Genomic DNA, 72,089 nt, shown 5'->3' with positions numbered 1-72,089 from the left:
GCGCACAATCAAACATCTGCCTTTAGCAGATACCATTCAGCGTTTTACTTTTCACCAGAAGAGGTGAACACAAATAAGAGAAGATCGAGAACATTGATTATTTCAGACTCAGGAATACAGGTACATACAAGTAAGTAACGTAAGATTCGACTTACATTTGTAAGTTGAAACCTAGATCATGCATAATAAAAACTGTGTGGAAGAACAAAGACTTTTCTTTTCCGATATGAATCGCTTCCACAAAGTGACGCCTCAAACCATTCTACTTTTGATACTATGTAAGTTACCGTGAATTATTATTTTTGATAGCGGCAATCTACTGACTTAAAATAGGTTTTTGATAAACGTTGGCAACACAAACTTGAGAACTACTAAGCTCTTGACTAATATAACATCAAATATCCTTAATCCCTATAACAAATATTACAATCTCGTTATTTAGCTCAGCGTACCACCTAGCAAAGAAGTGCATAGTTACGCTAAGGTATATATGTGACCATTAGACACCTAACTAAATGGTAGAGTACCAATAATAGTAATAATACCTGCCTCCCTCAATTAGATAATTCAAAATGGCCTTTAATCTCCTCCCCCTGCCTCGCTGTCCCAGCAATCTCCACTGTTACACATAGGCAGATACACACACATATACGTATAGTCTTCCCATGCCTTCCAGTTCATCCACTTGTCCTGCCTTCTTCCAATTTCTCCCAGAAACCTCCTCTCTTTGTCTACCATGCCTAGAACCCCGTCGCTGGTTTTCCTTTCTGCCCGTTTTATTTATTCATTCCTCTCCATGTCCGAATCTCTAATACCTCCAAATCTACGGTAATCCTCTTGACTCAACGACCAAGTTTCCAAGAAATACAAAACTACGCTCCATATTAAAGGATTTAATTAGTTTTCTGAACATTTTTTCCTCAAGGTGCCCGTCATAAAATCCCGCCTCTTTGTAAAGGCTTTGTCACCAAACGCGATCCTTTCCTACATTTACACAATACCCCGTAAGTCGCCGCAAGAGCGCGTGGCGGAAGTTAATAAGTATTTATTTATTCATACACCCTGAGAGCCGCCGCTAGGGTGTGTGGCAGGGGGGGAATGCATACAAGACTAAATTTTACCCGAAAATGACCCTACCGGGGTCGAACAATGTTATTCGTGGAAAAAATTACATCTTACATATATATCTTTTCTACACTTAACCTCTCTCATTTAATTGATATGATCTCTCCTATCGTAGTACGATGGCGGTAATGACCCATTTTCAACATCACTTCTAAAGAGACCTCTTTCCAATTTATGCAAGAGCTTCAACCTGTAATTTAACCTTCGCTCCGTGACTAATTCCAAGCCTAGCTGCTCTAATATTTAGGATACGCTATTTAGTTTATCATAACAACGTTTTAAAAATCTAGCTCCTCTACGCTGCACGCGATCCAATTCGGCAATCAATTCAACTTCGTGAGGATCCCATTAATACTAGCAGCATATTGCAAATGAGGCCTAACCAACGACAGATAACATTTCTCCTTGAAATTTTCATCCCATTTACCTAGAACTCCTCTAATAAATTCTAATTTTTTGTTAGCTTGTCCACATATTCCCCGTATGTGTTTCACCCATAGAGAGATCGTGACTGAGGGTAACGCCTAGGTGTTTAATTGAGCCTGCACATTCCATTTCGGTGTTCCAAATGCAGTAGGCATTCGGGTGGGAATTGCTCTTTTCCAAAAATTTACGACTACGCACCTTTTTCAGTTTAATTCTAATTGCCTAGTGTCACACCAGCGTTGTATAGCGGTAAGGTCATCTGACAAAGCTTTTGTGCCCTCAGGATCACGGATATTACGGTAATGATAGGTACAAGCCATAGATGCATATATGTTAGTTCAACCGTTCATCCAAATATATATTTGCTCTTACGAGCAAACACTCGTACACATTCACACACACGCACTCATACGTCATGAAATAATGGGTGTGTTTCTCTTAAATAGTACATTTTGGACATCAAGAAACATATTCGAGCCCTTTGGGTCGATTTTGTCATGATTGCGTATAGTGCGAGGGAAGAACGAGAACTTGAATCTGTCTGTGACGTTGTCCATCTCTCTTATTATATCCCCGAAGTCGAATCTCCAATATGAGTCCAATATGATTCGATGCCACAATGTTTCCTTCCGTGCCGCAAGTAAACTTAAAGTGTCCTTGCCTTTAGAAAATTCTGTCTTACCTGCTCTCCTCGAGAATCAAAATTCTTCCAGCTTAACTATCGTAGTCCAGCATAACCGCGATGCATACTCTCTGCTCGTAGTAATCTTTAAAGCAAACCTGGCGGTTTTATAAATCATTCAACACCCTTACAACTTTCTCAACCTTTTTAAACACTTCCGAAATAGTTGAACTCTTTCACCTATCCTAGTCTCTTTATGTTTGCCAACTTAAATGTTTATCTTACCAATCATATTCGTTTTTTCTATTTATTTATTTTCTATTCCTCGATAATCCGATAAATATACATCGCAATGATTCTGCAATGGGCTAGGTAATTACAGCAACCATTTTACTGATTTGCTAAATATCGCTACATGATCTGATTGTATTTATGAGTCCTTCACCTATGTTAAAACCTTCCCTCCAGGGTTTAAACCTAGAACGGTAACGCTATTTTTGTCACCCTATTCTGTTGAAAATTTAAAAAAAATCGTATCTCACACCGATTATGACTATGAGAGTCCTATGGGGGCTCATTTTTTTTGTTTTTAAAATCTAAAATCGCATGACACAAAGATTTTTTTTCAAAGTTTATCGGATGAGAGAAAATTTATTTTATATAGCGATATTTAAAATCATTATGGGATGCTTTTTCACCCCAGTTACCGTTCTAGGGTTGAGATAGGTGAGTTAAATGGAAGAAGGGGCCATTAGGCCTCAATTTCGCCCAAATAAAGAAGACCTCTATCTATCTGTCTATCTCCAGCCTTTTTCATGCCTCTTTTATCATTTCTGTTGCATTTACATCGAAAATAACAAGTGATTAGGGGCATAATCCCTGTCTTACTCTACCACCCAAACCTGATTCCACATTCCCGATCCCACCTGTGCAACCTGAGGCGTGTACATGCTCCGAATAAGTCGTCTATTCCTCCACTCTACTCCCATTTTCTGCAAATTTTTATTCAATTAATTGTGTCCAGTTTACTCGATTGAACGTTTTCTCAATAACCACGAAGAACAAAAGTGCATTCTAGTTGTATTCTTATGCTCTTTTCTACTAGTGACCTCATTATTTTTTATAATGATTAAACGTGCTTTCATTTACTTTAATTATCTTTCGTGTATAGCAAATAATTTTAGATTTTCAAAATTGAATAATTGTTATTACTTAATGCCTATACGTGTATTTTTGTAATACAGCTTGGTGCTGAGATATTCCATTTTCTTGTTTCAGAAAGAGAAGTTCGATTGTGACGTTAAAGATTCATGTCCTACCTTACACTTGTCTACCCGAGCATGCATATTTTAAAGATAATGACAACATTACTTTAAGTTACCGTGCATAACGACCAGTATTTAGACCCCTAAAAGCCTATGTGAAAATATTTCCCGATAGCATACGCAAGTGCACCTAAATTGCAACCCCTGCGAATTCCTTTTCTCCCATTGCCAAAAGAATTTAAAATACTTCCATCAGACGAGGTCGCTAGGTCGCTAGTCGCTGGATTTTTCCAGGCAACTCGAGGGTTACAGATAAAGGTACACTTCACTGGGGAATTTTGATATGCTTTGAAGGCTAAATAAAGAAAATTGTCAAACGACGATAAGGGTCTCTTGGCAAAGCAAGAGAGAGATAATTTTCTAAGATAAATAAGAAAAGTATTTCTTGAGCTAAGTAAAAAATAGCGTATTCGAGTCATTTGAGATTCACAAAAGAAAGGTGAAAACAATACTGGTAGATATCGACGGGGATATTACAAAATCGACGGATTTACATGGGAAGAAACAACTACTAAGGGCAATTAAAACTAACCTAAGCATGAGATAACGGATCGTAAAACCTTTATTCGGGGTTTACTTATCTACGAGAGACGAGCAAGATATCAGGAAAATAGGAAAATGAACTCATCAGCGTTTGAGACGTAATGTTGTGGAGGAATAATGAAAGACGCGAAACGGAGAAAAGACGCGAATAGCAAAGAATTTTTTTAATATTAGCTGAAAAGAATTTTAAGGATTTAAAGGAAGACATAAACAAGGAAAAAAACATTGGTTTTTTGAGGAGAAACACGTTAACAATCAGTGAACGAAAACATCCTATGGAAAACCAGAGAGAGGCAAGGACTAATTATTGATCGATTGGAAACGTTATTGATAGGAACAGTCGAGAAATGGATATTTTGGTAGGGGAAATCCTTGGAGGAAGTCTACGTACATGAAGTTCTTTTACCTACGATAGTGATCACCAAGTTTCAGACTCGACGTTAAAAAGTCTATAAATCAGACGTTCAGCAATCGAGATAGAGTCGGCTTCATACATCTAAATATTCTTTCCACATAATGATCAAGAATGCATAATATTTCAAAAAGGGAACTTTCTCAAATCATATAAAGCGTTAATACATAAATAATTTGGTCTTTCGGTGGTAATTCACATGCATTTAAAAATCAATATCTATTTCGACGAATTGGAAAAAAAGAAAGTAAAATAATAATTATGAACTAATTTCATAGTCAAGATAATTCTATCGATTTGCTTGTGAGGAGTTAAGAAGGGTAGTAAGAATGCGACTAAACAGAGACTTGAGGTATCGGTTTTCAGTCAAAAGCAGGTAACATTCTACTTGGCGTGTCTTAAAAAAGATGAAAGAATGCACTGACATCCAGCCGTTTAATTTTAAACTCAAAATATTGTTTTCTTAGAACTGGCATTTTTTCTTAACCAGTTGAAATTGGCATTATTGAAAAATCGACTTTACGTACATCTCGGCGTGCTTAGGTATATTTCCGGGAATAAAACATTTTAATAAACATATGTACCTAAGAAGAGGCAAAAACTTTAGGTACCTCAAGAAAACACCTCTCAACCAAAAAGTTTTTCTCCCCTCCCCTTTTTTGTCGACGAACTTAATGGAAACCGATATTCTTGAAGAAGATCCCCCCATCCAATCCCCGTCCTACCCCACCCAATAAACAGCCAAAGCATTTTGTACGCAACACGCTTCCCGTCATCGCCTCAACTTTAAAAACTCTGGAAACTAAAGACGAGTGTAGCCGCTGCAGAAATAGCTCTATAAAGGGAGAGAGAGTCCTTACGCGCCCTGAGAATCTCCCTCTTCCCATGAAAAATAAAATATAACGCCGCAAGAATTTCAACAGGTGATTGACCACTGCCCATCCAGCCTCCTCTTCCAATAACGCCTGCCTCCTCCTCTCCTTTAACCCTCCCTCGGGCCCACGGGAGTGGGGACTGGGAGGGGAAGCTCACAGATCTTCCCGCCGGGAGAGAGGGGGCGGATTCCGCCTCGCCCCGGGCATTTCCCCCATCGCAATTACACCGGCCCCGGAGCATAGGGACATTATCACGCCATCGGCAGTTCCGAGCCGCACGAGAGAGCAAGGCGGCCGGGGAGTTGGAAGAGGGGAAGAGGGAGGAAGGGGGCTGCTACGAACTGAACAAAAAAAAACCGGTGGGAGAGGCCGAAAGGTTGAGGGGGTGGTGGGGAGAGTGGGGAACGGTAGGGCGGGTGGTGCCTCAGATACCGGGATGGCTTGACCCCTGGACCGCGTTGGTGTGGGAATATCACCTCGGGCTCAGCTCATCGGGCACGAAGGCCTTCCCTCTGGGGCAGGGCGGAGGGAGGGAGGGGGGTGAGCGTTTTTCCATGGAAAAGGGAGGGAGGGAAGGGGGGTGAGTGGGTGCGAGGTCGTGAGCTGTGGCTGGATCAAGGAGTTGGGAGGGTGGGCGGAGAAGGAGGAGGGATCCCTTGATTGTCTCCGGAAAAACAAAAGAAGGCTATTAATTGAGAGAACGGGTGCCAGGAAGATGGAAACCCGCTCCCCCTGCGTGGTCACGAGTAGCTAGCTAGCTAGCCTCTCGCTCGCCTTATCATTCCACCAAAGGGCTTATTTTTACACATCGCGTTTCCTTAAGGCTTCTCCCCAAGTTCTCTTTCCCCCCCCCCCTTTCTTCCCCCCGGCCGGACCAACCTAATGGTTCAACAACTCTCCCTTCGTTTCGTCGGTTGAGCGTTGCTTTGGAAGCAGGGGCGGTGGGAAGAGCTTGAGATTGAGAAATACCTCGAATAAATGGGTGGCTCTTGAGACCCAACGGTGTGCAAAGTTATATTATTAGCCCTCCCAAAAATAAAGAAACCATTATCAATGTTGTCTACGCATCGTATCGCTTACCACTTCCCTGAGACCTTTCGGCAAGGTACAAAACCCCTGAGTTTGCTTTTGTGAAACCGACGGAATTATTATGGCCCCAAATTATAAGGATTGATATTTAATCAGCGCGATAATAAAGAAATAGAGAGAGAGAGAGAGAAACCGTCAATGACGGGTTCAAGTATTCATTTCCCCATAATAAGAAGCATAATAATACCAAAAATTAAACCCAAGCAGCAAATACATTTACGCGAAGATAAACTTTTAATCGTGATTTTATTGCGTGATGCGAAGAGGCATAAATAGGTACAGGTGTTTTTGTGCATGAGCAAGTATGAAAGTATGAATTAATTGTGGTGCATGTATGGCTGGTACCCTAACACCCCCTGCAGCACGCCCCTGCGGTGGCTTGCGGGGTATGGTGTATGTAGATGTTCCCTTGTCCTCAATCAAGCTTGTGGCAGAGACTATTACAACGGATTCAGCCGGGAAGATCAACCCTTCCCATCCGTGGTCAGCATTGGTTTAATCCTTGCTTACTACACTAGAAATATTTCTCCCTTTTTTGACAAACTACCAGAAAAATGTATTCTAAACCAATTTAAAATGTTTTCTTTGATCCATTGATGTCCTAGCATGAAACTCTATTACATTCTCCCTATTTAGTCAGCATTTGTTTTTTTCCTTGCATAGATTCATTAAGTTTTATTCTTACTTAATCTGCCAGAGATATTTTTGGGAATAGCAAGTATTTTTTAGTACATGATGTCTCTACTAATGGTTATGGTCCATTCCTCACTCGAAATCGGTCTTTCCACGAATTTGACCCGCGTAATTTTCCTCATTGCAAATGATGAGGGGGATAGAGGATTGCTGGGAAAAAAATCGAAGGAGGAAGAAAACTATAGGCAAAGCATTTTGATTGGGAATGTTGAAGACCGTGATTGAAGGGAAATTACTGAGCAAACCCTGAGGTATGGGTAGAAAGAGAATGGAGTGATTGGACGGAATGGAGAGCGGAGTAAAGGATGCGAATTTGAAGAAGCGATCGCAGTGCAGAGCACTGTAGGGCGTCACGTTGTGTCGTGCTGGATGAGACTGGGAATTAACCGGTAACTAGCCTGCGAATCCATCTAAAACCAACCTGAATCGGTGGAATATCATTAATATTAATAATATAAAAAATATACGACGAGGTTTTGTTATAACCATTATTTCAGGCACGGTATGTTACCGCACAACTTTGCGTAGAGTACTAGTCAGGGGTGAATTCACCGCTTGCCACATACCATGACGGTGGCTTGTAGTGTACCATATAGATAGGCATAGATTATTTTTCATCACCATTTCCCCTTCATCCCTCCCTATTATTTTACTCTAAGTGAAAGATTGATGACGAAGGCAATAACCCCTGGACTGAGGCGGAAGCAGCCAAATCGCGCGAATACAGAACCAGCTAAAAACGACAGAATTTCATTATGACCACATGAGCGGGTATAATGCATGTGCAGCGTCAATGTATTTCCAAAGTGGCTTGGTGAGTATCATTATAGTACAGTATATTAGTGAGTATATTTGAATTTAACTATACCCGTTGAGGCTCTGCTTGTTTTCCTTGTGTTTTCATCTAAACCGAAAGAGCTGTTGTGACGACTAACGATCCATTGCATTGTGCCAGTGGAGTTAATCTTGGCATCTTAATAGCAATTAACTACGTTTACATAATCGACAGTGTTCCATCCAAGACTGAACTCGCTACGAGGGATAAAAACAAAATGAATGTGACTTTCTAGAAAAAATAAATTTGTACGGCATAGATGATGTAATTTACAGATATACGAGCTTAGGTCTGATAGATAAACCGAAGATTAGAAGCAACCTTTCCCTGCTCGATTATGCGATATAAAACTTCCCAATATTACGTAACGCCTTCCACGAGTGTTCATTAATGTCATGAGAAAACGAAGGTATGGTGTATAAAGCATTAGCATAACGGCAGTATAACTGTGATGTATCTAATGTGATGAATGATGTTTTCTGGTCTCAGACTTATTTCGCAGTTTCTGAGGAACATTGAAGGGAATCTAGTGTTCAATCAACCAATTACAGATTGACGGATTTCATTTATGTCGTCTCATGTTTTACTGTTTAACTTCCTTTAACAGTTTATCTTTCCATATGTAAGATGTATTTCGCAATTTTATTGAGCAAATTTGTCGAAATCAATCCTGCATGATCCTGTAATGTAGTTTTTGATTAAGAATGGCATTTTATTAGAAATTTAAAGTTTCAGAGTAATTGGCATTTGTTTTATTAGTTCTAGTGCTGCGTTTACGGTTGTTATCCCATGGACTCATGCACTAAAAATTACTATTCTTCTAATCTCTGGCCAAAGCGACACAAAATATCCTAAACATGTCGTTATAATTCGTTTTTTTAACTCTCCATACTTTCTACCTCCCTTAATACCATTCATAATTCATATTCTTGCATGCATCCTGTACCTCGCTTTCCCTCCTCTATTGCCGTCTTCTTCAGCACCCCATTGCATCGCAGGGTCTCCATCATCCACTCACCGTGTCTTCTTCAAATTTCTCTCAACAACCTTCAATCTCCCCCAAACAAGCTTGGAACTTCATCGATAGCTTTCCTTTCGTCCATTTCATTTCAAAAGCCTCCAAACAGCGCCCATCATCCCACTTCAATTACCATGTATCCCCAGCGAACATAACTACGCTCCATATCAAAGTTTTGACAAGCGCTCTCTTCATATCCTTACTCAATGACCCTATCATCCTTTCTCTCCTCCCTGTGAAAGCTTCTTTGTTTGACGCGATTCTTCTAATTCCTTCCCTACTACTTTGACCATTTTGGTACAAAACACTTCTGACATACGTAAAATGTTCCGCATGCTCTGGTTTTTGCTCTTCTATTTAAAAGTTTACCTTATCCTTTTCCTTTACGGAAAACAAAATAACCTTTGTTTTATTTACATTGATTCTCATCCCATACCAATCACACAGTTCATAACATGTAATATATAGGTATTACATATTATATATTCAATCAAACGGAAATAGATATAAGGAAAAAGGACAGGAACGTATATAAAGGACGATCTCAGGAGAGATGAGTAAGGCGGAATCGAGAACATTACAAGCGCAAAAATATTTCCTTGACCGAGACTTGAACACCTGACTTTTCCGCTTGGCGGGATTGGATTTCCCATGCAGCTAAATTCGTTCCAAGGATCATCTATAAAAGGATAGAGAGAAGGGCGAATTATTACTAAGGGGATGATCAGTTTGAGTTTAGTAAGGGGAAGGGACGTGTGATGTCATTGCAGTAATGAGATTGTTAATCGAGAGGAATGTAGAATACAACCAGGAGGTATATGCCTGCTTCGTATATTTCGAAAAATCGTTTGATAGAGTGAATTGGGAAAAACTAATGAGTATATTGCAGAATATAGGAATAGATTGGACGGAAAGGAGGCTAATCCGCAACCTGTACATGTCTCAGACTGCTCAGGTGCGAGTGGGGAACGGGGAGTCCGGATGGGCAGTTTAAGGAAGAGGTGTAAGGCAGGGTTGCCCATTATCATCTTTACTGTTCAACCTGTATGTAGAGGAAATGATCAAAGAGGCATGGGAAGAACTGGAGGTAGGAATGAAAGTGGGCGGGGAATTCGTAAAATCCGTTAGGTTTGCTGATAACCAAGCTTTAGTTTGTCAGTCAGCCAAGGGGCTGCAAGCATTGCTGAGTGAATTGGAAATTCAGTGCGACAGGTATGGGATGAGAATCAATATTAATAAAACAAAGGTTATGCGAATTTCTAGAAAGAAAAAGGCTAAGCTTAACATAAGAATAGGAGGGCAAAAACTAGAGCAGGTAGAACAGTTTACGTATCTCGGTAGTGTTTTGGACCAACACGGTCAAAGTAGTAGGGACGTAAGGAGAAGAATTACGCCTGCTCTAGTTTTTGTCCTCCTATTTTAACGTTTTACTTAGACTTTCTCTTTACAAATAATACATCGATTCCTGACGTGTACCCCGTACGCTACGCTAAGCAGATAACAAATGAAAAATAAAATCAACACAGCGAATAAAAATATCCTATTATGGTTGAATATCCCTTAGAAATCTCCTTTTGAGTATGATATTAGCAGCAAGTGAATTGACGCTCTAAACTTTGTTTATTCTTCTGCTCGAGGATAAAACTCTCTTTCAGTCAAATATTGAAGTCCACCTCAGCCAGGAAATGACAATTTCCCAAAATTAGGGTAGCCATTGTTAATATTTTCCCGAACGTAAAATACTACACTCCCTAATCTTCTTCGATGAAATGTCTGCGTGAAATGAAACTGTTACTTAACTCAGCATAACAAAAAACCTTGAACAGTCAAAGATAGGTTTTTTTAAATGGGAAATGAGTGTATTCATTTCAAGTACCTGATTTTAGTTAATTTCCTGCATATTCAACCTCAAATATCCTCATGCTACAGTTTTAATTCATAATTCAGAGAGTATTCGTTCAGAACTCCAACAGGTCGCCCCATTTCTCCAAACGGGTTGGAAGTTTTTGGGCTCTCATGACCTCCACGATTTTTTCATGGCCATCAAACCCAGAAAATATATATTTAAAAGAAATATCCAAGTATTTGCTACTTTAAACCAAATTAATAACAATTTCTAATATCATTACGGCTCTGCTACCGAATCGTCTCCACGGGAGTCATAACAAAGAAGTTTTAGAAATTCTCTCTACATAAAAATTATATAGTATATATATATATATATATATATATATATATATATATATATATATATATGACTATTCCAGGGATATAAAGTGGATTCGCCCGTGAAAATCATCATCATAATGGAAGGCGAGAGTGAAAACGTTATTATTATTATTTTTTTCTTTTTTTTCACGCTTCCCCTTTTTATGACGCCATTTGGAAAGTTATTGCCTAGCATCCGCCTCGTAAGTTTTTTTTAAGGATATTAAAAGGATCATTCTCTCTTGGAGAGTGGAGGAAATCATATATTTTTTCATTCAAGAGATCACTTTCCTTCAGAGGAAACCGCTTTCAATGCTCCCCGCGGTTTATGAATGAACCCTCAGCAGAACGTGGAGTAAAGCGATGGACCGACCATTTCGGTCGGACGTCCATGGTTATAATATGCGATCCTTGCACGTCCGTACTCTAAACATTTCCTTCGTCAAATTTGCGTGTCGAGTCTAGACACACGCGCGTTCCGGAAATTGTTAGTCACTCACCACCACCCAGTACCAGACGCGAATCCTTGCCATATTTTCGCGACATCAAGTCTTCCTCGCAAGCTTATTTTATCGCTCGGGTCGCTTATTTATTGCATTCGTTAATGTTTTCGGATTTCAAAATACACAGCGGATGTCGTTACTGAGTGGGTGGGTGGGATGGAGGGGGTTTTAGGGGGTTAGGAGGGTGTTGGGAAATGGGATATGGAAACCTATTCCGAGAATTGCACAGTGAAAATTGTGGATTGCGGATGTTTAAATATTGACATCGACAGCTTGACTTTTTGCTTTGAGAATTGGTTTTAAAATCAGATACTTGCAATCGGTACACACATCGGATATTATGTGGGTGTTTCAAGTTTTTTTTTAAATCTGGAATTACTTTCGGTAAAATTGTACACCTGCCTCTACACGCAACAAGAGAACAATTCCACTTGTTTTTGTCCATGTGTTGGGTCGGCCCCGGTGGCGGCGGGGGGTAATGTCCTACCAATCCAAGGGTCGCGGGTTCGATTGTCGCCTAGGTGGGTTTTCCTCCACTCAAGGCTTGGGTGTTTGTAATCGTGCCCATTGTTTTCACTGCTAATAGTCCGATGTAAAGGCCAATAAGTACTGTTTTCGTAATAAGGGGAAATAAATAAAAAATAATTCAAACTTTTATCTTTTCTCGATTCCTTTGAACAATTGTATGGGAAAATGCAGGAAATAGAAAGATTGCACAATAAAGCAATGATAAAAAAGCGAAAATGGACGGTAGCGTTTTTTTCTTTTGACAAAGCAACGATTTTGAACCAGAGCCAACAGAAGAACTTGTTAATTTCAGAGAATGGCGATGAAATAAAGACCAAAATCAGGTAAAATTCTATCGACTCGAGCTTAGTAAAAAAGTAGATTAAGGTGGAGCATTTATTGCAGTGAAAGATATAAATATATGTGGAAAAAACTTCGAAAGCGTGACTTTCGAAATGAGTACGTTGAAGAAGGCGAAAGGGCGAGAGGACAGAGTGGGGAACGTGGCGGAGCGCAGATAAAATATTTGTGTTTAAATTTTGAGCAATCAATTACAATAATGCACGATGATCGATATATATTTCAAACGCTTAATGCGACGAAGGCATACTCGGTTACCGGGACAGCAGTGACCTTTTGAAGCTAATTCCTGGGCCGATGTTCACAGTCGATTTTTAAGTATCGACTTGACAACGAAGAGGCAGATTTTGATAATGAAATGAAATACAAGTGTATTGTACATGTATTATACTTGTATAGTTGAACGTGAAATTTACTCTCGTTCCTTTTTCGGCCGCAGAGTGAACGTACGTTTTAAACCGGCGATAATTAAAACCATTTCGGTCGGTTACCCCAATTGATAATGTTACTAAACATAAAGAACGTATCGCACTTTGTTTTTAAGATTACAAACGGTATCATTCCATCAGAATATTAAAATTAAGCATAAACCAAGACTCCAGTTTTTATGTCACCAGAGCAGTAATCATGGTCGAATACAAGAGACAGGATTTAATATTTCGTCAACCTAAAACTTAATTGAAAAATAGAAATAATGTGCTGTTCATACGTTCTCATCGCAAACTTAAACAAGTGCTGTACGATTACACTTATAATACACGGCAAGCTGCCGCAACGGCGTGTGGCAAGGGGTGCTACAACACCATCCTTTTATTTATATATACTCAAGAAGGCCCGAATATATATATATATATATATATATATATATGATTTCGTCGAAGTAACACGGAAAACAAACTTGGACAGCAACAAACAATATAAGAAAACATAAAAAGATCACTCACACATTATTTCTTGATCATTTCGATGGAATTCATCTCCGTCTTCATCGGAAGAAATAGAAGTCATATAGAAGATGACTTCTATTTCTTCCGATGAAGACAGAGCTGAATTCCGTCGAAATGATCAAGAAATAACATGTGAATAATCTTTTTATGTGTTCTTATATTGTGTGTGTGTGTGTGTATATATATATATATATATATATATATATATATATATATATATATATATATATATATATATATATATGTATCTCACAAACCAAACATATCCACATTCTCACAAAAAGTCTGTCGAAACCATGTAATTTTGCTATTTGAGTTTATGAATACATGAAATTTTAGTTTTTAAGTTAATTTAAATTATCGATGTCTTGGGCTCGCTTTCATTATGATTTCATATCGTACGAGGGAAGCACCAGTATTTAATCCTGTCTGTGACCGTGTATCTCTTCCATTATCCCTCCGGTCGAATGCATCAATATAATTTGGTGCCATAGTAATTCTGTCTGAATGGTTTATGTCTCGTGCGAGGGAAGAACTATTTGAATCTGTCATTGCTGGTATAAATCACTCTAACTTTATCCAGAAAATTCGATGGGGTGGGCGACATAATAATTCCATATTTAGTTTTACTAATTGAATCGGTAGTTCTCTGCCTTTCCAATATTCTAAATCTCGCCTCCTTTCTTCGCGACCTCATGGAATTGTAAATAACTCCTCCAGCGTACAACTCACCGTTATACTTTTCCGTAGCAGTATTTAATAAACCTACCAGATTTTATATTGATAATTCAAATTCTCTATTTTAATTTTTCTGCCATGGACACCAAATACTTACCGCGTATTCCAAGTACAGCCAAACCAAAGCGAAGTAGGACTCCTTTCATACTCTTTCATTTTATTTTCCTACAACCCGTTTCATGAAATTAAGCTTTTATTTTTGAGGCCAACCCGCATATTCTTCTGATGTGGGTGCCCAAGTGGAACATGGCCTATTTCGGCCTGGTCTGAGTTGCTTAATTCGGACCCATCCTACTTATAAATTATGGTCCCTCGCTCTTTACCTTTCATTCCAAGATTTCAGTACTGCACATGTCCCTGTTTTTAGTTTTAATTAGTACCCTGCGAGCCATAACTAGGGTTTGTGGTAGGGGGTGATTACACACCAGATTATACACCAGATTAATTTTTACCCAGAATACTTTCCCCTCCATCGCAGTCGGAAAACTTTATTCTGATCCCTTATCGTTCGTAGAAGAAGTGGCATCTTAAATCTATCTGTTCCATACTTAATATCTCTAATTTTATTAAGACATGATCTCTACTACCGTAGTACGATGGGGGTAATAATACATTTCCAGAATCATTGTAAATGTGAAATTCTTCCAATTTACGCAAGAGATTTAATCTGTAATTTTACCTTCGCTACGTGGATAATTCCCAGGGTAGCTCTCCTAATATTTAGGATACACTACCAGGCCTATCATAGCAACATTATACATACACTTCTCTACACAGCATGCGATCTTGTGATTCTCAATCAATCCATAATCATGAGGATCCCATATACCAACCTAGAACCTATAATAATTTTGATATGTATTTTGTCATACCAAACCCTATGTTTCATTTTAATCCTTAACTTACTATGCCTATATGGTAGATTATCTTTTTCTTTAATGTCGTAGTTACGTTGGGCTACTGACCTGAGTGTCCAGATTCGATTTTCGGGGGTCCTTCAATCAGTCTCAGCTTCAGCCAAGCTGTTTGTTTTTTTTTGTTATTCGGGTCTTCTTGGGCGCCCCATGAAAAAGAACCGACCCACCCCGTAATTACCCTGTTGTTGTGTGAATTTCACACACCTTTGAGCTTATTCTTAAGGTGAGCAGTACCGCTCACCTGTCAAACGGACGTTGGGGTTGATATATGTGGTTATCTTCTACATCTACATAATACCCCTCAAGCTGCCCAAAGGGCGTGTGGCGGGGGGTGTTAGGCCAACACTCGAAAAAGAGAATGAAATCACAAGCAAAACAGGTGAATTCATGAAAATCTACACCTACAGAGGTGAATGCGAAATTCATGTGAAAACATGACTTAACTTTTCAACTTACACGCTTGCAAATACATATACTATCAACAAAAATACACGTGCACCCACGAAATACCTAATGCCTACGCCGCGTTTAATCTTGTCATGGCTTGTCAATTCAATGTCTTTTAATATTTCTATAGTGACTTCGGTTTCTTACTATTATTATTCCTGACTGTCCGGGGAAAGAATGAGTATTTTTATCTATCTATAGTGGTGTCTATCTCCCTTATTTTATCTTTGTAGTCTGGTCTAATTAACTAGTGTGGGGCCATTATAATTCCTTTAGTGTCTTTGTCAAACTCGTTTAATCTGAACATTTTTAAAAGTCTCCGCCACACTCGTTCTCTTCGCATCTCAAGTGGTTCCATAGCTTTCTGTAACATAATTAGTCATTTGGGAAGAACTGTTTTAAACAAAACTGCGTGCATAGTGTTTTCCCAGTAAAATTTGCGTCGTAAATTCCCCATATTATTGTCAGAGAAACTTAAGTAGTGCTATTACGTATTCATTTAAGCGAGCATTTTTTTCCATAGGCATGGTTGCCAATTTTCATTCAGTACTATATCTTCCAGTGCACTCACTTCCTGCTAGTATTTGATATCCTCCAATATCGTTCTCTCAACGAGTAAGCGTGGTGAGTATACTGTATGAATTAGGATGGGAGCCCTTAGACTCATGGAGAGAGAAAGCAAAACTAAAAAGACTATTAGAGAGGCACGCAACAACCGGGTTTATCAGTGGCCACCCCAAAGGGGGATTTTTTTGCCCCTACATTAAATCGCCAGATTGCACCACCAGCATAAAATGAGAGGATTGACATCAGCACTGACAGATTCAAGAGCTCCTTCTTCCTTCGCAAGAAAACCTAAGTAATCACCCCGAAGTTTGCTATGAAAGATGACGGTAGAGCTCGCCTAATACTAAGCCGAAGGGCGAGGGAAACTCACCCATTAACTGTGTAATGTGGAAGTGGGGGCAGATTTCCCTTTGCCGCGAGTGGTGTCCCAGAAAGACCTGGCACATGAAAAACTTACACAGCTTCTTTTAAGCCGTGGGTACCAAGAGGCTGGCTTCCTCGACAATAGTATATCCCGGGCCGTTCGTTAAGCGCTCTACCCACTGTACTGCCACACACTGCTCGTATGTTACATCAATAGGAATAAAATCATACATGAATTCCACTTCTATTTTCTAAATTCAAATTAAAAAATTTTAAACTAGACTCGAACACACAAATCATTGCGTTAATAATTATGAATGTAACACAAAATCAAACATTGCCGCTTCCGCATTTTCAATTCGAAAAAGCTGAATTAAACCTTCAACTGGAACACACTGATTCATTACAGCATACAATTAAGCATAAATTTGTATAAGAGTACATGTTTATGCATGTACCTATGATATATATACATATAAAATACCATAAACACAGTAATCAACCCGAAGGTCGGTTTAGTAGGTGATGGTAGAGATCACCCAGTACTAAGCCCTATACGGCGTGTGAAATTCACACATTAGCAGGGTGGGGGGGCCAGTTCCTTTCCCTCTGTGCCAGTTACGGCTCCCCTGGCAGAAATGGTACCCGAAAAATCACATAGCTTGTGTGGAGCTGCAGATGCCCAGAGTGCCTTGCCCGGGAATCAAACCCGGGACCCTCCTGTCAGTAGTCCAACGCTCTACCCACTGGACTACCGCGACCCACATATATATACATAAATGTACCTATGCAATATAATAATTATTTATTTATTTATGCGTATGTAACATTTATATTTACAAAGCCTGTAGTCCTAACACATGCTCTTGTGGAGGTTTGCAGGTTATACCTTAGACGTGGATGCATAGTATTCATCCCTAAAATGTTATAAGTGTAGAGCATCCTTCTCCATAATTTCTTAAGAGGCATGGTATTCAATGAATATTATTATTAATAGCATAGTAAACAACATCATTACGTCAACCTAACGAATAAAATAAAACGAACATGTGTAGTATCGTGATTGCATCTCGTATTTAAGAACTGGGAAGGGAGTACAATACTGAAATCAAAATGTACCAAAAAATGGACCATTAAAAAGTCGCGAGCGAGAATTAATCCTCCAAATTTGGCAAAGAATCGCCTCTAAGGAATGGAGGGAAAAAAATTGAACGACTGCGTTAAAAACTTAGCCGGCGCAAGGACGCCTTTTCCCATGGATATCTCTCTCTTTCTGCCCACGCACTCGCACCGAAACCGCCCTTCCCTGCCCACCAAGGCGTGGCCATTATATCCTTCCCATCTCGCAGGGAGAGAGAGAGAGCGCCCACCAAATTGCGCGCGGATGCTTCGGTGGGTGAAGCGGAGAAGGAGGCGAGGGGGTGCTGTTGAAGTGGTGGGGTGTGTGGGCCGGGAGGGGGTGGGTGGCGAGAGAGAGAGAGTGTGCAGGGGATGGGAGGGTCAAGGGAGTGGCGGAGGAGGGAAGGGGGCATGCAGAGGCTCCTTATTCCCCCAGAGGACGGGCGAACGGGGAGAGAAGGGTTGTGGGGGGGGAGGGGGTGAAGAAGGGATGGTAGCATCCGCAAGCCGTTCACCTTGGCCTCAGGGGTCATCCAGCGGCTCCAGACGCAGCATGCAACATAAGGCAGATGGGGGGGGAGGGGGAGAAGGGAAAGACTCCACGGAAGAAAGGAAAATGGCGACCGACAAGAAGGTGGGGGATTAGGAGGGAAGGAGTTTTCCATCTTATCCGAGGGGATTTCGAGGAGAACCACAACGTGCCAGAATCTCCCTTTTAATTTCATTTTCTGAGCGGGTGGGCTACCTACGAGTGCATAAGTTACATTTAGGGTGAATATAAGCCCATGCCCTGGGGTACATAAGATTCCAAATGCGCTTATTACTATTTCTTAAATATCATTCCTCTTTCAACCAAGCATTTTACACCGAAACGCCGAGGCGCAACCCTTTGGCTGATCAATCTTTAATTAGCCAGTCTGCCAAGGTTTCATAAGACATCGCTGAACGCATTAGAAAATCGGTGTGATAAGTATGAGATTCGAATCAATATAAGCAAAGAAAAGGGTATTAGGTTTCCGAGAAGGAGGAAGATTAAGTGAAATAATAAAATAGGAGTTCATAAACAAGAATAGGCGAAACAGTTAACCTATCTTGGAAGTGTCTTGGAGCAAGACGTTCACAGTAGTACGGATATCAGAAGACGGATTGCGTTAGGCAAGTGAACTTCCACAAGAAGGAGGGAATTGATGACAGGGACGCTGTGTAAGCAATGTTAAGACAAATTAAAGAAACCTTTCGTATGGAGCGTAGTTTTGTGCCACTCGTAAATGTGGTGGTGTATATGTATACTCAAGCTGCCTACTGTGTAATGTATGTTTACGTTGGACAAATACGGCAAACAGCAATACAATTCTAAGCCTCGTCTAATAAAACTCAACCTCAAACCTTAAACTGCAATAATCCCTTATTGAATTCCACATACTTTCTCTCCATCTTTTTTATGTCCAACATCCCTATCCTATCCCTACCCCTTTCTTGCTAGCCTAACGTCATTTCCTCAATCACAGACTTAAAGTATCCCCTTACCAATCAGAATGCTCTGCATCCATCTTTCCTGCCTCCTTTCACTCCCTCTTCCCCTAACCTTCCTCTGTCCTCTCTCCCCCTCTTTCACCGTTTAAATGCATTTTCCTTTTTTTTAGTTTCCTATCCGTCCATTTCACCTTTTCCTTCCTCCTCCACATTCACATCCCAAAAGCCTCCAATTCTACTCCTATTATATTGCTTCATCGATCAAGTTTCCTAACCGCACAAAACCACGCTCCACGCCCTAAGTTTTCACTGATATTTTTCATAAAATCCTTATTCATTGTCCCTGTATTCATCTCCCTTATTGTTGAGAGAGTTTCTTAGCATGACCTAAATTTTCTTTACATATTCAAAATACTATTCGAGTGCAAGTACCATCACGGCCGAAAATTAATCCCAAGATAAGTAAATCGTTTTCCATCATATTCAGTTTAGCTCTAGAAGTGCATGCGGTGAAAACATTGAATTATTTGATTAATTAACTGGTGACTGGCATTTAAGACAGAATTAATTTTGATGACGTGGAATCCCCTGTCCTACACACCCTAACGGTGTTGCAAGGGGACACTTCTCGTGAAGCATCTCGAATAGGTCCCGATGGGAAGAAAGAATACCGGGGAAGACTTGTTTCCTCAGGATGGCCCTTCAATTTATGACCGCGCATTTAGAATTCATCCTCAATGTTTATGCTAAATTTCTTTTCGCTAATAAAAACTATCGCTTCTTCACGTAAGAATACTCTCTACGTTTTTCAGTTTGTAACCATCAATTTCTTTATCCTGAGTAACTAAGCAAGGTGATGAATATTCATCAATATTAAATCGATAGTTTTTCAAAAATGTCAGGATTCGGAGTCGATTGAAGCCAATTAGGTTATATATATGTTTATTTATTTATTTAAATATATATATTTATATTTGAATCTCTGCAATATTTTGCCTAGTAACAAAAAAACTTAAAGAGTAATGTCTCCATACCGCGGTCTCATTCCTCCAGCATCTGCACAGGAGCGCCGCGTCGTCGGCGCACAAGAACAGGATTTCATGATTCAAAAGGCCGCTTAGGAACAATCTGGGAATATATGTTAAAAAGTAATGACCCGAATACGGACCCTTGAGGTACGCCGGCGGAGATCCGTCGCACCCTAGAGTCCGTCTCGAGGCAACGCACCGCGAAGGTCCTGTGCCACAGGTAGGAGTGGACCAACTTGGTTCTCCAAGTCGGGAAATGGAGTCGTGTCATCTTCAACAGGAGAGACGGATGCCAAACGCGACCAAACTCCTTGCTGATGTCAAAGTACCCTCCCGCAACCGCAATCTTCCTGTTGAAGGCGTCCGTTGTGAAAACTGCTGTTCTCATCAACTGATGGACCATGGAATGCTTCTCGCGGAAGCCGAACAGTTCCTCCGGGAGGCTGTAAACCTCCCAGACGAAATCAGCCAGCAGCCGCTTCAGCAGTCACTCGAATATCTTGCCTAATCTGTCGAGAAGGGAAATAGGCCGGAATTCTCCGGGACCCACCTCCGATCCCTGCATCTTTGGCACTTTACCCTAGACCACTGCACTTTTCTATATCTACACAAATACCCCACGATGCATCAAAAAGGTGCATCTTAGGGGGGAGGAATGCATCAGGTGTAAAGGCTAAGGGATTAAGGAGAGTAGGGATGTTTAAAGGGTTAGAAAAAAGGAAAAAAGTGTATTTTTAACCTTGAATAGACGTCCATGGTGGTGCACAGATGTAAGCGGAAAACATAGTTTTTAATAAGAGTTGATTTTACCAAGTTCACAGATATATTAAATCGGAGGGAATAAAAAGGAAATCCAACCACTTGTACGATAGACCACCACTATTCTAAGACAGGTCATGAAGAACTGGAAAGCAAGAGGGGGGAAATACTAACCGAATTCTGTCTAGTTATCATGTCATTTTATCTTAAAATATGTTCGACAAGTTTACTTCAGGATTTTCAGAAATCTCATTAGAATTTCTTTTTCTCATATTCTTTGCAAGAATGGTCATCACTAGTAATACCATTCATTAATTTAGCCTTATTCATTCTCCTGCATGGGGTCACATAACTTGCAATCTTCTATTTTCCGCTGCTTTCATTCGAAAATCGAACTTAAATTTCAGTCCTTTGATATTAAATAGTTTGAATTTGAATCGATGAAGTTGGCGTGCGCGCGCATCCACAGAAAATCAAGAATTCGTCCCTCATGTTTCAAGGGAGGGACATCAAAATGTTTACCCACGGCAATAAATTTTATTAAAGTCGAAAAGAACAATAACTTCGATTCACTTCGAAAATCCCAGATGGCATGGCTAAAGATCGGTATTTATGAATAAATGTTCGAATCGAATCATTTGAAAAAAAAGGACACTTGATAAATGTAAATTTGAGGCAGTTCACTTATCAGAGGATGTAAAAGACATATCACAGGCCACGACTTACAATGGTAGAGGTCAGATCCCGTACATAAAATCCGGGAGATAGATAGTAGAACGGATTAATTTAAATTGTCGCTTTTTCCTCGGACGACTATAGGTCAAAATAGATGATTGCAGACACGAGGGACATAATTATTATAGGTAGTATACAGGGTAGCGGCGCTTAAATCCGGGTGAATTTCAATTTGAATTTCCCGCCATATCTTAGTTCCACTGGAAGTCGCGATAGGCGTTCTTGAAATCTATAGGCATCTAGTAAACAGTCATAACCTCAAAATGGTCTAGATGTTACGTACATGAGCGGAGTACAATCGAAGAGCCGCTATAAATCGAAACTGTTTGCGCTGGGCGTTCGCTCAATGAAATAGTTCGATTCTTTGGGGGCCCCAGATCAACTGTATATGATGTTGTGGCTAAGTATAATGCTATGGAAAAGTCTGGGGTAGGTTTCGCTAAACCGTCGAGGAAACGCGTGATTGTTCGGATTTAAGCACCGCACCTATATATTTTGTCTACATCCTGCATGAATTTTAAATAGACACATTTTTATACCATTGTTCCCGGATGATTTAATTATACGTATCCTGCTGAATATTTGTGCACGTACTGAATCACTTTGTTCCATTTCATGGCTGCATTAATACATACATGTGTACATGTAGATGTAATGATTTTCTATACATGAATGTAAACCAAACACCCCCCACCCCACGTCCTTGCGGTGGCTAGCGGGGCATTATTCAGATGTATTAGTCTCAATACTCTCTTCATGACACCAAGTGCTCCCATATTAATTCCTACAGAATTTGTTCTCGAAGACAAAAGAATATTCAGTTCCGTGATATCTCGAAGAATACATGTGCGTTCCGTCCAGTCACATATATTTATATTTCATGAAATAAGTAGACTCGGAATGTCCGAAAGATAGCAAGGATCCCCCACGTGTTGGCGGAGGGAGGAATCTTTTCTGCAGGCCGGAGGATTGGATTTCATCTCGGGGGAACTCCCGTTGATGCCGACGACTGAATGAACGTGGACGCCAGTCGCGAAGATCAAAAAAGCAGATAATTGCTTAGTAACCCGTGCTCGCCCGGATATTCCCTGATTTGAATACTAAATACTTGCCTTATTTATGCACTTCGAAACCGCCTAACCGGTCGAATATCCAATAATCCATTAATTTCTTTTTTTTTACGTGTCGTGATTAACGATTTTTGCAAGTTAAATAAGAGATAATTCACGAACCAAATTAGACGAGAGCTATCCTTCGCATAAAATGTGGTGTCGTCAACATCTACGTAACGTCGTGCAATCCGCCAGCATGGTGTGTGGCAGGGAATGCATCCACACCAGGTAAGCATCGTAACGAAAGAACTGTGGTCGTGTACTGTGCATGTTAGTGTTGGTGGTTACAAAAAAACACTTCCTTCACTTTACGCCATAAAAAATACGTGTGTCAATATCGTGGAGAAAGAAACATAACTATTGTTTAGAGAGATCAAGCATTTAAAGGTTAAAAAATACTTGTTATCAGTTAAAAAAAATATTTCCAGTAGACTAAGCAAGAATAAAACCAATATCAATTACCTAAGTAAAATAAGAAGAGAAATACCGACGCCTCAGAAACTAGGTAATGGGTGTTAGTCTTGGTAATTCCCGCAGCTGACCTAAAAAAACGAAAGAAATCGAATAAGGGAGCCCATTAAGCCTATATCGTCTAATGGTGTTATTTATTCCCGTAGTTAATGAGAGTCGCAGCTGTTACCATCCCTTTCGTTCGAGAGGAAAATAACATCTTTTAACCCATCCTTTATTCTTGAAAATCTCGCTCAACCTGAAGACATTGTCTTCCCTTCCATTATATGATGGAGTTTTCTGTTCCGTGCGTCTATAGAAAACAAAGTATGCAATCTATAAAGCATATGTTTCAAGTTTGAAGATGCTACGTAGTTTGGTATTTTTTTGGCAGCCATCAATAGTGAAAGTTTTCAGTGAATTTGTGAAAATGGAGACTATTGGTCCTCGTTATGTGATACAATACTTTTATTTTAAAGGCCTCAGCCCAACCATTATGAAAACTGAACTGGATTCTACTCTGGGTGAGTCTGCTCCTCCGTTTACAACAGTAATATATTGGGTAGCAGAGTTCAAACGAGGCCGTACGAGCTGTCAAGACAAGCATCGCATTGGTCGACCAAATGAGATGACGACTCAAGAAACGGTGAAGAAAATCCACCAAGTGATACTGGATGATCGTCGACTGAAAGTGACGAGCTAGTAGACATAGTAGGCATTTCAAAAAGTACGATATATCGCATATTAACTGAAATTGTGGACATGAGATAGCTGTGTGCAACATGGGTGCCACGTTTGCTCACACTCGAGCAAATCCAGTGTCGTGAAGATGTTTCAATTGAGTGTTCAAAATCTTGCATTCTTTTGCAAATTTCAAGCTTGCCAATACCTTTGTCCCACAAAATTGCAGTGGGTCGTGAGTACATCCGAGTGTTTGGATATTTTCAGATGGTAATAAACTTACGTCATTGGTCAGAAATTCGCATAATTCTTCCTTGTGGATGAGGGGTAATAAGGTACAATCTACTTAGCAGGATTACTTGAAGTAGTATGTTCCCCACAAACACTTTTTTTTCATAAAATATGGAAAAAAAAACTCTGCACGTCCACCGATACGGCATAATCTTAGAACGAAACATGCATATTTAGTATATGATAAGTGCCCTTAAACATCTGAAGACAAGATATCTCCATAATGACTACTCATCTTTATGGCACAGTTACAACTTTCATCGTCATAAACGCGCGCAAATTAATTACAAGTTTATCATTAAAATTAAGGTTTTCAGATAATAATATCCAGGCATTAAAAACTTAAAATTTCAAAGACCACCGTTTCACGACGGAATTAATTGATCAGTTTAATTTCAATTGAGATGGAACGGCATTGTTTCTTGTTATTATGAATATCTTACGCAAGATGAATTTCAATTACTCAAGGTTAAATTTAGGATTAAGAAATAAAACTCAAATGATCAAAAGTAAAATGAAAAAAGGACACCGAAACAGACAGAAGAAGAAGAAAAATGAGAAAACTCATCATTTTATCACCAAAGAAGGAAATCGAACAGCCCTGAAATCAAACTTCATTTAATGTGCAAAATGCAAGCTTACGGATCTTTGAAACTCAAACTAAACATAAAGGCCAGAATTTTAAGAACGATTTCAAAATATGACTGTTAACGATGCAGTCAGTCCGAAAGGTTTTATAATAAAATCTAAAAATGCAATACGATTCCTAAAAGAACGGATTCTCTAGCTGCTTAGCATACGTATACATTTCGTAAGTTGATTAGCAAGGCTCAGAGCACATGAGTTTAGCTCTGACACAGAGGGAATCATTATGGCCAAACATTAAACGTTATTTAACATTAAACGACAGGTTAGACGAAGATAGGGGAGTTAGACTCCAATACAAATACTGGGTGCGTTCCAAATTTCCGCGCCGCTCCTAGTAATCGGAGTAGGTTCAAACCACTTGGAGTAGGTTGGGGGGCTAAGCTTTGCCGCGGAACCGGTCTCAGTGTTCTCCAAGCTGTGGAAGCGACAGTTATTGTAAACCTCTGCGCGCCGACCGCGTCACGAAAGACCAACCAAGAGGAAATGTCCAGTGAGCTTTTTCAACGTATTGTAAATGAACCTGATTATTTGGACGTCATCATTGGTGATGAAACCTAGGTTTTTTCATACAACCCAGAAAAAAAAGCCGAAGTTATGCGTGGCACACCGACCAGTCCCTAAAGCCTAAAAAGGCAAGAATGAGAAAATCAAAAGTGAAAACAATGCTGATTGTTTTTTTTCTCCTCAGTAAAGGAGTGGTTCATGAGGGGTTTGTTCCTCAAGGATAGAAATTTGACGCTGGCTACCACATGGATGTGCTGGAAACACTCCCGAAAATGATAATCAGGAAGAGAAAAGACATCTCCGCTTCCTGGCAACTCCATCACGACAACTTGCCTTGCCAAGGCGCGCAAAGAATCCGCGAGTTCCTGGCCAAACACCAGCTGCAAACGCTGCTCCACCCCCCCTATAGTCCTACCTCCACTATAGTGCTACCTCCACTTCCAGGGCGCGTACTGGTCTTGGCAGAGTCGCTGGAAAAAATGTGTAGAAGCCCAAGGAGAGTAATTTGAAGAATTTTAAGTGTTTGTGAAAATATGTTCAATAAATTACTTTTAAAAAATAAAAGCATTACTTTTGGAACGCATTCTGTAGATATCAATATTCGATCTTTCCTCAGTAATTCAAGAATCATAATAGTAAGAAATTGATGCCATAGTAGAAATAATAGAGACATGCGCACTACGAGCGAAACCGAGATTGACCGCTGCGTAGACATTTGGTGCATTCGTACTTTCATGCGTATATTATTTGCTTGTAATTGTATTTGCGAGTATGTGTATTTGCATGTTTTTGTTTTGTCTTGGATTTAGTTGCCTTCTATTTAACAAGTGGTGTCCTAACACTCCCCGCCACACGCTCTTGCGGAGGCTTGCGGGGTATTGCGTAGGTGTAGAAATATTTCCCCTCCTCTTTACCTCTTCCCACGGCCATCACTGCAGAAGATATCATAATGCAGCTGTTCATCAATGTTTTCTGCAAACTAGGATATCTAGTTTCGCGACTCATATACTTAAGAAGAATTATGAATATATCACGATAAACATATTACTCTTATTGCATGATTTTACTAGAAATGGTGGTGTAACAATGTATGTATTCTTCTTGAGTCCCATAAGTGGTTGCAAGTTCATTTGCATGTCGGAATGATTTTCTATAGTTGTCTCTCATGCATAGTGCGTGACTTTGCCTGTTCGTGTGCTGTGCATGCCTGTTGTGAATACAACCCCGCCGACACACCTTCTTCCCTGTGGCCTGCAGGGTATGATGTAGTTGGAACAGGATATAGACAAGAGAACTGCTATAAACCAACCCTCGGATTGATGACTGTCGAAGATTATGTGCTATTTGCGGAGACTACCACTTTGGTAACCTAAATTTACTTACATTGACGTTAGATAATGATCAATCTTAATATTTCCCTGATTAAAGGAATATTTGGCGACCAAAAGTGAGCATAACTCTTTCAATTCTGTAGTCTTGTTGGACTAGGTGGATAGTTACGAGTTTATATCCCGGTAATGTCTTCGGGCAATACCGTCAAGTACTTAGGCACAAGATATTACCTGGTAAACGTAATGGGAGCAGAAAACCGCACTAGAGCCAGAGGGAATGGAATTGGCTCCATTTCCGTGAATGTGTGAATTTCACACACCATAGGGCTCGATTCGAGGTGAGTTCTACCCTCTCAAACCTTTCAAAACCCACCCCTTCCCTTGATTGCTGTGAAAGGTCATAAATGGAGCGGGTGGATTCGTGGTTTTAGTCTGTAGAGTGCCCTCGGTTAATTGCGGCCACGAAAGTAAGAACTCAGGTACGAAATGATGCCGTGCAATATTTCCTACTGCCATACGGGAAGAATTTCATCCATCTTAGAGTGCAGTTGAGCTTATTCGTTTAAAAAATCGAACCAAAACAAGCGAATATTTTCAATTTTAAAAAATGTAATGATTTTTAGTCCAAAACACCCATTACTGCGTGATGAATGTAAAAAGAGACGTTTCAGGCGTGATCTGGTGGATTATCATAATTAATTAAAAATTGGCAATATTTTCCACAAAATAAAATTTATGAATGCTACCGGTTTCAATGTAACTACATCATAATCAGGTCACCTGACGATGATGTAGTTACATTGGAACCGGTCGCATTAGTACATTTTATTTTGCGGAAAAAATTACCAATTTTAATTTATGATGCACATAGTCATGCTCAAGGTGTGCTCTAAAGATAATGAGGATTTTATATAATTTCGGATGGGCATATTTCTTGCAACAAGGTCAAACGATCAATAAAGAGTTCTACTTAGAAGTTGAACGCCGTGCTTGAGTGAAGCAATACGAAATAAAACGCCCGTATTTGTAGAAAAAGGATTCACATCACGATAATGTACCTGTTCAGGCATTGCTCCCTGCTTGTTGTTCGTGAACTTGGTTGGCCAAAAACAGCACTATAATGATGTCTCAGCCTCCATATTCGCCAGACAGGGTCCCATGTGACTTTTTACTGTTTCCAAAAATAGAGAGATATTTAAAGGGGCGTCGTTTTACAAACATATGTAGATGAGATTGAAAACGCATTGCTGAGAGTGCTAAACGCTACACCAAAGATCGAGTTCCAGAAGTGTTCCGAGGATTAGAAAAAGCACTGGCATAAGAGTATAACATCTAATAAGGACTACTTCGAAGGGTTTAGCATTAACTTAGACGAAATAATAATTTTTTTCCTAATAACCCAAATTCCCGTAATTAATAGAACACACATCGTACAAAGTTACGGAATTTCAACTGCAGAAACGCTATGAATACGCTCGGAGCCTGTAGAAGTCTATCTACATCTACATCCGCTTAATACCCCGCAAGCTGCCGCAAAGACGTGTGGCGGGGGGTGTTAGGGGACCACCCGTGATTAATAAAGATGACCGCATTCAAAAGTCACAAATGTATTCAATCCATAACCAAAACTTGGTATACATTCATGCAAAAACCCTTACACCCCACCCACATGCAAACACTCAAACTACCAACTAACACACACATGCATCTGCAAATATACCTGATGTATTTTCAACGTTTAATTTTGTTCCGACCTGTATATTAAATGTTTTTAATGTTTCTACAATGACTTGGGTTTCTTGCTATTATGATTCCGGATTTTTCTGGGAAAGAATGAGTATTTTTATCTTTATCTGTACTGGAATCTGTCTTCCTTATTTTAATCTTTGTGATCTGATCTACCTACGTAGGGTGGGGCCATTATAATTCCTTTAGTGTCATCGTTATACTCGTTTGTTTTGAATCTTTCTAAAAGTCTAAGTCTCGCTTGTTTTAAAGTCTATACCACAATTAATCAAATTGCACTCACAACCAACGCGATAATTCTTAAATAATACTCAGATTGTACTCCTAATGTAATGAGCTGCATATTGAAGAAAATCCGTATATCTTAACTATTCGGGTCACTAATTCCAGCACTCATCGATAAGGGTAAATATAAGAACAAATGTTTCTATTAATATGCAAGTTAAAATCAATAAAGAAGAGAGTAGGCGAGACATGTGTACACTTTTAGAAAGGTACGGGACACATGAGATTTCTTGTGACACTGAGGGAATTATTAGGACTCCCATTAATAATGGTTGATTTGACCACCGGGATGAAAATAAGAGAGAGATAGACACCGCCACACAGAGAGTACAGTCAAGTTCTCCTCCTTACCTTGCACCATACGCAATCGTAAGAAAATCGAACCGAAGAGATTGAAGAAATTAAAATCATTGGAAAACCAGAGTTTCATGCATTGATCAAAAGCGAAAAACGTGGCATGAAGTACATAAATATGAATGTGGACAAGAGTATTTATTTATGAGCTTACATCTATTCAAACATATGTACAACCAAAACATTCTTCACGCATGGCTGGCGCCCGAGCACCCCCCGCCACACGCTCTTACGGCGGTTTGAGAGGCGGATTGTGTAGATGTATATGTATCCCAATACATCGATGTCTGCGTTATTAATAATTCCTCTGAATTCATTGCTAGAGTTTCTATCTGCAGGAATCTTTAAATCATTGATGTTAATTGATATAAAAAATTCCGAGGCTACTATGGGTGTAGAGCAAATAACCAGATGCCAGAAAACATTACCACATACAGAAAGGAAGTTTTCGCGCACGAGAGAGCACGCATTAACCCCAACAAGGAGTCAACGCTATTACACGGCTCGAAGATAAAGGTCAATTTGCATTTTCATACTCTCTCTCTCCATCAATTTTATGTATATTAATGTAAAAAAGAAAATATATCAGATAAACCCTTAATTGCCATTACTATTATGAGGTATTTCATCGCAAATAAAACGTGTAAATGAGAACCGAAATCGCAAAGCATAATGAAAGCGTAGGACTGCAGTCCATGTATTTTTTAATGCATATAAACATGCATACTTTGTAGAACCTCTGGTCACTTTGATTTTCTTACGATGACCCTGCACAGAGATAAATTTTAATCTTCTCTTGAGCAAAGAAATATTTGGTAATACAAAAAGAGATGGCTAATTTCAGAAATGAAGTAGTATCGTAGCAGCGTTTACTCAAGCCAAGTTCGTATCTGCAAAAACATTAATACCTTCGAAGTATTGGCATGCATCAAATGGCGTGTAGGACAATTGAGGTGAAAGAAGACGTGGTGCTCGGGATAACATTCTTACAGTTGTTTGGATCTAAATTTTCCAATAGCCCACATAAGGATTCACGTCTTCTCAGGGATTTTTAGTGAACGTATTATCCCTTTTCCATTTAACCATTTAAACACCCTTCATTTCCATCATCACTTAACCCATCCCACCCAGTGCTTGAAGCCCCTGCCATACACCTTTTTGGTGGATCTTGGGATATATATACGTAGATGTAGATAAGAGCATAGCTTCAATGTCTTATGGCATGGGGACCTTTAGGTTATGGACAGACAACGCATCAAAATCCCAACATTACAATAAGAACACCACAAAGATTATGCTTCCTTACGGAAAGATATTTTAATGGGATATGGGATACCTTGCCTCAGCAGGCTATTCAGCTGTTCTACGTGACAATTTAAAGTTGATTCTCATGAGATTTTAGCATTACATTCAACAAGGAAATAATTAACTTTATATGCTATATATATAGTTAGGGGTAGTCCAGTGGGTATAGCGTTGGACTGCTGATCGGAGGGTCCCAGGTTCGATTCCCGGGCAAGGCACTCTGGACACCTGCAGCTCCACCCAATCTAAAGTGATTTTTCGGTACCAGGTCTTCCTGGGAAACCATAATCGGCACAGGGAAAGGAACTGGCCCCCCTATCCTGATGTGTGAATTTAAAGTTGTTCTCAGGATCATAAACAAAAGGATAGAGAGTAGGGCAAATGATTACTTAGGGGACGATCAGTTTGTGTTTAGGATGGGCAGAGGTACGCACGATACCATTGCAGTTATGAGATTACTAATCGAGAGGAATAAAGTATACAATTGGACGTATTTGCCTGTTTCGTAGATTTCGAAAAAGGTGTTTAAAAATATGTATATGTATACTCAAAGAGTTAAATAATAAATTGAGACGGGCAACAAATAAATAAATATGTATAATATTTTATCTTTTATGCACTGAAAATTAATAATAATATATATAATATTTTATCCTTTATCATTGATATATATATACATACATACATACATATAATATATGTTTATAGAGAAAGAGAGGTTAATAACTGAGAAACCATTGGTTACGAAGGAAAAAATACTCCTTATATTACTTCAATTATTGCAGCTTCCCCACGAACGGCATGGGATATGAAATCAGCTTCTCGGTGGCAATACATTTTTCGAAACAGTCCGAAGGAGCGACCATTATGGCAACTGTAAATCCCTACGGTACCTACCTACCTCTCCATTTTCCGAATAGCGTTTTGTCATTCATTTCGGATTGGAAATTTATGTGTTCGTTCCCCGAGATATCTAACAATGTACTTATCATATAGGGGTCGACAGGAGGATTTTGCGGGGCCGCTATGTCTCCTCGTAACGTGAGTGGAATTAATACCGCCCACCGAACGCCGACTGCCCTCGGGAGGCACACCGAGAGAGAGTCCGTTTTCCCCCTTCGTGCAGCCGCCTAGAGGCAAGAGGGGAGGGCGTTTTCCCTCACCCATCCGCCCAACCAGCCAGCCCTCGGGGTCACGAGGAAGAATGGGGTGGGGTGAGAGGGAGGAAAGGAAAGCCCTTGGGAAAATTAATGCAGGCTGTAAAAATCTTTCGATTCGCGCGAGGCTGGGCAATTTAGCTTATTAACTTGTAAAACTCAAATTGTTTAAGTGGTCTTAGTGTCAACTTTTTTGTTGACTTTAATCTCGGCAAAATTACCCTTCCTGATACTGCTGTCAACAGAAATCTGGGATATAATATAGTTTTTTAATAGTGCGTTTATATATATATATATATATATATATATATATATATATATATATATATATATATATACACACTCATTTATATAGAAACAGATATAAGGAAAAGGGATAGGAACACACACAAAGAGCATCGCAGATCACAGTGGAAATGACGTTTCCTGGATAGCTCAAGTGGTTAAGAGCCTCCGCCCGGCAAGTGGAAAGATCCGGAGTTCAAATCCCGGTCTAGGAAATATTTTTACTCTCGTGATCTGCTTGTTTCCGCCTTCCCCACCTCTCCTGTGTTCGTCCTTTATGTGTGTTCCTATCCCTTTTCCTTATATCTGTTTCTATATAAATGAGTACTTGTTCGCCGTTTGGCGGGATTTCGTGTATAAATAAATATAGAGTACAGAAGAGGTTGGGAAGGTGGAATAAAGCAGATCACAAGCGTAAAAATATTTCCTTGAACACCGGATCTTTTGACTTGCCGGGCCGATACCCTAACTACTTGAGCTATCGAGGAAATATAATTTATACTGAAATCTGCGGGGGTTTGTCTCCTTCATCTGAATATGGGTGCCACGAAACGCACTGTTCCTCTCCTTTTTTAGCGTTTTATGATTGCTTGCCTGCTGTCGAGAATCGGGGCACTTGGTTTCATAAAAACTTCCCGCAGATTTCAGTGTAAATTTCCGTTTCCTCGATAGCTTAAGTGGTTAAATCATCGGCCCGGCGAGTCGAAAGATCCGGTGTTCAAGTCCCGGTAAAGAAAATATTTTAACACTTGTGATCTGCTGAATTTTGCCTTCTCGTGTTTTATTTAACCATAAATTAATGAACAAGAAAGTTGGAAATTTAACTCGCAATACTGACCCATTAGTTCCACCGAAAATCGCTGTATGCCCCATTAGGAAGATCCCACGATGAAGTTTTTATCGAGACGGCATTTTTAACGGTATTTCCAGATGAATGCAGCAGACTCATAGTCTGAACTTTCGCCTGCTTCGTGAATACACGCAACGTTAGCACGTTTGATTTAAGATGCTGATTTTGTGGCTACAGGAACGCATTTAATCCACTGCCTGCAATACGCTATCGTGGATGAACCAAAGCATATTTGTAAAGCTTGAGCATTGCTTCTGAAAAGCAGCATACGAGTTAGTGAAAAGAAGCTACTTATGCCGGTTTTTTTTCATTGCACAAATTATGTTCAGTCTTTTTCAAATTTACTTTTGTTTCAAACTATGTTTATTCTAAGCTTGGTGTCTATTTGTTGACTTATATCCGTTACCTAGACAATACAAAGTATTTGAATAATGACAGAGCAACAAATAACTTTCACACTCAATTAAAAACAGTAGTGCTTCCAATTGTATGGTTCGTATGACTGGTGACCTAACATTCCCCACCACAAGCCCTTACGGCGCATTGTGGGGTATTGTGTGGACGCATATGAAAATATTGAGTCCTCGACACAGCCTGCAACTTTCATTTGGTAGTTGAACACACATTTTGGACGGCTAATGTTTCTTTCTTTCCTTTTTTATATCATATTTGGAGGGATTTCAATAGTAAATGTTTATCATGGGGCGAAAAATAATATATATTTGCGCTAAATTAGAGGTCTCTTTACAAAATTTCTTTATCTAATTCTATCCCTGAATTAATTATGTAAATATTTACAATAAGAAGAACTGTGAACGCTTTTTTTGCATAACATTTCGGACCCACTAAGATAAATGAGGGTGAAATAAGAATCATGAGATCATAACCCTCACAGAGGAAGCATTTTAAATATTATGAGTTCGCAAATAACAAAGTCGAAGAAACCGTACGCGAGATGAAAAAAATCACAAACAGATTATTCGGCGGAATATTTTCCAAGATCTTTAGAGCTCGATAATGACAGGGAACTTATAGCGTCCACCTGCCCTTTTTTATCCTAAAACCAAACAATAATAACGCAATGCTAACAGAAATAAATCAAAAATTCTGCAAAACATTCGCGAGAAGCAATATACCTCTTTCAAAGCAGCAAGATAATGCATCAGATAATCGAAGTGTTCGTGGTACGTAAAATAATACATGAATGATGTAATAAGCAGATCAGATAAATCAAATAAAAAGGTCAAAAGAAAATTTCAAAATGGCCCACTCTTTCATTTTCAGACATCCATATTATATTACCTCCGCAAGTGCCATATGCATGTTGATAATGTTCGAAGAAAGATATTCCGTCGTTTAATGCTGCAATGAACATTGGATTTACAACTCCCCACTCCGCACATACACGCCACTATTCGCATTTCCTTTCCTCACATTCTCCGGCGTGTGTGTGTGTGTGCATGTATGCGTGCGTGAGTTTTTTCCTCCCCAAGAATTTCGATCTCGGAGCACGGCCGGAATCTGCTCCACGCAATCCCCTTCTATCCCATTCTATCGAGTCCGTTATTGGCCGACCTGGACCGCAGTGTGAGGTACGAAGAACAACACACACGCACGCACGAATACACTCTCTCACGACTCCCAAAAGGGAAGGAAGACTACATTTGGCACGCATTGTGATGAAAGGGTTTGTGTGCGTGCGTGCGCTTCAACCTCAGGCCGATCACAGGTCGGTCGTGCCCGCACCGGTAGGTTTAACAAAATAAATAAAAAATAACTGCGGATGAAGGTGACGCGCAGGGGGACTAATAGAAAGCCGTGTATCACCCCCCCCGTCCCCCCCCCCCAGTGTCCAATCACCGATGAGATCATCTCCGCAATGTGGGAAGTTTAATTTCGGTGGGTAAACACAAGGAAGGGTGCTCTTTAAAGGCGATGCCGACTCCTCCTCAGTAATAAATGAGTCGAGTTGCGGCACGTAAGTGAGATTATTATCTGCGCGCGCGGTTATTTCTGGAAAAACGCAATCCGGGTTGAAATGGCCAAGTGAGCAATCCTGGAAATGGCAGTCTTACTGCCTAATATAGCTTATACTTATCCTTTAAGATAAATAAGGAAGCCAATCGAAACTTCTTATACATGTTGTACAACAAGAAAAACGTGAGGATGCCAGCTGCTCCGAAACACTTGCGAAGCCTCACTTGGAGATTCCGGCTAGTATTTGGAATCCTCATGATGATACCATAGCGGTTACTGTGCACAATTGGTAGTCCTACTAGAGAGGTACAGAACAGCTGATCTGACATGTTACACCGAGGGAATTGCAGGGTGCGTTCCAAAATAAATGAAATTATTATTTTTTTGTCATAATTTAATTATTTTTTACAAGCACTGACGCCCTGCCGCTTCCACAGCTTAGAGAGCACAGATATTGGTTTTGCGGAAAATCTTAGCGCTTCCCCCACCCAATCCGTATTTTTTAAAACCACTCTGGCTAATATGAGCGGCAGGAAAAATTCAATTGCATTACTTTTAGAATGCATTCTGTATAAGCTTGATAGATTGGATTGCATTGCATTGCATTGGTAGATTGGCACAAGAGACTTACCATTTTTCTATTTTTTTGTGTGTTTCTGTGTGTTTTTGTCTGTCGACTAGTGCTAAGTGTTATAAATTATTATTCACGTCCGTGAGACTTTCAAAAAGTGTTATATATATATATATATATATATATATATATATATATATATATATATATATATATCGATGATGTTGAAGCAATAATAAGGGCAATATAACATTTGGAGGACACAATAGAAAACAAATAAAATAGATAACACTTAAAAGGACACTCACATTGTAGATTGTTTGAGCTTTCGGCCTTCGAGGCCTTCTTCAAGTTGTTATATATTTTATTTGTGTTCTATTGTGCCGTCCAAATGTTGTATTGCTCTTGTGAGTGCTTCAACATCATCGAGATATATATAGTATATATATAAACACACACACACCCACACGCCTGGTGTCCTTACACCGCAATCCATGCACTCTTGTGGCGGTTTGCGGGCTATGATTTCGTCGTAATTTTAATTTAAGGGTCATATTAGGTTCAGCATAAGGGAGCTTAATTTTTTAAAAAATTAACAAAGAAGCAGCAGTTCGACAAAAATAGTGGAGAATCTAGGTTGGTGGTAGCACTCCAAAATCGAAGGATAATTTATAGGCCGAAACTCTTTGAAGAATTAATGAGACGTCAATTTTCTTAACTAGTAAAGCGCATTTTGAAAGACCAGAGAAATTGGACCAAGATTTATTTTCTCCAAGAACGATTAGAACGAAATGTCAGGCACCACATCAACTAGATTAGATTAATTTACATTATTATGTAGTATATGCTAAGATGTACGTTTCCTGATTCCGTTTACTACTTTTGTACAGTTACGTGAATTATAAAACACCAATTACCTTTTTTCAAAGGTGTCGGTATTTTTCGTGTTTATTCCTCAGGCAATTGATGTTAGTTTTAATCTTTGCTAAATGCAGGGACTAGAAATATGTCATTTTATCGGCGGCAAGTTTTTTTTTCCTTGCTACCATGATCATCAGTGTTAACGCACCTTTTCCCATGGATTCGACACTCAACATCATCCATCATCAACTCCCTGAGAAAGATAACGGAGTTAAGTCATTGAAACATCGGCGGCTGACGTTCTGACCACCCGGGGGAAAACCCACGAAGACTTCACCGCAATTCGTTTTTTTCCGAAGCGTAACATCAAAATGATATCGCAGTAATCAAACTAAAGGTCGGTTTCATAGGTGAGGGTACGTTTCATCTCGTATTAAGCGCGATACGGAACGTGAAATTCAGTCATCAGGGTAAGAATAAGGGGAGGGGGGATCCTTTTCCTGTGCCGCCTGTTTCTCAAAGGGATCTTATTCCTGAAAAATCACACAATCTCGGGTGATACTGAAGGTGACGGGATAAGTCACCCTAAAACGAACCCGGGCCCTCCGGTCAGTAGCCAAGCGTTCTAAACACTGGATTACCATTTGAAATTCCGTTCATTCCATCTTTTCCATCCTTCTCCAGACTCACATTTAAAAAGCCTCCAATCTACGCCTATCATCCTCTATAAATGCTCACGTTTCCGCGCCGCACATAACTACGCTCCATATCAAAGATTTAACAAAACTTGGTGCAAAACACTTACGAGACATGTAAACTGTTCCGCTTTCTCTGGCATAAACTCCTAAAGTCATATAAACCTCAGCCTTTCTCTTATTACAACTGCCAATAACTATACATATATACCGAAATAATAGTTTTATAATTTTCCACGACATTTATTGCATACGAATTTCTTCTTCTACGAACTTCCAAGGCATCGCCATCGGATACATAACAGATACGATTAATCGGCATTGAAACGCTAAATTTCGAAAACCCTAATAATAAAAAAAACAAACGTAGCATTTCAGAATCTCGCTGGAAACTCCGAAAGAACTTTATAGCCCAGTATGTTGTTATGTGTCTTTCTTTAATATATGAGCAAACGTATATTCTTATGCATGCATGATTTCATAACTGCGCGCACAAATGGGCTGGTGTCCTTTACCACCTACTGCCACACGCCCTCTCCCCCTTTCCATCGAAACAACTCTCGTGGGGCATTGCGTGGATGGTGAGGGAAAATACCCCGACGAACCGTGGCTCGATGAATTGGATGGAAGGTTGCGGCTCGGAATCGGCAAAAGGTTCGCTAAAAATCGATCCTCGCACACTGGGACGACACGTGCGAACAATATGTATCGTGGTGACCGTGTCGCGTCAATGGTCGACCCATTGTTTCCCGAAGGTGTGCTGTGCCCAATCGGGTGAACAGAGGCGGGGGGGGCGGCAAGGGTGGGGAGGAGGGAGTGGCGCGGCGGGGTTTAAACGAAAGGGGAAGGGAACGGAGACGAGCGATCGTGGTGGGACTGCAGCAATCTGCGAGTCTTCGGTGGATGATGCGAAACCCTATCGATAGATTCCGCCGAAAAGAAAGACTCGAGTTTCCAGGAATGCCGACCGTGTGTGTGTGAATGAAAGAAGAGGAGGAAGATTTGGAGGGAGGAGAAGAGAGCGTGCTGGAAGAACGATCCAAGGTCTCTTGAAGGAGGAGGGAGCACCCTTCAATTGACGGCCACGGCGTGTATCAATGGCATCGGGAACGACGTTGCCGTGGAAATAAATAGGTAGACCAATAAATCCACAATCTCCATTCCGAAGAAAGTTGCAGTTGACATATACTCCAAAATGATCGTGTGGAGAAAGACATTCTTACGCAGTCTTAAATATATTATTAAGATAATGATAATTCCGGTCTGTATACAGGGTTGCACCCAAAAGTGGTAGGACTGATTTTCTCTGGCGCTAACGGAGCGGTGGATGGGGGTCTGCCTGGCAGGGTAAGGTGGAGGGGGCTCTTAGCAACAGACTGACACCAACCTCAGTCGCCTGCGGGCTGTCGTTGAGTGAGGACACCGTTTTTAGTGAAGCAAGTTTTTTGTCCGCGTCGAAAAACAAAATGAATCTGAATTTAGAGCAACGTTATTCCGTGAAGTTTTGTGCGAAACTCGGAAAGACGCCAACTGAGACCCTCGATATGATCAAGCAGGCTTATGGGGACACTGCCTTAAGCCGTTCCACAGTATTTGAGTGGCACAAGTTGTTTAAAGAGGGTAGGGAGCTCGTTGAAGACTACCATCGCTCCGGACGGCCGTCGACGGCAAGAACCGACACGAATGTGGTCAGAGTGAGGACACTGCTGAACACAGACCGACGCTTAACCAGTGAAGAAATTGCAGACCAGTTGGGTCTATCTGCATCCAACGTCCAACGCATTATTTCACAGGATTTGGCCATACGCAAGGTGTGCGCCAAGATGGTGCCGAAAATTCTGAGTGTCGACCAACAGGCAACGCGTGTGCGCATTTCCGAAGAAGTGTTAGCCAATTTGCCCGAGATGAAAATTGTTTTGACAATGTGATAACTGGTGATGAAACATGGGTTTTTCAATATGACCCCGAAACAAAAAGACAATCCGCGGAATGGCACACTTCCGCGTCCCCACGTCCAAAAAAGGCTCGCATGAGCAAATCAAAAATCAAAACGATGTTGATTGTGTTTTTCGACCGTCATGGAGTGGTTCACAAGGAGTTTGTCCCAACAGGGGAGACTGTGAAAGCGAACTTTTACGTGCAGGTGCTCACCCGCCTCCGAGAACGCGTGAAAAGAGTCCGACCGGCCATCGCAAACTGCTGGGTGCTTCATCATGACAATGCGCCGTGCCATGGCGCGTTCGTCGTCAGACAGCTCCTGGCCAAATACGGCGTTGCCACGTTGCCGCACCCGCCCTATTCTCACGATCTGGCACCACCGGGCTTCTTCTTCTTCCCCCTGATGAAAAGACAGCTCAAGGGACGACGTTTTGACTCGATAAAGGCCGTTCAAGAGGCTTCGACGATGGTCATCAACGGCATCCCCAAAGAAAATTTCCAGCGGGCGTACGGGGAATGGGAGCAACGTTATACTTAGTGTGTAGCAGCTCAAGGAGCATACTTTGAAGATTATTAAGTCGATGTAAGTATATCGTCAATAAAATTCTTGTAAAAAAATCAGTCCTACCACTTTTGGGTGCGACCCTGTATAATTTGACCACCGGTCAAGCCAGGCTTTTGAAAGATGTGGATCCACCTAAGCACTGCTGCTGGCTATATGAGTGTCGTTTTACATTATGTTTCCTTCAGTTACTGTAATCAGGATGTTCATAATTGAATGACAGCAATAATGCACGAGGTTAGGCTGAAAACTAATGCACACATGCTTGTAGACCACTAACAAAATGATATTCAGAGACACTCCTTCTGGCACGTGGAAGTAACATTCCCCATCAACACGCAAGCGTAGGTTTGAGGTCATTACATTCATCCAGTGTATTTTGAGAAGCGGAAGTATGGAGACGTGTTCTAGTGCTATGTCAACGCGAATTAAACAGCGTGCTGTTATCGAATTTTCAACTGCTGAAGAAGTGAATCCTACTGTGTGACTGATTACGTCTCCTAAAAGAATTCCTGCATAGTTGCAATGCAATTACGTAATTGAATCTGGTAATGCAGACGGGTGCTACTGCTAGACATATTAACTGAAGAATGGAGCGTATTTCGAAGAGTGTGAGAAAAAATTGCAGAGAACTGTGTGGGGAAGAAGCAGATTGGGTGCACACATCTTGAGACAATGGAGCCTTCGAGAAATATGGAAATAAAGAAGGGAAGTATCCCACGAGGAAAAGCAAGAGATGAAAACAAAAGCAACAAAAAAGATGAATGGAAGACGAAAGAGCGAAAGTACGTAATCTTAGGCGCACCTTGCCTACGCTGATGAAAGAACTCCTCCTACCCTGATGTGTGAATTTCACACATCAGGGTAGGGGGAGTTCCTTTCCCTTTGCCGGTTATGGTTTTCCAGGAAGATCTGGTACCCGAAAAATCACTTCAGCTTGGGTGGAGCTGCAGGTGCCCAGAGTGCCTTGCCCGGGAATCGAACCAGGGACCTTCTCTCCGAAAATTCCTATTCTACTTTTTTGTGATGCTGTGGAAGGCAAATACAATCGATTCATACCAAATAGGAATGAGCTTTTCTAGAATATAATAGTGTAAAATTCAACGGGAGGAAACTATACAAACTTGAACCTATCAACATTACGTACTTAAATATGACAAAACAACGTCGAAATATATTTTATTAACAGTAGAATAGTGCATCATTATTTGCTATGAGTCGATCTTAATCTGCTCCCCTGAACACTAAATATACCGTATTGAATGTCACGTTGAACAATATTCCCAATCGTAAACATTACATTCGTATCTATTTCAAATTCAAATAAACAGCGGGAGATGCCGCAACAGTAACTTTTCACGGAGTCATCTGTTAAATTGTAATGCGAATTAGCGGACGACACTGTTAAAAAGTACTGTCGCGGCGTTTCTCGCAGTTTCTTTGAATTTATAGGATGCGTTCCAAATTTAATGCAATCGAATTTCCCGCTCCTCTCCTATTGGTCGGAGTGGGGTCAAAGTACTTGGATTAGGTGGAGAGGGCGGGGGGGACGCTAGCCTAGTCATTTGCGCTACAGAAATTCCTCCTGCAATGTTACGTAATTCCTACAGGAAATCCCCTATAGTCCCGTTGTCACCCCAGCAGACTTCTTTTTGTTCCCTCAGATTAAGGCAGCCCTTAAAGGAACCCGCATTTCGTCCATAGAAGAGATCCAATCAGCCGTGACGTAGACCTTGCGAGAGGTCCCCGAAGACGCTTTCCAGGGTGCGTACCGGTCATGGCAGAGTCGCTGGAAAAATAAGTAGAGGCCCAAGGACAGTACTTTGAAGAATTTTAAGTGTTTGAGCAAATCTGCGCAATAAATTACTTTTTTAAATAATTGCATTATTTTTAGAACGCACCATGTATCAAACCCTAGTGTTGAATACGCGGGCTTTAACCTCGCCGATGAAAATCTGTGACAATAACGACTACGAATACTTTGTGAGACACTGTACGGCATTTCGCCATAGCAATGTGTTCCTTTAAATTCCCTTAAATTTAAGATATAATTGAAGATGTCGCCTCGGTGGCATAATTGGCTAAAGTAGTCGGCAAGGAGGGACCAGGGTTCGAATCGCGAATGATGTTTGCACTGTTGAATTGTGAAACGTATCATACACTTACATCGTTATGCAAATTGGCAGACTTTTCTTTACTGAAAACCTCACATTCCACCTCTAAAACCCCCGAATAATAATTAATCTAAGTGAAATACCCCATAGCGGCTCTGTCCGTTTGAACCGAAATGTCAATACGTTCACACTCTTGCAATGTTTCGGTTGAGATCGGACGCTCAAATTCGAGCATTGAGGCCGATAGCAATTTATAGAAAATGCCCCAACAGAAACACGACATCTTGTCTAATTGGAATACTGTGAATACTATATTTGTTGACAGTGTTGCCATGGATATAACTGGGAGCAATTATAATCATGCAAAAAAAGTTTTGATCAATGGAGACAGAGATGTTAATTCCAAAAATGAAACAAAGGAACCGAATTTTCGGTAAGTTTTTATAAGGTTAATTTCACATCCCTTGATAATTTAAATATTTACGCTTATGAAATGCCTTTTCAAAAGACACGCCATCTTGTTTACTTCAGACTCCATAATAGTTACTATTGTTGCAATCAACTGAGGCTTATATTTGTAATGGTGCCAAAATGAAATATCCAACATGAATGACGTGATGACGTACCAAAGAGAGGCGGACACATGTTATGACCTTCTTAAGCGATTGGTATTACTTATGTTCCGAATATATGTAGTACTCCATTATATTTTCCAGAATATAGTATTTATCGGCGGACCCCATGGCGCGTTGTTACCCGTGTGCCTCTGGGTGAGAGACGTTTCCGACTCCCGATGATGCCCACGAAGACTCCCGATGATGCCCACGGGGGTCTTACGTCACTGACGAAAATGTCGACGTTTTTCCACCCATCCGCTCATCTCTTTCTCAAGCCGCCTTCCTCTCTCACTCAAAACCCCGACGACCGCTCTCCACCTGCAGCAGCACATGGCGTGCTCTTAACAGCGGGTCGCCTTTTTTTCTTTCCCCCTCCCCCCTCATCTCTGGGAGGTTTGCAGTGTAAATATCTACTCGACCATTGATTTTGGTCCAGCGGACTATAAAAATGAAGACATGATTTATTGTTTGCCCGTTTCCCGTGCTCCATCAAGCGCGCATTTGGGGCTGGAAATTGTTGGAAGCGAACGGGACGAGATCAATTTTTTATTTTTTATAAAGAATTCAAAATCGACGACTCGATAACGAGCAAAACGTGAAACAAAAGACGGCAGATCACTTCCACGACTACTGGGATAGCTTTTTGACCTTGGGATGATTGTTAGATCCAATGGAGTGAAAAAATATAAAAAAGTGACTAAGGATAACTCAACATATAGAGAAATGTTGAAAAATCACGATGCTTCAACGAATAACATAACACAAATCACGGAAATATAATGCGACCATTAAAAAAGCATAGATTCTATGATTCTTCACTATTAATGACGCAGATTCTTAAATTTGGCGCAAAGTTTTTCCCTGCTTCAGCGATTAATAAACACAACAACTCCGAATCTATCGTGTGTGTGTATATATATATATATATATATATATGTGTGTGTGTGTGTGTATGTGTGTGTGTATATATATATATATATATATATACATATATTATATACATGCATATATATATTTATATGTGTGTGTATATATATATATATTTATTTATGTTTAAATTTATGAAGGAAGAATACCAAAACAACGCGACTCGCGAAGAAAATGAAGTAAATCAATTAGCAATCTCTTCGGCGAAAGAGCTGGATTGAACTGCAGAGGATATGACGTAAGAATCAAGTTGAATGTGATGCCCAATTTAAAATGCAAAGGTTGCAGATTCCCATCGAGCCATGGATTCCGTTTTCATCCTAAGAAAGCCACATATGATGGATGCAATACGACGACCATTCAAAACAATACTCTCTCTTCTTGAATTATAAAAAAAAACAAATGCTTCCGATTTGCTATGAATACTGAGGTCAGACGCAACACTTACTACACATATGTGCCAAAATTGCATAATAAAAGTGGACGGAACGTTACAATTGCTAGGGGCAGCCAAATGAAACCCGAACTCCTGTCATAATGTCCTTGTTGTTACGCGGACTGGTTGTCGTAGAGGATGTTCGGTTTTCATTTGATTGTCCCTAATAGTTTAAATTTCTCTGAGCAATCGACTAAATGATTTAATCCATTTCCTGAACTGTCTGTTATGAATAATGGAGACAAACAAACAGTCCAATCGGTCTAGTCTCTTCAGGGTAGATTTTATTTCCCTCCCCCCGTCAACAACCGAAGCAAGAAAATAACTTAGCCGCCAACCCCCCTAAGCACTTTCTTCAAACAGGTCGAAGTCACGAGTCTCATGCTGAGGGACGACTTCTAAACACCGACGGCAAACATGAGGAGAAGAGGCCGCGGCAGACGACAATGACGCCGCCGTCCCACTCCAATCCAAAACCCGCATCGTACCACTTCACCTCAATCTCTCCCTCCCTCCCTTCCTCTCCCTCTCGCCTTTGCACGTACTCCTCTTAATTCCTCTCCTCGTCCACCGACGATAACGGCCATTTTGAGGAGCAAGACAGTTCTTATTACAAAAAGGGTATCGAACTTATTTAACATCGCTGGGAAAAGTGTATAGAGTTGTTTTCTTACGCAAAACATGGACATCATGGTCTATTTCCACTTTTGGTCATTACTAAGAACATCCCTTCTCTTTTCCTTTTTATCATACCGCATTGGATTGCGATTTTTTAAAAATAACTGACGTTCAATGGCATCCGTGATTGAGTGCGCTATAGATTTGCGTCCAGAATACGGAGTGTAGGTCATGTTTGTACTTTAGTACATTATGCTTGTACTAAATACTAATATACCAACATAATACATGAAGGCAATACCAAAAATTAATCACCTGTCCTTAAAAAATTTATAAACACTTTTTATGATACATTCAAAAGTTAGTTAAAGATTGAGGATTTTAAAAAGGAGTGGTGGAAATTTTTGGTATGGTTTTGCATTGCTCGGAAACCTGGTCATTGAAGCAAGGTGATAGGCATACAGGTAGATTGAAGACTTTTGAAATGTGGGTGTGGTGGAGGGTGGAGAAGGTGAGGTGGGCAGAGAGGAAAACAAATGAGGAAGTGCTGGGTGTGGTGGGGGAGGAGAGGGAGATTGTTGGGAGATATCTAAAGGAGGCAGGAAAGCGTAATGATCGGCAGTGGGATGTTGAAGATTGTAATAAAGGGGGGAATGTTCGAGAAACGAGGAAGGGGCTGGAATACGAGGATAGGTATGTTGGACGGATGGAAGATAGGTAGGAGAAGAACATTTGTCAGTAGTTTGGGTTGAAGGTTGTGCCTAGTTGGGTAAGACTAAGACATGCGGGCAGGTTCAGTCTTAGTCAAGCCGCAAACCTACCTTAATCGGTAGGATACCGATCAATGATAATAATTCAAATGAAATTATGATACTAATCCAAAAGATTCAGTAACGAAATTCATAGTTTCGAATATTACACTTGAACACTGCGAAATGCTATTAAGTGTACACATTCATGATAAATATAGCTAAGAAACGGAAAACGCAATTAAGAGATACATCAATCCACCGACTTTGATTGGGAATGAGGAGAAAGTCATTTAATATACTAAGCGGATTGGGATAACCTCGAAAAAACCACCACGTCATTAAAGGATAGCGTGGGGCGAGGCTATACTTCAAAGGCCATCGACTGCTTTAAGAATAGCCATTAGGACACAATGCCAGGTATTAAAAATAAACGTCTGAAACATTGCGTAAGGAGCTCAAAGTAGTTCTCAAGGTCGAGAGTCAAAGCGAAACCCGTCAAAAACACTTGCAATTGCATTGATTTTATTGCTTTATGACTACTTCGCAGTTGAATTTCATATAAAATTCAGTACCAAAAGTTCATCAAAATAATGGTAGCGATTCCGCATTTTCATTTTTAAACACTTCATAAAGCCAAGGTTCCAACTTATTTCATTTATTTTCATGAACACGGGTAATACAGAGAAATATGAGCTAATTTAAAACGCATAGTCGGAAAACTGTTTCAAGATAATAACATCACATTTCTTCAGTCAGAAATAAATCAAATAATAGTATCAGAGTAGATGAACTCACTCGTATAATAGATCATTATTATAGGTATCCCACCGATAAGATACCTTTTGGATGGACACAGGTTAGACAACGGTACAACGATACATTGCCTCTCCTCAAAAAACACAACCTGACATCTGACACTACAATAAAACCCTCTTCAATTCGGTATAATTCAATTCTCCCCTAATTCCACCCAGCATGTACCTATCCCAATCCTGCCCCTTCCTCGTTTTTCAAACGTTCTCCCCTCTATGCCACAGTGTCCTTCAGCATCCAATTGTCAATCAAAATGCTCTGCATCCAACTTTCCCACCTCCTTTGGATTTTTCCCAACAATCCCCTCTCCCAATACGGCATTAGCACTTCCTCGTTTGTTTTCTTCTCTGTCCATTTCACCTTCTCCATTCTTCTCCACACCCACATTTCAAAAGCCTCCAGTCTACGTCTATCCTCCTGCTTCAATGACCACGTTTCCGCGCCGTACATAGCTACGCTCCATATCAAAGTTTTTACGAATCTTTTCTTAGCATCCTTTCTCAACGTCCCCGTCATCAACTCCCTCCTCCTTGTGAAAGCTTTTTTGCCTAGCGCAATTCTTCTCCTTACGTCCCTACTACTTTGACCGTGTTGGTCCAAAACACTACCGAGATACGTAAACTGTTCTACCTGCTCTAGTTTTTGCCCTCCTATTTTAATGTTAATCTTAGACTTTTTCTTTCTAGAAAATCGCATAACCTTTGTTTTATTAATATTGATTCTCATCCCATACCTGTCGCACTGAATTTCCAATTCACTCGACAATGCTTGCAACCCCTTGGCGTACTTAGTAACTATTGCATGATCATCAGCAAACCTAACTGATTTTATGAATATTTAATATTATATAAGATTAATATTTTAATATACAAAAATACAAGAATACTTATTTTTAAGACTGTTGATTGTTACTCATTATCAATACACAGTTCATAAAATCTTATATACATCGTATTTTATATTTGTTTCTTATATAAGTATATTCTTTCATTTTCATCACTTCCTAACGATAAATTTTGTAATGTAATTAATTTGTCGAAGATTACTGAGCGAGCTATGTTTCTATTACGTAATTACATGTCGCTGGATTCCAGTTTGAAGCTGCAGTTGAGTTTCCGTGGGAACGCCGGTACCTTTTGAGAAACAGCCAATTGACTCCTAGTTTCAAGAGAAAGTGAATAGAGTACATAAAAGATAGATAAACCGGACTGATGGCGTCTTAATACGGATAAATGCGAAAGTCTATGAATGTTGATGCGATGTCTTTTCAGATTGCGTTCACCTCCACCTTGATGCATTCCCGTCTTCAGATTGCGATGCGAGCGGCCAACGTCGTGCGAACGCAAGTACGTAATGGCTACCAGTCATTCTTCACATCGCTCTCTATACTTGATGACTGAGAACAAGGGTACTAAGTAACGGTCCATCCAAGACGGGGAAGGGTACACTTGGCACGGAGGGTTCACTTAACAATGAAATTCGGCAAAATCTGTCTGTTCTAGGTAATTGGCATCCGAAAAAATATCTTCCCTTACTTATAGTTGCACCGTGGTATAGTCTGTGTTTATCCAAAACGTACCTTACGCTCTCCCTAGCTTTTTCCACAAACCTCATTCTTTGAGTAGACTTTCCTTATTTTATTGTTCCTTTTCTTCAATGTCATTTACTTTGAGCACATGTGTATAAGTAGGTGTATCCTTAATTTATATATGTATGTATATATGGCTGTGTATATTCACATGGAAATAGAGAAAGGGGTAGGAACACACTTAAAGGACGAACACAGGAGAGGTGGGGAAGGCGGAATCTAGCAAATCAGAAGCGTAATAATATCTCCTTGACCGGGACTTGAACACCGGATCTTGCCGGATGCTCTAACTACTTCAGCTATCGAGGAATGTGTGTGTGTTATTTATATTAATTACTGCCGTGTCCTCAGTTAGGGACTGCGAAGTTCTTTGACTACCACTCCTTCTTGGTTTTTTCCTCGTAGTTTGCTTGTTTTTACGGCGTAAATAATACCTTGCCAAGGATATGCATTGTCGGCTTACAAACCGGAATGTCGGATTTGCAAACTTACCCAATTTTAACATCATTTGGATGGTTTTGGTGGTATAGTTCTGCCTCGATTAGGATAAAGCTGCTCTTTCTTTAGTTTGAGATGAAGGAGTCTATGCCATACTACGAGAAATGAATAGTCGCAGTTTGGCATACATACTCGTAGAATACATATGGTGGCCATTTCTATGCTTTAAAAATTTTTTTAAAAATACCATGGATTCAATTTGAGTCATATAAATGATCCCAAATTTATCATTTGCTCCTTAGCAACCATCCATAAATTGAACAGACACTTGCTAATATTACTCGAGGTGGTTATGCAGGCTCTGAAGAAATGCGCTGAACTCTTAAAGATTGGTTTAAGCGATAGAATTCAGAGAGTTTAGCCTGGCCCAATAGACGTTGCAAATTGCGCGCTTAAGAAATTGCTCTCGTGAAACTACTCTTTTCAAAGTAACTCATCTCACCAATCTGAACTCATCCTTCGGAGATATGCTGTGTGATTAGGGTACACTATTCCAGCGACGCCTTTTAAGTTTCCCTTCAGTCATTTACCCCTTATTTATTGCACCTTGATTTGTGAGGAGGTGGGTGTCAAGATGAATGACATCCTATGAATGAATAAAAGTGTGAAATGTAACTTTTAAGGACATCACATGCCTAAAATGGTTAGATGATCTTACCAATGAACTTCTCTGGCCACTTCATTCAAGGTACGTTTTTGACTGTTTAACATTGTCTTTTCCACATCACTTAAGCTTCCTTTTGTTTACCCTACATTTATTCCTTCTCCCTTTCTTCATCTAACTCCCTCTTCATGTCACTCGTGATGCTCATTCTTTGATGGGTCCACCAGCCTCGTTTTAATATCTCCTCACCTTCCGTGACTGGTGCGTGGATTATCTTTCCTTAAAGTTTGTTCTCTCTATACATACATGTGCTTCTCCGCACCCAAAGAGTAACCAGTTGCCCAAAAAGAAGTGACCACGAATGAATGTATACAAATCAAGAGGTGGTCTATCGATTGAAGGTATTTTTTGGAAGGTCCTTAACGAATGTATACTTCCAGGTATCGCGATAACTTCTTCTTTCATCGCCCTACACTATTTCTTTCTTCATTTCGTCATGACTCCTGTCTGTCGTCATACTGTCAAAACAAAATCCTATTCTCTACTCGTTCTTCTATTCCGCTTAACCGTTATTCTCTTTTCTATCACGGCCTTCAAACAGACCGCTGCTATTAGCTTTCTATATTTACTATCATCCTCTCTCTACCTTTTTCGGGTTCTCCCTAGCAACGCCACAGCATTCGTCTACCGCATTTACGTACGTTATATTTCATGGTTTGCCTTCCCCGCTGCCATACTTTATTACCTCCATTCTTCGCCACAACTATATCTCAATAAGCCTCCGATCTACTCTGAACCTCCTGCCTCGAATACCAAGTTTCCGATCCATAAAGTGCTGCGTTCCATATTTTGAAATCTTCATTGATACTTTCTTCAAATACTTATTTAGAGCATAATTCATAAATTCTCTCATTCTTGTAATGCTTCTCGTGTCACTAAGTTCTATCTAAGCAATAGACTGTCACTTCTCTCGGAGTGATCGAATTCGTATTCCTACTCTCATTCGCTCAATAAAATTGTTTCTTCACCAAGACACTTGGGGAGTCCATGGCTTTGTAAATGGGTAATATTATGCAAGTAAGATTTATTCTTTCACTGCCGCGCGGTTTATTTTGCTGCACACGCCCAGACGGGTCGGAAAGGAGAAAAGAGAAAATTAGAGACAGCTCGTATTAAAATCTGATGTGGCCTACATATTTCTTTCTCCCTTCAACATCATTCCTTTTAATGTTCAAAGGCAAGGACAACATCGCTATTAGACGCAATTTGTTCCATTATTCCAATCAATTAAAAGTCATTTTCCTTGCGCCGCCTATTCGAAACGAAATGAAAGGGTAATCTCGCAGTCATCTCCCCTTGCAGGTTATTTTGTAAAATACGTAATTATTTTTAGAAACCTCCTTCCGTGGGTTTAATAGTTTCGATAGCAATCATCCAATGAAAGAGAATGAGATGATACCGATGATGGGGTAACTGTCATGAGAGTGACATGGGCCGTGGAAGACATTGACAAGGGCCAAAAAAAAATCACTTGACTTCTTTATTTAAATGTTTTATAAGTATTCCTGGCGATATACGATCAATAGTGAAAACAATACATGATTCAAACTCCTATGAGTTCCAAACTAACGTCTCAATACTGTCGTAATTTAATGGGAAATATGAAACAATGCTTCAAGGATAGTTTTTTCTGTTCTCATATCTCCTGCTCCATTTTAATGACCTATTTTTCGGAATCACCCCTGGTACTAGTCGAAGCAGGCTTAAACGGTCACTTACGTGCATGATTTTTATTGGTGTTCTACTGTTTAAGGTAGATAGATAGATAGAGGTCTTTGGGTGAAAGTGTTATCAGGCGAAAAATCTTTTTTTTTTCTCTCTGACTGGTCAAATTCCGGAAACTCCCCAAGGATGCATGTGGTAGAATTGAAGTTACCGGCTCCTGTCATATCTGTATGAATCAAACAATTAGAAAAAGAATGGAAACCGAGGACAATTTACATTCATAAAATGTCACCATCCGATATGTGATGAATTTTACAGGTTAAATTTTCCAAAACGTCAGTTAATTTGGAGTAATTTATGGTCCAATTCATTGTTTATTATCGCTCCCCACTTATTTCAATCAATAAAAAAACAAGTAGCAGAAATTATTGAATCAATTACATTTTCCGTATTGTATGGTACTCGGGTACTCCGGATGTGGCTGGTGCATTGCAGACTTTAAAAGCTTGTGATTGTGACGGAAAATAAACGGAAGAAAAATGTTCAATACGTTTTTACCTTCAAGCAGATTTGAATAACGACGAATCGTCGATTTTTGGTGGAATTTTAACACTATTTATCACTTTTATGCACCGATATAACGCTGTGTGCAACCGGATATGAATACAAGGGTTAAATAGATAGAGAGGGTATTGATTGAATTGACCTCTTACGGCTAGTAGTATTGAATAAATGAAAAACTCCAATAGCCGTAAACAGTTTACCTTTAAAAACAAAGCACAAATGAGACTAGTTGGCTAATGTCACCAGTCAAAGGATCGGGCAAAGGGTAAAAAAGGAAAGGGATGAGAAAGGTGAATACGAATACGCGACCCACTCCGCCCTCCCTCCCCCCCCCCCAAATTTCACACTATATATCTTCGGATTCCTTTACACATTCTCACTTCAACTTGTGTTGTCGTGAAGATTCACCTTCAGTACGATGAAGAGGGCTACTTTGTGGCCGGAATACGCGTATTCGAACCTTTCTCACCCCTTTCCTTTTTTACCCTTTACTCTATCCTTTGACTCGTGGAGTTAGCCAACTGACCTTATTTGTACTTTATTTTGAAAGGTAAACTGTTTACGGCCATTGGAGTTTTTCATTTATTCAAGATATATAGAGGTCTCTATTCGGGCGAAATTGAGACCTAATGGTCCCTTCTTCCATTTAACCCATTGTCGTAAACCCAAAGTAAATGACAGTAAAGAAAGAGAACAATAAAATAAGGAAAGTCTAAGCAAAGAATGAGGTTTGCGGGAAACGTTAGGGAGAGCGTTAAGCGCAAGGGTTATAAGAAATCCAAACAGCATATCAAAAAATTTTTCTCCCTTAAAAAAAGCAAGGCACATAAAATTCAGTCTTTCATCTTAAAGGGTAAGGTCGCATCATAATGCTCCAGCCAATGTCATAACTACGACTAACTCAAAGTGGTAACCTATCGTTCAATAAGCCCCGGGACTTATTGAACGATACCGGGACGAGAAAAATCGAGCCTAACCTCTCCGCGTCGATAACGATCGGTAGCCATTTATTTTTTAAGTTTATTTTGATAGGGAGAAAGTGACATAGAGATTCAAGACGCCTAGAACCTCATCCAGGATCATAAACTCCGTTAAAAGTTACTGTTGCGGCATCTCCCGCAGTTTCTTTGGAATTAGGCTTGAATACCTATTTGGGCACAAACACAATCAAAGGGATGACGCAATGAAATCATCGCCGGACCTTGATATAAAGACCGAATGAAGGAGGAAAATACAATCACAAAACGATTTCAGAATCTCACGCCTCCAATTCAAAAGTCAGAGTCAATTTGTTATGAAAACAGCGAACAAGACCCGCCTTCAAACCTGTGTCTATTCCCTTCCCCTCCCCCACTCCTCCTCCCACAGGAAGGATTCACCGAGTAATAGCCGACCATCTTGTTATGTTTTCCCGCGTGTCAAATGCGGTACGCACCATTCAACCAATACACACACACCTTCACAACCTCTGCAGGAGCGCGATCATTTCAACCTTTTATATCGTCGAGAAAGCTGCAAGTGTCAAGGGTAATAAATCGCTCAAGGTTCTCCTTCCATCCATTCAGCGGAACGATTAGTGGAACTGACAGCAATAAAAGAGCTGAGAAAATATTGCATTCTAAGGCCTGAGAAAATATTCCATGCCAACTTTCAAAGACGGTCCTTCCGAACGCATTCCGTATCTTCGTGCAACGGAAAGATTGATGTTTAGGAACGACGATCCGCTACGTCCGATCGTAATCACGAGCGAAACAACTTTGAAGTAACATTTTCACCGATATTTTACATTAATACAACAGGCTATGCCCGGCATCGACGGACCAATTTATCCGTACAGTTATGTAACAGTATTTAATTCGTATTGTAGGCATTTTTATGCGCGTGCGTAGGGTGGTAGTATTATTTTGAACGTAAAAATATGGCCAATTCTTAATAAAAAGAATTGCTTTCATTGATATAAAACTTAATTTGGAAATACCGCTACGGTAACAAACATTCATATAGGTTTAATTTGATCGTTATTGCAGTACATTTTTATACACAATATAACTTGATCATTATTGCAATACGCGATCTGTTCAGTAAATACGCGAACTGAGGCCATAAAAAAACTATTTTGCAAAATTTAGTCTATATCGATTATGTCCTGAATTTGTCCCCTTCAAAGTACTAGTCTCCGTTCGTTGCTATGCACTAATTCCATCTTCTTTTCCACTGTTTAGAGCACCCTTGGAAGTCCTCGGCAGTTAGGATTTTTAGTTTTCTCGTCGTTTCTTGCTTTATTGTGTCCACTTCTTCCCAGTGATGTCCCCTCATCACATTTTTGCATTTTGGGAATGGGAAACAGTAGTAGGGGGTGAGATCTGGCGAATAAGGAGGATGATCAAGGATGGCGATTGAATATTTTGCCAGAAACTGGCGAACAATCAATGCTGAATGCGCCGGTGCATTGTCATGAAGAAGGATCCATCCCTCGCCTTGAGTCAAATTTGATCGCACACGACGCACGCGATCTCTCAAACGCTTGAGAACTGTAAAGTAGAACTCAGAATGTACTGTTTGTCCTTCAGGGAGAAATTCATGATGAAAAACACTTTCGACATTAAAGAAAACCAGGGGGATGATTTTGATTTTCGATCGGATTTTTCTTGATTTTTTGTTTGATGTAATCCACTTGAAAACGGATGTTTTCTTCAGAGAATTATCACCGTAAACAGCTGTCAACATTCCAGTAATTTATTGATAATTTTTACCTTCACTTCAAATTTACCTTACCTTCACTAATTTTATTCACTTCAAAACTTGATGTCGATTCGTTGCTCCGTGATTTCGTCAATTTCCATTTTCGCCAAACAGTATAAACAAGGACAACAGAAACTAACATAACTGGCACCAAACGCACAGCTCGACGATCCGCCAAGCACAAACGGCTCATTGGGTCTCAGGCAACTAGCGCCGCTGGTGGGCGGGGCTATTATCCGCGTCATGGCCGCCAGATTGCACCAGTTCGCGTATTTACTGGATAGACCTCGTGCATGCGATTTGATTTTGCCAGGCATAATGAACACAGAATTCGAAATAACGTACCGATGTACTTTTGAAAAGTCTACTTTTAGCGAAATATTCTGTGGCTATCGAATTTTTGCAGCAGCTGTACACTTTACAAGGCGTCTTCTCCGCTTTCGGCATAAATCATAATAATATCCGTTTATAAATTATACAATAGCCAGAGAAAGAATGCTACAGTTTATCTGCCGGGTCCTTACTGAAGTGAACGAATTGAAATCCTGCTATCCGATTGTGAAAGCAGAAGTTAATTTTGAAGACAATTTAAGAAAAAACTGTTCTTTTGATCTGAAAAAATTTCCAGAAAACTATAATTAAATCGAACCTAGTCTATGTTATTTTGTGTATTTCACCCGCATTAATGCAAAAAAAATAATAAGACCTCACTCAGTACCGTTTTGGCGACGATCTCCCCAAAAAAAACAAACTACTATTCAGATTTACACGTTAATAGGATTAGTTAGGATTTATGACATTTATCGAGTTATCACATGTACATATTTTGTCATACTTCGAGTTCAATCGAAGTGGCGCATCGGCCAGGAGAGTATAACGTCCACAACCACTTGATTACTCTGCAAACCACGACATGAGACATGGTGCGTGGTAGCGGGTCATCAACCACGCCAGGCACGCACAATAATAATACTATTTAAAATTTCAACATAAGTTCTTAAATGTGCTGAAGATTGTCACAAAAGAATTCATCCAATGAATAAAGTGAGAGCAAGTAACCAGGCACATACCCTATTCTTGAAACTCTGGATACCGTCTGATTTCAACTGAGTGAGCAGTTATATAGCCGAATGTTCATATTATGAAATGTGTTGTAAGTTGATGATAATCTACAATAAATAGTATTTAGGATCTGATTTACAGGCAGTTTACCACGGCAGATCGAAGAAATATCAGAATTCGTTCCAAAGTATTCTTCGCAGAACGGGCGCAAGGTAGAATTAAAAGGACAGTTGGTGAGGATACTGTGGTCAACATTCATTAAATATCGAACCCGAGAGCTAATTAGCATTTTAACTTGTTAACAAGATTGTCAACTAGTAAATCAACCTTAAAAATACCTTTCTGCGTCCAAGTACAGGTCGATTTTTATTCAATTTAAATATGTCAACGAACAAGTACATATTTTTATTTCGTTCATATGGGTATTACAGGTATTCACAAGGAGGTCTCTGTCATTTCCGGTAAATATAATGCAATTCAGAAGCACAAAGGTCTCCAAGTATGATCAGCAAAGAGCAGTTAATACAAATTCCAAGAAACTGCGGGAGATGCCGCAATAGTAACTTTTAACCGAGTCGTCCGTTAATATGTATGTAAATGCAACAATTTCAGAGTGTAAAAATCATTCGTCTTGACCGGTTGAAGATTACTTGAAGATTAAGAAGAAAGACCGCTTGAAGATTAACATCTTGTTCTTTTAAAGTCCCCAAGAGTTCATAGTTCGATACCTTGACTAGCTAAAGCACTCGACCAATTGGCTTAAAGGCATCGAGGGATCCGGGTTCTAAACCCGGTCAAGTCGAATGATTTTTACACTCTGAAATGTTTGCATTGAAGAGCAATTGATAAATTATAATATAGAGTGCAATAAAAGATTTAAACAGTCCCATATATTTTTTTGGCATCGTACAGCTGATTGGAATTCACGGTCAAGCCTCGTTGGCGTCTTTCGCTAAACATTAAATTTTAATTTTGAAGACCTAAAGGATAAATTCAACGTTGAAGAGCTCTCCTTCCAGCCTCATTTACATAGATTCCAGTTTATTTCCGTTAATTCGTTATGATAAGCTTGTGATGCATATCAGCTCGATAGCAATGTCTCTTCAACAACAGTAATAGTAATACCCCAAACATTGAAAAAACTATTAATCTTCTCAATATTGATATATTGATGATGATATGTTTCAATACCTTAACTCATTCAACTGAAATCGTTTTAACTCTCGCATACTATGATTTTGGGAGGAAATTAAAACTTTTGAAGAAACAATGGAAAAGTTATTTGCAAAGTTCTTATGACATAGTCACCATCAAATTGTCAATGCAATAACCTTCTTTCAGTGGGTATCCCTGCCTCAATTAGCAACAAATATGAATGGACAGGATATGTGACTAGTGCGAATGCATCAAGAGATCATAAAATTTCAATTGTAAACATGTTAACTTATGGAGTTGATGACACTTAAGGAGTAAGCGAAAAAGAGAGCTTCTGCTTTTTTATACCTCTCACACCGAGAGAGGGGGTGGAACCCGTCCTTGGTAACGAAGGAAAACATAATGTGCAGAAACGTGTTTTGGGCTCATCTAAGAAAACTATCGCAAATGGTCACCAATCTTGACCCCAAATTAATCATTTAAAGTGACATAATGAATGATACGCCATAGCATAACCGCAAAATTTACGACAATGTCCACTGGTAACTTATGCACGACTTAAACGACCGTGCATAACAGTAAATCAAGGGATTACACCACTGTAAGTTATTAATATACCGCGCACATATTGTAATAAGCGTTGATAAAAACGTGGAATATGAATTACTAAAGAGTATTCATCCTGAAATTATGGGAATCGAAAGAATTACAAGACTTGTTCGAGGAAAACCATATACGGTTTCGGGAAGTTCGCTCACACTGAATTAAGGACAAACATTACATTAAAAGTAAAAATCTATGCTTCCCTTAGTACATGGTGAGAATATCTCAAGATAAAACAATAAATATCAGGCACACTTACCTTGCAGAAATCGTTGGCCGGCTGTTAACGTACGGGAATCACGCTAACTCCAAAGGTTTAACCACACCTCAATAATATATTTTATCACCTGCAACAGAGGAACAAATGACTTTGAGTGAGTGCAGTAATACATTAAATCCATTTATTTTATCAATGGTTCATATGTGTTTTAAAACATTGCTGTTTTTTTTAGATTTCACCTCAAGCAATACCTCTAATTTGTTAAAATGACTCCTCGAAATTTCACATTCATATAGGAAATATGGGTGCAGCGCTTAAATCCGGACAAAACACGCGTTTCCTCGAATGAGGTTTCCTCGCCGTGTTATCAGTGAAACCTTTCCCAGACTTATCCAAAGCATTATACCTAGCCACAATATCGTGAACAGTTGATCTGGAGTGCCAGAAGAATCGCACTATTTCGAAATATAACGCCCAGCGTTAACACTATCGATTCATAGCGGCTCTTCGACTGTCCTCCGCGCTTGTACGTAACATCTGGGCCATTTTGCGGTTGTGACTGTTTACTAGATGCCTATAGATTTCAAGAACGCCAATTGCGACCTCCGGTGGAACTACGATGTGGCGGGAAATTCAAATTGAAATTTGTCCGGATTCCAGCGCCGCACCCTGTATACCTAGACACCTTCAACATTATGTATTGCCCAGTGTGCTTTCAAAATCATACTCACCACATTTTATTATTTAAATTATATTTACATACTCAAAGCTAGAAGATCAGTTTAAATTGTTCAACGTTGAAAATGACTAAGGATATGATGGAGAACACAGGATTATTAAGGTCAGAATGATCATTGGATTTATGAAATGGAATCAACACGCCCATCGCTCTGGCCCAATATTATGGACGTCGATTATTTTCATTATTCTCTCTTTGATGCCATCATCTCAATTCACGCCAATTGGCTTAGAAATGTCTTCCTTGGTGCCAGAAATGTGTCGTGCCGTTGGTTTCTGCGTTTGATCTCCCTCCTGGTCGACTTTAAATTTCAAGATTAATCAAACGTCTTTTCTTCCACCATGATACATTCTTACCCACTCACATCCTAAAGAAGCCATTGTATTGTTATGTAATGACATTAGTTCTCACGGTTTCATTAAACTTAGTCCGTTTTCTGATGATGCAGTGACATACAGGGGCATATCCAGTCAGGAATATAGGGAATCATTATCTAATTCCCTAAATACGATCCAAAAGTGGGGGTTAGAATTAAATTTACAGAAATGTGTCCCAATCGAGTTTTGGAAGAAGGGTATCACACCCGAGAACACTGACGCAAACAGGAAACCAACATAAAAACTGTAAAATCGGTAAAATATTTGGGTTTTTACGATAAATGACGATATGTCCTGGGAAAAAATGGATTCACGAAATTTGCGGAGAAGCAAATCAAAAGTCAAGTTAGGTAGGTCACTCATCCAAGGATATTTAAGACATATTACAAGCCTCGTTTTGCTATTGTAGATCAACTCGTGTAAGTAAAATCAGGGAAATAGATGGTAGAACGGATAGATTCAATGTCCATTTTTTCCTCGTACGATTAGAAATCAAAGCAGATATGATTGCAGACGCGAAGGAGACAACTACCATTGATAGTGTACTTATTATTTTCTATATCCTACATGCATTCTAAATAGACCCATTATTAAAACATTTTTCCCGCATTATTTGAATATACGTATCCTGTTTTTGAATATTTGTGCATGTAAGTAGTTTTATTTCGTTGCGACTAACTTTGTTCGAGTGCATGATCGAACTAATGTCGGTGTAGAGATTGTGAATGTATAGCTGGTGACATAACAATCATATTTCGGCGGCTTGCGGGGAATTATGTAGATAATAGTCAACACCACCTATGACGGGTCTTACGGCACTTCTCATTTCTTCGAATAAATTAAAAAAGGATGCGACCAATCCAAAAGATCCAATCCAAGTCCTTTCATAGACATCGAAGTTCTCATCGGTTTGATGCAATGCAAATGTTTTACATCCATGTCTTTAGGAATGCGTCACTCTTCATCTCGCCAAGACATTCGTATCTCTAAAGGTATGCGATGGGAAGGAAATATGAATTTTAAACCATTAACATCTTCACCATCGGATGTAATGTGAATGAATAGGTGTGACTCTCGTCCCTTCGGCTGACCGGCATCCGAGGGAATATTTCCGCCCACGGAGAATATACTAAATGTTGACCAGTCTAATTACAAACAATTTCGAAGATATTCATTCAAAATTAGAATGAAATTAATTAATTACGATCAAGCTGAGGGGATTGATATCCCAATAATAATAATAACAATAATGTCCTCGTATAAATTAAATTTTCCGATGGAGAGAGAGTGAGAGAGAGAGAGCAATTTGTTAAGACATCGCTCTGCCGGACGCCATGGGAAGCCGAGGAGACCTTCCGGGTCTGTCCAGGAGAAGGAGAAGGACACCACCAACAGGGGAATCATAAAACAACTCGAGAGAAGGTGGTAATACATGGCGCCCACATAAGTCCTCTCAGTTCTTGTCTCGCTCAGGGAATAAGGAAACCGTTTGAAAATAAAATAAGTAAAATAAAAGATACCATCAATTCCTCGCCATGGGAAATCCCTTTATCAAAATCCGCGCGGTAGAGTTGCGTCTCAACCATCTCCATTCCCTTCCGACTGTAAAGAATGGTTTAAGTTACCCGTCCGGCTCATCTATTCCCCCCCCTCCCCCACTCACTCACTCACTCTCGCACCGCAACACCCGACCCCCTTCATTGACACCACCCATCGCACCCACTGCCCATTCTCATCCTCCTCCACAAACCCTATCCGAATTCACCCCCCCTTCCCTCCCCCTCACACACCCCCTTTCATCCCTCCCCCTTCCTCTTTCCTATATCCTTTCAAAATATACCATCACTCTCTCGCACCTATAATGAGAGACATTTCTATTAAGGAGTTCCATTCTTCTCCCCCTTCGCCTTCTGGGATTTCTTACTCATTCCCGGTTCGGCTCCTCCCTTACACTCCTTTTTTCCCCGAAAATAATTCACCGAAAGCAAGGGAGAGAAAAAGGGAGGGAGAAAAAGCAAAATAAAGAAGAAGTGGGATTGAGATTTCTCACGCAATGGAGGAGACGGAACAAATTTTATCGCAAAAAAGCACACATACTGTACGCCTCCGGACGGCTGGAATTCTGCAGGACAAATCAGGGAGGCTGTGACCGAAGAAACCCAACTCGCACATGTTCAGAGTGAGAGGAGAAAATTTCAATCGACAAAAGAGGCCCGGACGAGCACCCTGCTCGCTCCGATTACTTGGAGAAAATTGCCCGTGCTTCAAAGATCTCGTCTCCACCTCCTCATCCCATAGCCTTTTTACGTTAACTTCACTTACTTCGAACGTTCTTGTGAGGTATTATACAGATAATAATAATTAATAATACTTTGGCCCGTTCCATTAAAATCGGGTAATTTATCGTTTCAATTTATTGGGATAACTCATTTTTAAACCCCCAATACAATTTCCTTGATTTTTCCCACTTAATCTTTTGTGGATAAATCTGTCCAATATTTTCCTAATCGGTTTCTCGTGTATATATTTCCCAATTTGCTGGCCGTTAGACAGATTGGAGGAAGTAGCCAGACACAGGATTTACAATTTACTCCATAATCAAAGAGGCATATTGGACAAATAAATTTTGGCGGGTCAGAATCAATATTGTGACGAATGCAGCACCATCTATTGTTTGTTTTGGAAGACACTGAAGTTATTGTTTTGATTTAATAGTCATGTTTGCCTGTCGGCGAATGCAGCTCGTATAATAATGTCTCCGAAAATCGTCACTTCCTCCATTTGCGAAATACGTCTTGTGATTCGATTTTTGCGTGCAAAATGATCAATCATCAGCTCGCAAAATTCATCGGGAATGGTGCCCAGTTTATGAATATACAGCAAAGAGTGAAGAAGGGGTCAGACAATTGTCCCAAGACTTCCAAAATGGTCGTATAATAGTGCATAATGAAGAGGGGAGTGGCAGACCCAGTTTCCAGACCGATGGCACACACGTAGTCGTTCAACGAGTGAACCGAGAACTGCGACCTGATCAACGATTAGTGCTCTGGCTGATAAATTTCCTCATGTTGGATGGGCCACTATTAATACACGATACATAGTGAATATCTCGGATATCACCGATTTTGTGCAAGGTGAGTATCGAAAATTCTTCCCGACCAACACTAAGACCAATGAATGTTGAGTGGACGAGCTTTATGGACCGCTATCGGCAAGACGAAGATTGCACCTAGCGACTATTTCATCTCCTTGCATTTGAAACAGTACTGAACGGTGGACAACGATTTGAAGACGACAGAGGAGCTCCAGAACTCCAATGTCCACTGGTTCAAATTCCATGAGGCGAACTTCTATATGCTGAGGGATTAAACAGAGGAAATGTGGTGAAATGATGAAGAAAGTGAATGATAAAAGAGTAAATGTATGGTAAAAGAGGTGGAGGAAAGGAGAGAATGTGCATTTTTAGACAGCATGAAGAAGGGCGGAAGAAGACAGTACGAAGATATGAAAAATGAAATAGCACAGGGAAAATAAGAGTATGTATTGGGGCGTCGTAGCCTATTGGGTAAAGCGCTTCTAGGCGTCTCTAATCTCCTTAACCCAAGCGGTGCGATTCTTCAGGTACCAGATCTTGGAAAACCACATGCGGGGTGGTAGGGGCTGACCCCTACCACCATGGTATGAACCTCACACGTGAGACATCTCACTCACTCAGCTCTATCCTTATACATCAAATCAGCCTTCGGGTTGATTACTGTGGTTGTCCAGTAATCTTTGTGCGCGACAGTTGATAGGAATAACCCTAAACGTCCCTTTTCTCAATGAATAACCTTGAAATACAATATTGTCAAAGTGTAAAAAATATTCGTCTTGCCCGGGATTCGAACCCGGATCCCTCAATCTTCGGCTGAGTGATTTAGCCAGTTAAGCTACCTAGGCTTACCTACCCTTTCACTCAAATTTTATGACGAAATACCGTACATTCCATGCCTCAAGTTTATTAGCAGTCATGCACGTTACGTCAAAGTACACGAGGTCAAAGCCAACGTTTTAAGCACCAAGTTATTCTTACCTTTAACAAAATCAAAGAACCGAAAGAAATTTCTAAGTATAAGAGGACCCCTCGATAGCTTAATCGGTCGAAGCATTCGGCCAGATATTGAGGGATCCGGGTTCGAATCCTGGTCAAGGCGAATGATTTTTTACACTTCGACATTATTTCATTTTAATGCACATTAACGGATTACTCCCTTTTAAATCACTTTCATGGTATCTCCCGCAGTTTATTTGAATTAGATTACCTTGAACTAAACGCATTTTATGGTGTAAAAAAATGTTTTACCAAACAAATCCTGACTTCCCCTTTTTTCTGGTTTTCTTTTAATATTTGCCATGGCAATGACGCCTGGCATGCCCTGCACATTATGTGAGGCAATGTTAAATGGCAGCTCAGCATGATCCCGTATGTCAATTTCGCCTCGTAGGAAGCTGGCTGGCAGCTTTATCCACTCAATTCCCGATCTCTCCCCAAAGTCTCTAAACTCTCTGTTCCTCCCGTCTCGAGACTCTCACCCGAGCAAAAAAAAGGTTCCTCACCAATATTGATTCAATCATTTCTCTCCCTCGCAGCGTCTCCTCCCCAATCTATCGCTGATGCCTCCATTCTCGCTACCTGTCTGGCCATCTCGTCCCCACCGAGCAATCACAGGTCTCCCCTTCTGTATTCCCACACCCAACTGTATTCACTCCGTCCCCCATCCCCTTCCACCCACCTCCCATCGCTACCAATCGCTATCAACCCTTGGAACAGCTTTTTGGCCTTGGTTGGGGAACAAGAGAAAGGCGTAGGCGTGCTAAGGTCCGCATCAATGCAATTTTTAACCTCAGAAATAATTAAAACGTAAAGATTGACTGCAGGGACCTTGACTGTGTGAAATTCCATCTTAAAGTGGAAGGGTAAAAAACGTAAAAAACTCACGAATTCGCAATTAATTGTGAAGTTTCGATAGTTTTTTTGTAACTCAACAAATGGTAAATTTTGGTTCAATGCCATTTTTTTTACGCCGACTAAGTTAACAAATCAGAAGAATATGCGGGTTGACCTTAAAGAGGCCGGATTTAATTGGACGAATTGTAAGCAAATGTAATCGAAAATTAAACGAGAGGTGTTGCTTCGCTTTATTTGGGTTCTATTTGGAATGTTTGGCAAAGTGTACGGGATCCACGGGTAAAAACTTTAACTAAATTATGTATTTGACAACGTTCAGAGAAAATCCATTACGCTTGTTAAAAAATTGCATCCAGGATGTTCAAGAGTTTTGACGCAGCCTTAAGAGGTTAAGTGTCGAATAAATCATTTTACACGACCCAATTCTTCTAACGACTTTTGATATTTGCGCATGCGCGAACACTTTTGTTTTGTGGTTTTCAACGACGTCGTTATTTACGCTTCAATTCCCCCAAGAATTCAGCTTTCGTCATTCATGACAGATTTCAACGACGGTTCTGACGAGTAAACGGCTGTAGTAATAGTTGGATTGTTAATTTCCAAACGTTTATAATAGAGAAATCTTGGCAATACATTCGATTCGCAGGAGATCATTGTGGAGTGTGTTCACTGGTGTGTTCACGATGCTGCCCAGTGACTAGCTGAATTAAGACAATTACATGAAGAAACTCATTTCTCCTTATTGTAGATTGTGAGATACGTCAATCTTAGAACGGCTTCTTCGTCCAAAAAGACATTTTTTGCCCCAGATCACGAAACCTGGCTTCCTACAATAATATTGCTGTTTCTGGCGCAACAATAGGAAGTCTACTGACAATCCCCTGGTTATATCTGATTGGTAGTTGGCTTAAAGGATTGGAAAGGAAATGAGTTTTATTATAATTATCGCGGATTTCAGTACTGAAAAAATAATGGGGTTCCCCTTTCTAAACGATGCGACAACGACGTTGAAAAGGTACTGCTACCCCCATCGTAAAACGGTATGGGAGATTATATTTGTAAAATTAAAGAGATTAAGTGTGGAACAGTTTGAATTCAGATGTTATTTTCCCACAAACAATAGTGGATCAGAATTACAATGTTCGACCGCGGTAGGGTCTTATTCGGTTAAAATTTACGCAAGCTACCCCCTGCCACACACCCTAGTGGTAGCTTGCAGGGTATACATAAATAAATAAAAATAATGAATAATGTTGAACATATGTGTTTGCATTCGTGAAACATTGAGATCAATTTTTTTAAAGAAATGGTGGGAAACTTGAGGAAGCCGCTATTACTACGATTTCATAGGGTTGTAGACAAGAGGGCTTACGTGCAGAGCCTACGCGTGCTGCACCAAATGAAAGTCTCAGTGGAGAGGTAGGAAGAATGGAGACAGGAGGCAGAGGGCGGCCCCGCAACAGGCCCAAGCCGACGCCCCATTCCCAGACATGACCCGTCGAGAGGACCACCACAAGGTGCTGGGCAATTCAAATCAATTTTACGAGAGAAAAAGAAAGAATGCGGAAATGACCCTCTACCTCCCTCCCAAGACCAAGCGAAGCAGGTGCACATCAGTGAATTTAATCGAGGAGGCCGTTATATTAAAACTTCAGGGGTTGGCTAATATCTGCACACGCTCTTACATCGCTGGGGAAAAACATTGAAAAAAAACAGGCAGGGTCGACCGGACGCGCTAGGTGTGCAGTCCCAAGTCCGCTCACATTTCCAAGTTTTTTATCTCCCGTTTTCCTTTTTTACTATGTTGTAATTTCACGAGGTATATAACACGCACAAAGGAATCACACGACACCATTGGCATTTAAAAAAATTCCAAAGCATTTTTAATAATCGTAAATCATCGCTCTTTACAGACATTAAATTATCATCGTTTTCATTTCTTTGCCACAAAACATTTGAGGACTGGTGGCCTTTTTTGAAATGGGTTATTTATTGATACGGAGAAATTCACGATTTGAATAATAAGTTGTCACATAAAAAGGGACTTAGTACGATAACTTCCGGAGGATAAAACGTAATTTAAATGCACGCTTTTTTAATACGGAGAAATTATTGGAAATGCAGTGTCGCCTCACAGATTAACATGATATTTCCATGTAACCCAAGATTTGTATGATAGAAATTCTTCCTCATTTAATAAAATCTTATATAAGACGCTATTTAAAAATGGATATCAAATCAGTCATATTGTAATTCATTGTCGAATGGCGTAAAACTTCTACCATTCACTGATCTATTTTTTCCTGTGGTTTTGCATTAGGGATTATTTTGAATTGAATCATTTTTTTAAGCACGGGTAGAAATCAATATTGACACTCAGTGATATATCGCAAATCATGCAACGAAATTACGCAAGATTAAGGAAAAAATAATCAATATTTAAAAATTATTCAATGGCTTTGGCGTAGGTTATTAAAAAAACATGATATCAAAATGTGTATTTTAAATAGGAAGAACGAATAGAGTCAGTGTGATGGAGAAAAGTGATTTTATAAAATACGATACACCATAAAAAATGACTTCAATAAAAAGTTTAATACTGGTCAACCGTAGGTAGACAATCTATTAACTTTTCTAGGAGTTAACGCTATACCGAAGCCCTCATTCGTTCAAGGTACTCTACCTAATCTATAATTCTATGACTTACCTAAGGCTTGTTAAACATATACTTATTTCAGCACTGAAATCAATATGGAAATCAAATTACCTAAAATCGTATCGTGCAAAAGGAAAAATCGCACACGATAAATGAGTTGAATTCGATTTTCAATGCTGAATACACTTGACGGATTTTCTAACTGATTATTGAATTCAACTACCAATCACGGATGAGCTGGGTGATTTGTAAATATTACTGATTGTTACGCCGGAATAAACATTATTATTGTACTCCAATCAGTTTATCATAATAACAACGTTTCTCAAATCTAGCTCCTCTACGCTGCACGTGATCTTATTCCGCAATCAATCCAACTTCGTGAGGATCCCATATACCTGCAACATTTTTTAAATGAGACCTCACCAGCGAAAGATAATATATTTCTTTAGCCTTAACGTAACATTTCCCCAATCCTCCTCCATGTTGCCCGAGACCAGAAATGAGTTTATTCGATCCAACCCCCACGGAATTTAAAGCAATAGTTTTCAAGATCTAAATTTGGATGGCCAATGTATTTATGAAACAGTTAGTAATCATTAAATATCAATGGTCATAGCAAAATAGCTACAAATGAAAGTGTGGCCAAATATGTAATCGTGAGCTACCCACAAAAGTAGATTAAACAACTACAGTCAGGAAGTGCCCACACTGATTCACGTTGTAAAACATTTTAAACCAATAGGTTTCAACGTTTTACCACCATTAATTTAGCACACTCACGAATTCATGACGAGAAATGTTTGAAATTTGACTGAAAAAAAGATAATGATTCCAGATGGGACAAAAAGTTATGAATACGTCAAAAATGTGACCAACCTTCCTTGCATCCTTAAACAACAAAACTTCGATTCCTCGCAAATTCACTCCGAGATTACTGCGCCTTGGCAATTGCGTTTATTTAATTATTTGTACAATAATCTACCATTGATACTTTACATCAAAATACTACGCTAAAATTACTGAAGCCACAAGCAAAAATTGTATGGCTAGGTTACATTACCATTATAATTTTTCTTTCGTTGGACGCCTGGTCATCTCCTATGACGGATGTCCGTTGGCTTCGGCTTTCCTAGGATCAGGTTATTTTTCCGTTGCCATGGTGACGAAAAGTGATGCAAAATACGACGACATGAAACTTTATCGCCACTTACATCTATCTTTTGAGACAATAGGTTAAATCGCGAAATACCAATGAATTATAAGGATTAATATTAACAAAATGGCTGGCTAGCGAGTACCACTGCCAAGACTTGGACGTTAACTGACTTTCAAATTTCGTGCGACCGTTTTCGATTGTTTTTTGTTTTACATCATGGCGTCGTCGTCAAGAAACTTTACTCGTGGTGCATCATGGGTGGGCGGCCGTTATTTTTCACCACAAGCCTTTTTTTCAACCGTTTTTTTGTTGGACCAAGGGGGTATATGAGACGCGACCTGATGATACGTAGCAGAAGCAGATTTGGTCACAAGTTCAACCGCTGTCGACATATACCTCCTTATAGTTTACATGCCTGGCATATGGAAAATAAAAACAAGTTAAATACGAGTAGGATAAAAGCAGTGCAGGATATATTTTACATTCTGAATGAATAACTGAAAAATTATACATTTTTTTGCCGGCAAACATTGGAGAGAAGAAAAAAAAATTTGAAGTCCCCGAATATCGGTAACGTGATTACGGCTCGCTATCGGCGTGTTGTCAAGTCAATTCGTCAAAAACTGTTGACATGAATCAAATTAGATGTTTCTGGTTTCCACAAAATATAATATTTTCCAAACCAGCCACATGGGAATTTTTAAAATAACAGGAACTCTGCCTTAACAATTTGACGTGCAGGTACCATTTCCGAATGACAATGAATTTCCAAATGTCCCAATTCCAAAATTTCCAATTATGGAAAATAATTATGCATTCATATTTTGGAGAGACAGTAGTCCAGGGGTAAAGCGTTGAGCTAATGCCCGGAGGACCCAGGTTGGGTCCACCGGTCAGTAGCCTAATGAAGATATCAGTTAGATCATGCTATGGTTAGACACAGATTTAAGAACAGCGTGATCAATTCGCATATTTCCACGGGAGCGGGATGTGGACTCACATGATCACAATTCAGCAGTTTTGAAGTGCAGTATCTGTTTCATTAAGATAAAAAAGGAGATGCGATTTTGAAATTATGAAGCATTAACAGGAGCGACAAGAAAGTAGTATTGAATTCATTTCAGATATAATGCACAAATATGGCCCTTCTGCATAAATGTACATAAATATTTGTACATACTTAAACAACACGTCCACGTCAACATATACAAGGTTTGTATAAAAAGTATCGAGAACAATTTTACCTGCCGTGCTTGTTTCGTAGATTTCGAAATGGCGTTTGATAGAGTGAATTGGGAAAAACTAATGAGTATATTGCAGAAAATAGGAATAGACTGGAGGGAAAGGAGGCTAATCCGCAACCTGTACATGTCTCAGACTGCTCAGGTGCGGGTGGGGAACGGGGAGTCCGGATGGACAGTTTAAGGAAGAGGTGTAAGGCAGGGTTGCTCATTATCACCGTTGCTGTTCAACCTGTATGCAGAGGAAAAGATTAAAGAGGCATGGGAAGAACTGGAGGTAGGAATGAAAGTGGGCGGGAAATTCGTAAAATCAGTTAGGTTTGCTGATGACCAAGCTTTAGTTTGTCAGTCAGCCAAGGGGCTGCAAGCATTGCTGAGTGAATTGGAAATTCAGTGCGACAGGTATGGGATGAAAATCAATATTAATAAAACAAAGGTTATGCGATTTTCTAGAAAGAAAAAGACTAAGCTAAACATTAAAATAGGAGGGCAAAAACTAGAGCAGGTAGAACAGTTTACGTATCTCGGTAGTGTTTTGGACCAACACGGTCAAAGTAGTAGGGACGTAAGGAGAAGAATTGCGCTAGGCAAAAAAGCTTTCACAAGGAGGAGGGAGTTGATGACGGGGACGTTGAGAAAGGATGCTAAGAAAAGATTCGTAAAAACTTTGATATGGAGCGTAGCTATGTACGGCGCGGAAACGTGGTCATTGAAGCAGGAGGATAGACGTAGACTGGAGGCTTTTGAAATGTGGGTGTGGAGAAGAATGGAGAAGGTGAAATGGACAGAGAAGAAAACAAACGAGGAAGTACTTGGTATGATGGACGAGGAGAGGGTTTTGTTGGGAGCAATCCTATAGAGGCAGGAAAAGTGAATGAAGGGGGTATTGATCGGCAGTGGGATGTTGAAGACTGCAATAGAGGGGAGAATGTTAGGCAAACGAGGAAAGGGGAGGGACAGGATAGGGATGTTGGAAGGGATGAAGGGAGGAAGGAAGCAGACAGAGATGAAAAGGGACCTGATGTAGAGTATGATGCTGGATTTTCTTGTTATGAGATATTTATTTGGTAGTTGTAGCCATCCAAAACCTGCCTTAACCGGTAGATTACCTAATAAATAAATATACGTATATATACACACATACATGTATATAAACGTGTATATATATATATATATATATATATATATATATATATATATATATATATATATATATATATATATATATATATATATATATAATATCTTCGAAATGGAACGCTCTTCGGCGACGCACAAATATGTAAAAACACAGATTTAGATTTTTAGAATATAGAAACACAAAGAAAGGACACTCACAATTTGTTATTTGACGTTTCGACAGCACGGCTGTCGTCTTCAGATTCTGAAGACGACAGCCGTGCTGTCGAAACGTCAAATAACAAATTGTGAGTGTCCTTTCTTTGTGTTTCTATATTCTAAAAATCTAAATCTGTGTTTATATATATGTATATATATATATATATATATATATATATATATATATATATATATATATATATATATATATATATATATATATATATAATATCTTCGAAATGGAACGCTCTTCGGCGACGCACAAATATGTAAAAACACAGATTTAGATTTTTAGAATATAGAAACACAAAGAAAGGACACTCACAATTTGTTATTTGACGTTTCGACAGCACGGCTGTCGTCTTCAGATTCTGAAGACGACAGCCGTGCTGTCGAAACGTCAAATAACAAATTGTGAGTGTCCTTTCTTTGTGTTTCTATATTCTAAAAATCTAAATCTGTGTTTATATATATATATATATATATATATATATATATATATATCTACACATAAAAGGGTCGAAGGAGTCCAGGGATAGAGCGTTGGACTACTGACCGGAGGGCCCGTGTTCGAGTCCCGGGTAAGCCTCTATGGACACCCTCAGTTCCACCAAAACTTCGTGATTTTTCGGGTGCCAGGTCTTCCTGGGAAACCATAGCCGTAATATACGACGTAGCATTCAAGGTCTGACCCAAGAGTAGTATGACTTATTTTTCCTGGATAGACGGACGCGCGTATGCCGGTTTCTTTGACTAGGTTCGAGGGTGGGAAGTCTCAGGAAAGGCTTGAGGCTGGTGACAGTTGGTTCCCAACCTTTATAAAGTGCGGATCACTCGTTTCCCAAACGTCTATAACGTGGCCTCGTTATGCTTCGTCATTAACCGGTTATTGGAACAGCGCTACGCTCAAATCAATCAAATGTTGCGTGAAACTGGACAAAACTGGGAAAGAAACTTATGACATGATAACACTCATGAGAAAACACACAAGGTAGCCTATGGTTATGACCCCATGGATATATAGGGTGCTCCTTAGTGGCACAAGTTGTGTAATGGAGGGTAGAGAGCATGTTGAAGACGCCGAACGCTCAGGACGCCCTTCAACCTCGAAAACTGATGACAATCTTGAAAGAGTGTTCGCTTTTTGATCAGGAATCGCAGATTAAACGTTTGTATGGTTCCTGATGAACATGATATCCCTAAAAGTGATGCCCATCGCCTTGTGGCCGAAAACATGGGCATGAGAAAGTTGTGTGAGAAGTTGGTTCCGCGAGTGCTCTCGGACGAACAAAATGAAACTCGCATGCGAATCTGCCAAGGGCTACTCAACCATGCAAGTGAGGGACCAAATTTTTTAATCAATGCCCCAAAAGACTTCGGCTCAGTTAAAGCATTACAACAGACCGTGACGAGGGAGCCTAACAGTAATCCGGGCGCAGCCGTCCAGAAGGCGTATGAGGCGTGGAAAAACCACTGGCAGCGGTGCATGGACGCACAAGGGTGCCAGCTACTTCGAAGAATTTAGAGTGAATTTATCCATTCTGGCAATACACTTGTTTAATAAACTCAGTCCTTCGACCTATAGGACAGACGTCATGCATCGTATAACTGATACGTTTTACATTTTTTTAATACTGAGGAAGTAAATATAATTAATAGAAAAACTCGCGTTACCTGGCTAGAGCCGCCACCTTAACAAATGAACGAGTTGATGCGCTGGTCCCATGGTACATTTCTCACAAGAAGGGCCCGTGGCCGAAGCGCACGACGAAGGGGACGACATTTTACGCTCCCCCCGCACCCACCCCCCGGGGGATTAAGGAGGGATGGTGAAAGGGGAGGGGGGAGGGAAATGACTGTGACTGCACACAAAGCGCAACTGTGGGACGCGAGCACACGTCGGCGAGCGCGCTTGCACTACGCCAGGGCACAAACAAAAGGTAAAGAAAAATAAACCTTTTCACGTTTCCTTAAGCGGACAGCCTTGGGCATAAAAGGGGAGGACGGTGGAGGGGGTGAGTTAGAGTTGAAAGAAAGATGCGGAGACGAAAAAAACATAGACGATCCACGTGTGTGTACGCGGAGAGGTGATTTTTTCAGATATTTTTATTTTGTATTTTTTTTACCCCCGTTTTGTTTTCGGTTAGCTTCGACTCTTTTACACGCGGTACCCACTCTCTCACCTCCTCACACCTCAGCAATCCTCTTTCCCCTACCCTTCCACCACAAGGGGACATGAGGGACGTAGGTGTGGGGTGAGGAAGACCTCCTCCGTCTCTCTCTCTTTTAACGTTCCAGAGCCATTCGGAATGAGGAATGTAGAACGATGCAAGAGTGGACAAACGTTAAGGCCAAGAACTCCTTCTATTTATCCTTCCCCCATCCCCCATCCCCCAGCCTTTTGTGTAACGTGGAGAGAGGCGTCACGGAGAAGCGTGGCATAGACGGGAGGGATGGAGAGGGTGGAAAAGGATTTTTACGGACGGGAGTGAGGGAGGAAAGGAACCGAAGTTGAGACGGGGGGGTGGGGAGGGAAGAAGGACACCACCTCCAACACCACCCCTTCTCCCGCCCCACCACTTCTCACAGGGACGTGATGGAGGGACTGTATCTTTTTCATTAGCACTTTCCCTTCGAAGAGAGAGAGAGAGAGTGAGGAAAATAGAAAAAAAAACAAATTTTCAAACTCACGCCACGGGAGATACCACCCTTCAGTAAAGGAAAAGCGAAGAAAATCACCGGACGACCGCACCCCCGTCAACCTACCCCCCCTCCCCCTTGTCATCCTCTTAACCCCCTTCTCAACCCATTCTCCAAGCCATGGGACGATGCCAAGCCTCCTCACACTCCGCGACCGCCAAATGTTTTATTTTTTTTTATTTTTCCATCCTGGAGAGGGCGGAGGAGGTAGTGGGGAGATGAAGGGGTGTTGTGGGGAGAAGGGGTATTACTGCAACGAGTATTACTTCGCTGGTTTTCGGCCATCAATTCTTTTTTCTTCTTCTATCGTCTCATCTCGACGTTCTTCTAATTTACGCGCCGCTAACGCATCGGATGTGACTCCACGGTGAGCGGACCGCGATGGCAACGTCTTTTAATTGGTCCTTTCCCTTCCCTCCCTCCGACACACACACACCCACACCCTCTCACACTCTCTCTCTCTCTCTTCCCTCGACAAATGACAAAGGTGGGACAGTAAATATGCATAGATCAATGAGTAATTTACTGCGCAATGGAAAACCACCGGATAAAGAACTCGGCATCCCCAAAGACGAGATAGTTCGTGTCCCCTCTCCGTGAGGGCGCGCCAGGCGGAGAAATTCGATTAAAAACTTATATCTCTTCGGAATAATAAA

This window comes from Hetaerina americana, unplaced genomic scaffold (genome assembly GCF_022747635.1).
Source record: "Hetaerina americana unplaced genomic scaffold, ioHetAmer1.1.p SCAF_44, whole genome shotgun sequence".
Taxonomy (NCBI): Eukaryota; Metazoa; Arthropoda; class Insecta; order Odonata; family Calopterygidae; genus Hetaerina; species Hetaerina americana.
Note: the sequence above shows the minus strand (reverse complement) of the source record.